At 43.3% G+C, this 71,445-nt stretch overlaps 6 protein-coding genes and 1 long non-coding RNA gene across 8 annotated transcripts; 2 read left to right on the plus strand and 5 right to left on the minus strand.

Moving 5' to 3' along the window:
- The first annotated feature begins 5,341 nt into the window (after nt 1-5,341).
- On the plus strand, nt 5,342-5,815 carry LOC144716059 (uncharacterized). Its single transcript, XM_078591071.1, has 2 exons — nt 5,342-5,456; nt 5,514-5,815. The coding sequence occupies exons 1-2, from the start codon at nt 5,342-5,344 to the stop codon at nt 5,813-5,815; spliced, it is 417 nt and encodes a 138-aa protein (XP_078447197.1).
- Nucleotides 5,816-21,864: 16,049 nt separating this feature from the next.
- Nucleotides 21,865-24,435, minus strand: LOC144716306 (uncharacterized). The gene is made up of 7 exons (XM_078591424.1): nt 24,302-24,435; nt 23,420-23,490; nt 23,036-23,321; nt 22,779-22,912; nt 22,562-22,648; nt 22,372-22,480; nt 21,865-22,273 (listed from the first exon to the last, which is right to left on the minus strand). Exons 1-7 carry the CDS (start codon nt 24,312-24,314, stop codon nt 22,044-22,046), a joined length of 930 nt encoding a protein of 309 aa, XP_078447550.1. The 5' UTR covers nt 24,315-24,435; the 3' UTR covers nt 21,865-22,043.
- Nucleotides 24,436-24,614: 179 nt separating this feature from the next.
- On the minus strand, nt 24,615-26,017 carry LOC144716305 (S-adenosyl-L-methionine-dependent methyltransferases superfamily protein). The gene has a single exon (XM_078591423.1). The coding sequence runs from the start codon at nt 25,962-25,964 to the stop codon at nt 24,615-24,617; it is 1,350 nt and encodes a 449-aa protein (XP_078447549.1). The 5' UTR covers nt 25,965-26,017.
- A 15,347-nt stretch (nt 26,018-41,364) lies between these two features.
- LOC144716127 (putative pentatricopeptide repeat-containing protein At3g13770, mitochondrial) lies at nt 41,365-44,671 on the minus strand. Its single transcript, XM_078591180.1, has one exon. The coding sequence runs from the start codon at nt 44,350-44,352 to the stop codon at nt 41,515-41,517; it is 2,838 nt and encodes a 945-aa protein (XP_078447306.1). The 5' UTR covers nt 44,353-44,671; the 3' UTR covers nt 41,365-41,514.
- A 2,046-nt stretch (nt 44,672-46,717) lies between these two features.
- On the plus strand, nt 46,718-49,066 carry LOC144716353 (uncharacterized). The gene is made up of 2 exons (XR_013584885.1): nt 46,718-47,171; nt 47,304-49,066. It is a non-coding gene; the product is annotated as an uncharacterized LOC144716353 (long non-coding RNA).
- LOC144716352 (E3 ubiquitin-protein ligase Os03g0188200-like) lies at nt 47,428-49,381 on the minus strand. The gene is made up of 3 exons (XM_078591471.1): nt 48,672-49,381; nt 48,226-48,323; nt 47,428-47,950 (listed from the first exon to the last, which is right to left on the minus strand). The coding sequence occupies exons 1-3, from the start codon at nt 48,831-48,833 to the stop codon at nt 47,632-47,634; spliced, it is 579 nt and encodes a 192-aa protein (XP_078447597.1). The 5' UTR covers nt 48,834-49,381; the 3' UTR covers nt 47,428-47,631.
- Nucleotides 49,382-49,589: 208 nt separating this feature from the next.
- Nucleotides 49,590-52,880, minus strand: LOC144716351 (target of rapamycin complex subunit LST8-like). Of its 2 annotated transcripts, XM_078591470.1 has the most exons (12): nt 52,473-52,880; nt 52,364-52,406; nt 51,701-51,826; nt 51,530-51,631; nt 51,331-51,443; nt 51,149-51,218; nt 50,998-51,075; nt 50,580-50,696; nt 50,401-50,498; nt 50,226-50,305; nt 49,920-49,979; nt 49,590-49,813 (listed from the first exon to the last, which is right to left on the minus strand). In XM_078591470.1, exons 3-12 carry the CDS (start codon nt 51,806-51,808, stop codon nt 49,686-49,688), a joined length of 954 nt encoding a protein of 317 aa, XP_078447596.1. In that variant the 5' UTR covers nt 51,809-51,826; nt 52,364-52,406; nt 52,473-52,880; the 3' UTR covers nt 49,590-49,685. The 2 variants fall into 2 exon arrangements, with proteins under 2 accessions (XP_078447596.1, XP_078447595.1); XM_078591469.1 differs by having other exon boundaries at nt 52,364-52,879.
- Between the last annotated feature and the right edge of the window lie 18,565 nt (nt 52,881-71,445).

Here is a 71,445-nt window from a genome sequence, read left to right on the forward strand (position 1 = left end):
AGGCCCCTAACTAGGCGGCATTCCTTGCCCAGAGGCCTGCGTGCTTATTGGGAGGATGTGTCCGTGTATTTTGGCTCACGACATTAAAGGACTGAGTCATTATGGGTAGCGCTGCCCAAATACCTGATCTTTCAAGCCATTGCCCCTGTACCTGGTGATACACTACAGACGGTGCACGTGCCCATCCACGCCCAAGGCAGGACGGATCAAGTACGGTCCGTGCGTGCTGGGCGCGCGGGCTGATCGATGTGTGCGCGCGCGCCAACGCCAAGCGCCACGCGCAGGTGCCAATGCTACGTGCCAGCGCCGAGCGCTGCACACGGGAGCGGGAAGCGACGCACGCGGATGCGGGACGCGCAAGCCGGGCGGAGTGCCGCGGTTGCAGCGCGCGGAGTTGTGAGGGGTGCCGCGCAGTGGCCGCACGGGCAGCGCGTGCATTACGTGTGCGGGGCGCGGGGCTAGGAGACATCCCGCCAGGAGACTAAGGCATGTGGCACACAGAGAGCGCCGAGACGGCACAGCAGGCAAGTAGCGCTCCTACGGGTAGTGCTGGGCACGCAGCGCCAAGCTCGGGGGCATCGAATGCGGCGACGTCGTGCAAACTACGCGCGAGGGTGTAGACACATGTGTTGGTGGCGTGTGCGATCGTCAAGGCAAGGGTGGCATGTGTGATCGCCACGCCCGCGGGCGCGCGGCGCCCAGCCCGGCGCACTTGTGTAGCGGCAGAGCAGGCGCGCGCGCGCAAAGCAACGGCCTTGAGGCGGTGTGGCGACATTACCTCGGCGCAAAGCGCCTCGTCTCGTTCCTTGTATCACCCCTCGTCTTCCCCCATGTAATGATCCCAACGATGATGTATTGTTTCATGATATAAATGCAATGACCCTATTGCATTTATATCATGATGTACTGTTTCATGATGTATTGACGGGGCTGCGTCCCCACCATCTCCTCTAACCCCTTCTATGCGATCTTAAGCAAGTGCAAAGCTTCTGCTGCAAGAGATCAAGGCTACTCAGTGTTTTGCCCTTAACATTGAGGCTGACACACGCCAAATTCGAGCAAGAGACCTAGCTCGGGATTTGGCCGTGTGATAATTGGTATCAGAGCCAGGTTGGATCGCCTCCCCCTGTGCTTCTAACTCTAGTTGAGGAGACGGAGTCGTTTCGCACACAGTTACGCGAAGAGAGACGGCAAAAGGAGGAGCAGAGGCTGATTACTCGCTTGCTGCACAAGAATATTTTAGGTTTGAAGACCCACGTTGACAGGAACTACGATGAGTTAAAGTCGGATGTAAAAGACTTGCGGGTGGAGACCCGCTAGAGGCACGAGGTCCTGAAAGAAACTGGGAGACAACATGAAGACACCATCGGGCAGCTGATCGAGATGGTCTTGACCCTAAAACTCAAGGTGGAAAAGCTGGAAGCAGGACCCAGTAGCCGTCGCGACAGCGACGACGGAGAGAAGCACTCACTCCCTCAACCACGGTTCGACGGATCTTGGAGGGAAGACACAGTGGCGGATTTCCTATATGACTGTGACTGGTATTTTGGTGGGAGAGACCTCTCAAAAGAGAGGAAAATACTGCGGGCTAGTTACTTCCTCACAGATGAAGCCAAGTTGTGGTGGCGTTAGCGAGAGGAGTGTGGAAATTGGCCACCTCCCACATACGAAGACTTCGTGCGGGAGATGAAGGAAAGCTTCATGCCGCACAACACGACGTGGATTGCGAGGGGAGAACTTGAAAACCTCAAGATGACGGGCAATCTGAGGGAATATGTGGGCCAATTTGTGTCCATAATCCGGAGGATCACCGACATGTCTGAGGCGAACAAGCTCTACCGCTTCGCCAAGGGCCTTCCACACTTGCTCCAGACAGAGCTAGAGAGGAGACATTGTAGAGACCTAAACTCTGCCTACAAGGTCGTGGAAGGAACAGAGCTCTGCCCCGCTAGACCCGCCAAAACAGAGGATAAACCTGTGAAAGGGAACAAGTCGCGCCAAGAATGCGCCGAGGCACCAGAAGCACCAAGCATTCAAGGCTTGAAGAGGAAGTTCAAACTAGGCCACGGCAAGAGCCGAGACAAGGGCAAGAGCCCGAGACTGTGGAAATAGAATCCAGGCGGTGGGGGCAACAAGTTAACTTGTTTTGCTTGCGGAGGCCCCCACTTCATGAGGGATTGCCCGCGAGGGACGGCAGTGACCACCAATGTTAATGTGATGGTCGTACCGTCGGCCCAACCGAATGTTCCTGGGGGTAGCAGTACGGTGACCCTGAACTCCCTCCAGTGCTTAGCCGCACTACAGGGGGATGCCCCAGTCCAGTATGAGGGTCTAAACCTCTTGCACGTCCCGGTACTGATCAACGGCAAGCCCTCCATGGCCATGGTCGACACGGGGGCGACGCACAACGTCCTCGTCGAGAAAGAAGCAAGAAGCTTAGCCTGAAGCTGGCCCCAAGTGCGGGGAAGATCAAGGCCATCAACTCGGAAGCACGAGACATCGTCGGCATGGCCAAGCGAGTGCTGGTGCAGGTGGGAATGTGGGAGGGCCATACCAACTTCATGGTGTCCCCCATGGATGACTTCACAATCGTCCTGGGTCTCGACCTCCTAATGGGTTCACGCGTTGTTGTGTTCCCCTAGTACCGCGGCGTGCTGTTCCCGGAGGGATCTCACCCATGTTTTGTGAGGGACCAAGGGGCCCAGAAGCCGCGGAACACCGCTCTCCTGTCTGCCATGCAAATTAAGGACGGATTGAGAAAGGGGGAAGAGACCTTCCTCGTCACCATATGAGGGCCGACACCCCAAAAAAAGGGTGAAAGGCAGGGGTGTGCACCAGCCCGTTTGGCGACACTTAGTTGGGGCGACAACGACAACGACAACAACCACCCCGATGCAGCCGCGGGTGGACTACCGGGGCCGATCGTGGACGTACTGCAGGAGTTTGCCTTGGTGATGCCCGCACAACTCCCCGCGAAGCTTCCACCCAAGCGGGATGCAGACCATGAGATCGAACTGCTCCCCGGTACACGTCCCCTTGCGCGGGCACCCTACAAAATGCCCTCCGCTTACCTAGAGGAGCTGAGGAAGCGGCTTCAAGAACTGCTGGAGAGCAAGCTCATCCGGCCGTCCAAGGTCCCCTTCGGTGCTCCAGTTCTCTTCCAAAAGAAGAAGGACAGTTTGCTCCGACTTTGGGTGGACTACCAAGCATTGAACAAGGTAACAGTGAAAAATAAATATCCTGTATCGAATGCTGAAGAGCTGTTTGACAGGCTCGGCGAGGCTCGCTACTTCTCACGGATGGACTTGAAGAGCGGGTACCACCAAGTGCGGATCAAGGAGGGGGATGAACCGAAGACGGCGTACGTGACTCGCTATAGATCCTTCAAATTTTGTGTGATGGCCTTTGGGCTCACTAACACTCTTGCTACTTTTTGCTGCCTCATGAACACTATTTTTGGGGATTATATCGATGATTTTGTTGTTGTGTACTTGGATGATATTCTCGTATACAGCTAGAGCTTGGATGGCCATGTGAGGCACCTGAGGAAGGTGATGGCCAAGTTGAAGGACCACGAGCTCTACCTCAACCCGAAAAAGTGTGAGTTGCCTTGTAGGAGATTGAGTTCCTCGGACACCTAGTCAGGAAGGGAAGTGTGCGCATGGATCCCTCGAAGGTGAAGGCCATCAGGAATTGGACAGAGCCAAAGGGAGTACCACAGCTAAGATCTTTCCTCGGGTTGGCAAATTACTACCGGAAATTCATCAAGGGCTTCTCCCGACTAGCTTCCCCTCTAACGGTCTTGTTGAAGAAAAATGTGAAGTGGCAGTGGACAGACCGGTGTCAAAGAGCATTTGACAAGTTGAAGAGTGCAAACTTCGGCGAGCCGGTGCTCCGATTGCCCAAGTTCAACAAGCCGTACGAGGTACATACTGATGCTTTTGATTTCGCACTTGGAGGTGTCTTGATGCAGGATGGACACCCCGTGGCTTACAAGAGCCGCAAGCTTAACGACTCGGAAAGAAGATACTCAGTACACGAGAAGGAGATTACAGCGGTGGTCCATTGCCTGAGAGTTTGGCGCCATTATCTCCTCGGAGGGAAATTCGTGGTCTACACTGGCAATATGGCCACCAGTTGCTTCGAGTCCCAAAAGAAGCTGACTCTGAAGCAAGCGAGATGGCAAGACTTCTTGGCAGAGTTCAACTTCGACTTGAAGTACAAGCCGGGGCATGCCAATCAAGTGGCCCATGCCCTCAGCCGCAAAGAACCAGAAGTTTTCATGGTCGCTCTTTCAATTGTCCAAGGAAGCATCCTCAACGAAATCAAGTTGGTGCTGAAAGATGACCTAGAAGCTGTTCGCCTGATGAAGCGCATTGCTGCAAGTGAGACTAGTAGATTATGGATGGAGGATGGCATTGTATACGCAAATGGAAACAGGTCGTATGTGCCGCGTGCGGGTGGGTTGCGTCGGAAGCTCCTTTATGAAGCACACGACGCTCCCCACGTTGGACACCCAGGGTAGGCTCGGACGCTTGCAATCCTGTCCAGCAACTATCACTGGCCGAGAATGGAACGAGATGTAAAAGCCTATGTTCGTTCGTGTCTGATGTGTCAACAAGACAAAACGGAGAAGGCAAAGGCAGTTGGAACGTTGGAACCTCTTCCGAGGGCAACCAGACCATGGGAGTCTATCTCAATGGACTTCATCATGTGCATTCCGCGCGTTGGTGGGCACGACGCCATCTTGGTTGTTGTGGATCGTTTCTCCAAATATGTGACGTTCATCCCCACCACGTCGAAGGTACACGCAGATGCCGTGGCTCGTTTGTTCATGTCCTGTGTGGCGAAGTACGGGGGTCTTCCACTAGACATAATTAGCGACCGAGACACAAGGTTCACTGGTCATTTCTGGGAGTCGTTGCTCAAGTACATGGGCTCCAAGCTCAAATTTTCTACAAGCTTCCACCCCTAGACAGATGGTCAATTCCATGCTCGAAGAATACTCTCGGCATTACATTTCGGTCAATCTGGAGAATTGGGTGGAGCTGTTGGATGCAGCGCAGTTCGCACACAACATCAACCGAAGCTCGGCTACAGGTCACTCGCCGTTCAAATTTGCAACAGGAAGACAGCCACTAACTCCTCCGAAAGTTGTAAAGAAAAAAGGGAACGGACATTTCCCTATGGCCTTCCAATTTACGCGTGACTATCATGCTCACATTGAGGAAGCCCGTGAAGCACTAGAGCGTGATGCTCAAAGAATGAATAAGTATGCCGACCAACACAAAAGGGACGTAGAATTCCAAGTTGGCGACTAGGTCTTGTTGGCGACTGGCAGATGTTGAAGACGAAGCAAGCAAAGCAGCGTCACAAGGATCTAGTACCCCGCTATGATGGACCTTTCGAAGTGGTAGCAAAAATTGGGCAGGTTGCCTATCGACTCAACATTCCCCGTCAGCTGGCGGTCCATCCGATCTTCCATGTGTCGATTCTGAAGAAATAAATACCAGATCCTGAAGATGCGGTGAGGAACCAGCCCCAGCGTGCGCCACCAAATGTGGGAACACATTTCGATCAGGACGCAGAAGCTGTCCTGGCGAAGCGGGAAATTGACCGGGGAGGATGTCACAGTTGCTATCACAAGATCGAGTACCTAATCAAGTGGAAGAACAGACCAGAGGAATCAGCCACCTTGGAGCACGACTCGGACCTATGGAAGTTCGAGGACCTACTACGAGCATATGAAGCGGAGCAGCGGTCGTCGACGAGGGCGTCGACAAGTTCAGGCAGTGGGGGCGTGTTAGGCCCCTAACTAGGTGGCATTCCCTGCCCAGAGGCCTGCGTGCTTATTGGGAGGGCGTCTCCATGTATTTTGGCTCACGATATTAAAGGATTCAGTCATTATGGGTATCGATGCCCAAATACCTGATCTTTCAAGCCATTGCCCCTGTACATGGTGATACACTATAGACGGTGCATGTGCCCGTCCACGCCCAAGGCGGGACGGATCTAGTGCGGTCCGCGCGTGCTGGGCGCGCGGGCTGATCGGTGTGTGTGCGCACGCCAACGCCAAGCGCCACGCGCAGGTGCCAACGCTACGCGCCAGCGTCGAGCACTGCGCACGGGAGCGGGAAGCGTTGCACGCGGATGCGGGACGCGCAAGCCGGGCGGCGTGCCGCGGTTGCAGCGCGCGGAGTTGAGCAGGGTGCCCGCAGCGGCCGCGCGGGCAGCGCGCGCATTGCGTGTGCGGGGCGCGGGGCCAGGAGACATCTCGCCAAGAGACTAAGGCATGTGGCACACAGAGAGCGTCGAGACGGCACAATAGGCAAGAAGCGCTCCTACGGGTAGTGCTGGGCGCGCAGCGCCAAGCTCGGGGGCGTCGAATGCGGCGGTGTCGTACAGACTGCGCGTGAGGGTGTAGACATAGGTGCTGGTGGCGTGTGCGATCGTCAAGGCAGGGGTGCCGTGTGTAATCGCCACACCCGCGGGCGTGCGACGCCCGGCCCGGCGCACTTGTGTACGGTAGAGCGGGCGTGCGCTCGCGAAGCAACGGCCTTGAGGCGGTGTGGCGACATTACCTCGGCGCAAAGCGCCTCGTCTCGTCTTCCCCCATGTAATGATCCCAACGATGATGTATTGTTTCATGATATAAATGCAATGACCCTATTGCATTTATATCATGATGTACTGTTTCATGATGTATTGACGGGGCCGCGTCCCCACCATCTCCTCTAACCCCTTCTATGCGATATTAAGCAATTGCAAAGCTTCCGCTGCAAGAGATTAAGGCTACTCAGTGTTTTGCCGTGAACATTGAGGCCGGCACATGCCAAATTTGAGCAAGAGACCTAGCTCGTGATTTGACTGTGTGACAACTATATATACTTCTAGAGACAGGACTTCTAGGCTGCAAGCTTGCATCGTCACCGATGGAGGCCCGTACCTCATTCTAGGACACGTCTTCACCACTCCTACCTCATGATGACCAGTATCGAAGACTAGTTGGAATGCTCATCTACGTGATATTGACGCGTTCTGACATTGCATATGCGGTTTGTGTTCTTACTCAGTTCATGCAGGAACTGTTGGGTTTTATAGGCCTAGATCTGGATGAACATAACAAAACGATGCGCAACGGAAGTCTTTTTGCGAATCGAACGACATCAATAAAGCATTAAAACGAAGTACCTTTGCACGAATCTCTTCACGATTTCTTCGATCCCGGAGCGAGATAAGTCGAGCTGCTCAAGTGTGCAGCCTCTAGGCGTATCCACTCAGTCCTCGGCGCGTCAGATCTCCTCCTTCTCGTTGACGAGCCCCATTCTTTCTTCGTCGGCATTGTTACGTCGTCCCGATCACATCAGGGATGGAGAGGGGGTGTGGGAGAGTGGAGAAGAAGGGGAAAGGTCCCTGAACAATTCTGGCCTGGGTGAATTTCGTTCAAGGCCTTCCCCTATTTATACTAAGTGGGTATTTTTCATAAAAACCCCCAAAACTTAAGTATATCTTCCAACGTCCAAAAGACCATTTGCGTGTGACCCTCTAGGCCCATGTATCAGTCTAGTTAATGACTCCAGAGGCCCAATAACCTTTATTGGCCTTCCAAATTAATTAACTATATCATCTTATAGATTAATTAACGTCGGATCGATTTAACCCAATCGATAGGTCGAGATTCTGACACGTGGGGTGCCAACCTACACCTCGTGTTCTAGAAGATACAAAGAAGTGTGTATCGACTCACTCATGAAACCTGTTCGTCATTAGTTACCGTGTACGTATAATCCCTCATCCACTTGACGCTCCTTTGACGACATAGGGTATGGTCAACTGTCAAACCCTAATCGATCATCCGAGTTAGTATTGATGCATTCGGAAATCATCGGAGAACTCTTCTCCAATATTTCACTGCCTTGACCAAGGACTTCATCGCATCATCTTCCTTGAACTGTCACCTCTTATACCGAGGGTGGACGATCCCATCTTGACCACTCAATCACCTTCGTGTACTTCGTGATGCACCCGAACTAAGATCGTTTAGAATCCCATGATTAGAGACTCGTTGGCCATAGCCAAAGTACAACCGTCCGTCCACAAGACGTCTTTGGTGTCTCAAGTCTAAGGACCACTTACACAACCACGACGTGAATCAACTTGATTGACAGTTCGGTATAATACCATTCAAGGATTCGTACGGATCAATTAAGTGAACTCTTTCCACTAAAGAGCACCCACTATCTATCCTTAGTGTCGCCACACTAATGACTACGGGACCGGCCATACTCATCATATGAGTGAGGCTAGATAGTGCTATTCTATTCGGATACTTTGATGTCCTTCTCGCGTATCCTTTGAATATGAATGTTTAGAACACATGCTTAAAGACTAGTGATCTCCGTATTACGATGTCATCATAATTCACTAAGTCAGATCATGTATTCATGGGCTTCATTATACGCATCACACGTGCACTATAATGAATATGTTCTATTAATGAATATGGAACGAGATGTGGAATGTGTGATTGGCTTGCCGGCCACATATATTTCCATCATAAACCACGTCAAGTTCATTGGGCAAGAGCTTTACAAGTACTTGTTTACATCAAGAGTGCACCAGGACAGGGGCTTCATAATCAAAGACATCATCACCTTCGCATTGAAGCTTATTCAGATGCATCATATGCACCTGACCCAAGGGATCACAAATCCACAACTGGCTATTGCACTTACGTCGGCAGTAATCTGGTTACATGGTGATCTAGGAAGCAGAAGGTGGTCCGGTGGCCACGACGTCAACGCATCGACAACGGACGCGTCACCACCGTCATCTGAAGTCAACACAACTGCTGAAGACATGCCGCCATCGTCATCGAATCAAATCAACACGCCAGCATCAGGCACGTCTCCACCCACGCACGCCCCTTCACACGTCCTGACACGTCACCAAAGGCAGATCCGAATCTGCCCCCTGACGTGACACAAAACTACGTCGCTCGTCTTTATTTTTATTTCTTTTAACTGTATTTTCTCTTCCTCCAAGGCCTATATGTATAGGCTAATGTTTCAAGAAACAGTTAGGCAAGTCATAATTCAAGAATTGAGTTTTCCTTTAACTATTCTTAGAGGACTTGCCCTAGCCTCCCTCTTCTAGTTCGCTGTCGCCGCCGCCGTCGAGACCACCACGTCTCGCCGACAGCTGCTTTTGTTCCTCTCTCCCTCTCCCTACCTTCGTTCCTTCTTCTTCCCTCTCTCTCCTTTCCTATCTTCCTTCTTTCTTTCCATCTCTCCCTCTCGCGTCTTTTCCCACCGGCACCCGTGCGTGCCAGCCCGCTAGTGCCCACGTGCGGCTGCCCCCGCTGACGCCCGCGGGCCAGCCCTACCGGTGCCCCGCGTGCACCAGCCAGCCCGTCGGTGCCCGCACGCACCAGCCCTCCTGCTGGCGCCCCACGCGCGCCAGCCATGCCGGCGACCGCGCGTGCCAGCCCTGCCGGCGCCCCGCGCGTGCCAGCCCTACCGGCGCCCCGCGAGCCAGGCCCCCCGGCGCCGCACACGCCAGCACCCTCAGGCGCCCGCGCTCGGTCGCCTCTGCTTATTCGCCCTCCGTCTGCATTCAACGCTCGTCCGTCACGCTCCTCGCCAGGGCCACTCAACGCCCGGAACGCCCAGATCTCTTGTCCAGTGGGTCATACAACGCCCGGAACGCCCAGTTACGTCACGACTTAAATTTCCCACAACCTCATCACGCACTCCGGTGCCGAGGTACGAATGAACTCTTTGGTGTGAGTGTTATTCGTCCAGTGTTCCACGAGGCTTCTTCACAGCCGTGAGATTTGGTTTGAATATCTCTTTCTTTTCCTCAAAATTCTTCCTCTCGTGAGATTTCCTACGAACGTGAATTCGAGTATTGGATTTGGTGCTTCGGCATCGTCGCGGTGGTTGAAGACAGTACTCCCACCCTCAACGAGGAACGGGACTGCACCACCATCATTTCATTGGTTTTAGGTTTTCAAATTTGATCGTATGAATTTCGCGGTCTTTTTTTATCCCTCTACCCAAATCCGTCCAGCATTCCCACCATCATTGTCACACCCGCCTCCCTTGTCGTCTCTCCCCTAGTCGTCCTGCATCATGGTCGCTTGCTCCAATAAAAAATATGAGTATCGCGTCATGTCCTCCACAGTTCGAGAGATGGTATGGCTTCATTCTCTGTTACACGAGCTCATCGTAGAGGCTCCGACACCTATGCCGATGTAATGTGACAAGCAAGCTGATATCTTTATCGCTAAAAATGAAGTGTTCCATGAGCGAACCAAGCATATTGATGGAGACTGCCATTATATTTGCGACAAAGTAATGGCAAGGATCATATCGACTCCATTTGTCGCGTCGTCCTAGCAACTTGCGGATGTCTTCACCAAGAGCTTGCTGGGTATCTCCTATGACGGGATCAGCACCAAGCTGGGCATGTTTGATTTATATGCTCCAGTTTGCGGGGGAGTGTTTAGGTCCTAGCCCGGCCTACCTGTAAATGGGTTTTAGCCCATATTCCTCTCTCTCTCTCTCTCTCTCTCTCTCTCTCTCTCTCTCTCTCTCTCTCTCTCTCTCTCTCTCTCTCTCTCTATCTATCTATCTATCTATCTATATATACATCTATCTATCTATCTAGTCCGTCTCTCTCTCTTTCTCTCTATGTAAGGGGACGTGGTCAAATCACACAAAAAAAATACACACGTGTTTTTCCCTTTCACAAACTAGAATGATGCAAAAATAACCTTAAAATATGTAGAATTCCATGCCTTATTTAGGGTTTATCAGTGGCCAAGGGTGACCACAGAAGGCATACAATAGGTGACATGGAAAATATGGAAGTGGGTAACTGGGTAACTGGGCAACTAAGGGCAAGTGGAAGAGTCGGTGATTGGGCTTTTGGGCCACGGGGGAGGGAGGACAATTGGAGACATGGCTAAGGACAGTTGGGTGCCTAGGTAGCTAGGTGATCAGGAAAGGCAGACAACAAGGGACGGTTGGTGGCAGCTAAGGGCAACTTGGCAAGTGGGAAACTGGGTGACTCAGGAGGGTCAACAACAGGTAACACGGCCATAGGCAATTGGGTAAGTGGATGATTGAGCAATTGGGCGACCGGTTACCCCAGACATGGGGCAGCATCGCTAAGGATGACAAGGTGATAAGAGGGCCAAAAAGATATTTCTATGACAATGGTAAAAGCTCCTTTCATTTTTCCTGAAAAGATGTATTCCAAAATTACAGTAGATTCAATCATTTAATTTTAAAAATATTTTTCATTTAAAATATTATTTCTTAAAATTAGGCTCATATGATAAGTTATTTTCAAGTAATTTGTAATTTCATATTTTTCTATATTTCATCTCATGGTGCACCTACTTATTCATCACACACTATGTATAGTGTTCATTATTAACTTTGACAGTTGTCATTTCAATTCTGGAGAGCATATTACCCCAAATGGTGGAGGAATCAGTAGAAGATAACATAGAGGAGACATGACATGTGACATGCTAGAGGTCCGTAGATGAGAAAAAAGGTCCTCGATACTAAAGTGTTTTACATTCATTGAAAATTTACATATATGAGTGCAGAATTTGTCACGACAAGACGACAATAATTTTTTTTCTAACTGAAGCGACCATCCAATGCTATACAAGTGTCTTTTGGAGACATTTCAAATTTCTTCTTCCCAAATAACATGTTTTGTTGAAGAGCACTGCTTCCACGCAATGCTGTTTAGAGAAGCTCTTGGATGATGGGGCACAAAGGCTCTTTAGAGGTAGGAAACTATTGAGGGGTCAAATAATTGATAAAAGAAATGACAGCATTAGTCACCTTCTTTGTTGCATTAAATTGTCCTGGTGTTAAGTAGACTTTGATACATGAAGGAAAAATGAAAATCTGTCACCAATACTAAGGTGGATCCTCTCAATGCACACATGATCAAGTCATGAATGATGAAGTTATAGATAAATAATTATCATCAGGAGAGGAGCAGCTCAAGACCTTCGCCTTTCTCTTGTGTTTGTTTCCCTACACAACAATTTCATGAAACGGCCAACAAAGTTAGTTGTTTGAGATGTCTTCCAAGTAGTGCAGGTCTTATTGTGGCACATGGACAAAGTCATGAGGTGAGTATCTGCCTCTAAAATTTTCACGAGCAGGCAGTTTCCTCACAACAAACAGGCATTATTGATAAGTGGGTGTACTTCCATGCAGATAAAACTTATAGTTTACGAGATGTCACTCTAGAAATATGATGTTGACCTTGATGCTGCCTTAAGTTACCCTTTTGGAAAGGTCATTGTTTGATGAGGCTACCCAGTCAAGGGTATCTTATACATGTGTTATTTTCCCTGTTGGACTATCACCATACAAGATAAAAATAATGCTAATAGTATCATATGTCAACAACCACTGTCACGTGCCTGGGTCAATCAGGCCCTGATCATTAAACCCACAACACATAAAACACCACAAGCTCCACCAGAGGAATTTGACATGTTCATATGTACGACGCAAAAAGGAGGCAGTGAGATTGTTCAAAAATGAGGTACTGAAGCCATTCTCACACCCAACTCTAGCAAAGATTGCTTCTGAATATATATCATTGCATAATAACATAGTGTTAATAGGTCAATATAATGTTATTTTCATATTTATTTGTATTCACATGCTTACATTTGTATGTTATCACACAAAAATGATTAATTCCATTTTTGGAATGATTTTTTGAATCTTTTAACTTTTTAGTATTTTGAGGGATTTTTTACAACATATGTTGAAAGAAAATTTCTCCTTATTTCCTGTTTTTTTTTACATTTAATCCATAAATATTTGAATTGTCTTATTCAGAAATATGTATTTGAATATTTAATTTTATATTTAATTTTATATGAATAAATAATGTAATTTTGGAACTTATTTCCTCTGTACCACGTGTCACCATCAAATTCAAGAAACTGAAACCAACCAGTGATTATGGCTAATGATTGACGATAGATAATCATTAAACCTCATTGATGATAAGTGTCATCCAATCATTAAAAGCAAACCATTATGGCATAGCATTTCGCGAGGCCAAAATGACATTTAATGCTAATGGTTCTTTTCTTATTTTTTAATCCCAGGGGTGATGTGGCCCAAACAGAAAAGAAACTCTTTTTCATGATGGAGAGACTGAGGTGGTTGAAATTAAAATAATCATTTTTTTCTTTGACCAGTCAACAAAAATGGTGCAACCTATGTATCATGGGACATGTGTCCTGATAACATGCGATTTACGATAATAAATTCATACATTTTGCAATTATATTTTCACTAAAATGACTATAGTTGCACATTTTCATAGTGAAAATTAAATTTTATTTATTTTTAGCATATTTTCCTGTGTTTTCTAGATTATTTGAATTTATTTATTGGAAAACAAGAAGAAAAGGGCCTTAAAATGGCACTCAGTAGTTTTGGTAGGCGTAAATCTCCAACTTTATTGAAATTTTTTGTATTTTAATTTTTTTGGAAGAGTAGAGGGCTAATTTTTGTGCAGAGTGAGAAGGCAAAAAGTATCAAATGCCTTAGATTGCTCCATATTCAAACCTTAATATCTGCAGATCCAATCATCAGATTGAGCTAGTTCTTCATTGTATCCTCTTTCCATCCGTATAAATGGATCTATGAGAATGTCCCAAAACTAAATAAAATTAAGGAAAATTTAAGGGAAAAAGTGGAATTGTCTCACCCCTCTACCCTAGGTATAATTTTTTAATTATCTCCCTCTTTTTCACTCTTGGATGCTCAATCACATTCTGTTTTCAGAGGGGAGCTCTCCTTGGATCAAATTTTATCCTGGTATTTTATTTGATTTTTAGTTTCTTTCTTCATTGATCTTGACTTGTGTTTTTTCAAATTGTGTTGGCTAGGGAAAAATGTATTGACCCTTGTTTTGATTGAAGAAGGAATTTAGAAAAAGGATGTGATTCTATTATCAGGCATTAAAATACCCTAAAAATTAGATTGATTAACTGTCCCTGACCTCCCTCTGAATCTCTACATTCTTAAACAACTATTATTATTTAAAAATACTATATTAAGTACTCTTCTTATCTCATTACCCTTCAGATTCTGAATCTTCTTTTGAGGACCTGGCTGAATGAAGTGAGGGCCTATATTCTCTTCATATCTCCTACCTCCCTCTTCTCAATTATTTCCCTTAAGATATCTAAAGATCTAATCTTTTATTTATAAAGGAATCCAAGAGAGATCATCCCTATTTAATATTGGAGACATGATATTCCCTGAATATCATATCTAATCCAGATTAAATCTATTAAAACTCCATTCTAATTATGTTGAATTAAATCCTTGAACTCTGCTTCCCTGTGGAAAATCCCTCTACTCATCATTTACATCTTAATATATAGGGTTCATTATAAGTATGAGTTGGTTACAAACAATGATACTAATTAACCTAGTTAATTACAGTAAACTCAGCTTTTCAATTGGCATCATTGTCGAGGAGGAAACAGTTTAAGGTTTTTAATACTTGTCTAGATAACTTTTAAGATTTTTATATTTTTGTATTTTCTTGAGCTTACCGTTTACAAAAGTGCAGCATTGGAACAATGAAAAGTTGAGGAAGCGCCTACTTGGTGTAATTTTCTTTTCATAGTTGCACTTAATTTATTTTTTTCTTAATTTAATTATTTAGAAATTGCTTATTTTTAATCTCATATAGTGTTGTACTACATTTTATTTCTTATAATAGACAATATCATTCCTAAGCATATGAAACAATCATGTCCTTAAATTATGGGTGAAGTCCTGGTTATCATGAGTTGCATAAAATTATCACCACGATGATTGCTTCTATGAAAGTGCACAAGCCGAATACTTTCATGGTCATAGAGACTCCTCAAATCATGGTGAAAATTTACGTTGTGACATGAGTCCTTATATTTATGATTGTGAACCTTCACACAAGGCCTTCCCTAATTATGATGTGCACTATCATTATCTGAAATCTACACATGATAAAACCTCACATTTTCTTTGTATAATACTCATGGCCATGCCTTCCACAATCATGACATGTCCTCTTTGGACCATCCACACTATGAGTGTGCAAGATCACCATTATTAGGACATTCCTCTGCAAGTTCATTGCAAAAGTTTTAGATACATTTTCCAAAGGGCACCATGTATTTGGTAATGACTTTGCAATGATTCAAGAGAAAATTTATCAGTTTGATGACTCTGAGGAGAGTGACCAGTTCTTGAAGAATTATTGTCTTGAACATGAGGATGAGTTCAAGCATGGATGTCTTTCCAACATGATGGTACTCCATAATATTTTATCAGAAAAATGCAAAAGGGGGGAAAACATCTCAAGGATTTTGCATGTTGAGAAAGATGTTTGTAAGTTTTCGACTGAATTGTTAGCAGAATGTGGTCCCCTTGAAGAAAATTATTTTATCAGAAAAATATAAATCATTAAGATGAATATTTTTAAGTTTTTAGTTTGCATTTTTGTGAGTATGAATTACATGGCAAGTGAAATCACAATCAAAATGTTCTCCTACTTCTCAGTTTATGTTTCAATTTGATATGGCAGAAAAGGTGAAAAGAAATGAGGAAGGTAAGGTTGAACACACCCTTCCACAACTAGAAGAATGCAATCCTCTTCTTCATATTCAAAAAGTATTAGGTAATGCAATTTTAAGTGAACCCACGGACTATATGAGTGGAGAAAAAAATGAATGAATTTTCATGACATGATTCTTTTGTCGAAGAATAGAGGGATAATTTTTGGGAAACAAGCATCTTGAGGGAAGAAATGGATGAAATAATTACTGATGTTTACATGTTTTTTCTTGATGAAATAAATCATGTAAAGGAAAATAGCAATGAGCAGGCTTCAATGAGGATGATGATGATAAAAATAGTAATGGAAAGAGAATTTTGCGATGAGCCTAATGAATTATTTAAATTTCAACCTAGGACAAGGATGGAAAAAAATTGTAATGAAGTTGAGGTTGAACTTTTTTTGCACAAAATTCTTTTTACAGATTGGTATGACAATATCTTTGAATGGAAATGGCAATCGTTTAGCAATGGTTTTATTTATGTCATATCCCATTAGTTGTTTACTCTTATTGGCCAAAATCAGAAGGAAACCCACTCTTAAATATTTTTACGTACACATGGGCATTGAGTTTCTCATATATGATGCTTTGAATTTAGTTCTATGCTTTGGGAACTCGGATCCTTTTTAAGTTCCCCTTCACGTCTTTTCTCTTATTTTCCTTAGCTCTCATAACAAGTAGGTGGGCCCACATGAAGAAGAAGGAATTGAGGGATGCAACCATGCAATAAGGATGAGTGGATTGGAAGAGCTGTCTACAACCTGATCTTTTAGGACCCCATTCCTCAACCTGATTTCCCTATAAGTTTTCTCTCTTTTAAAAATTTGAAATATTATGTTGATATGGAGCCTCTTTTTGGTTGGTTGATTTTGGTTTTGCTTCATTACTTTCATAGATATAAGGATCTTTCCTTATATCCATGAGTGTCTTTCTAAGCTTCTGTTTTTTTTTCTTTTTTGACCAGGATAGGATCCCCAGATGCAACCGCAGCAACACATCATTTCAAGACTCCTCTCTTGATTCTGCTTTCTGCAATGAGGCCAATCATAGAAAAGAAAGTCAACCCTTTTGGGCATGCTCGTCGAATGCATGAACCATGGACGTTGTGTCCATTGAGTGTGCGTCTCTCACACTCTCACTAGTTCATTAATGCCTTAGGGATAATGCATAAACTGAGTGTGGAGGGTGCATTAGTACTTGTGTCTTGATTACGTACATGTAATACATAATTTTTATTTTTGGCTCATGATATCTACATTTGATCACCCTACTTGGTATGCCTATGGATTGTCTCCTATACTTGATGTGTCTTTCTTTTGGATGTGAAGGGTTATGTGAGTTTGAGTCGTGGAAACCTTCCATCACCTACATGTGTCCCTTAAGAGATAGCTCAACGGTCCTTTTAGAGTATAACCCCATGCTTGGATTCATGCCAGTTGGGAGTTGAGGCTTCTCTCTTCACACCCTAAACCTCAATCTTCACCCCTGAATATCTTCCAGAATAACCTAGAGGTATATAACGATAAGCCCTTGTGAACTAAAAAAGGGAGCTGACTTTCTCATCAGGCCAGCCCATCAAAATTTGATCACCCTACTTGGTTATTCTGGAAGAAAAAATTCCTCAACCCATCAAAATTTCCCTTTGAAACCTCCTCCACATCCATACACACTACCTCTTCAAAAAAAATTTGTCATGTTAACCCTTTACCTATAGCTACCGTTAGACATGGTCGTTCTGTTCGCTTTGTGCGAATTAGACCGAATTGTGCATTCTGTTTGGATTTCCGAACAGAACAAAATCAAATTCGCACAGAACATCGCACAGACCCGTGTGCGGTTTGGTTTGTGCGAATTGTGAAAATTTTGTGCGAATTTTGAAGACTCTGCAAATTTTGTTTGGATTGTGCGAATTTTGTTTGAATTGTGCGATTTTTTTTCAAATTCTGCGAATTTTTACCCATTGTGCGAATTTTGTTTGAATTGTGCAAATGTGCGAATTTGTGCAAATTTTGTTCGAATTGTGTGAATGTGTCAATTTGTGTGAATTGTGCAAATTTTTTTCCGATTGTGCGAATTGTTCGAACATCAGTTCTAATTTTTGCACAAAAAGAACAGAACAACGAACAGACCCCTGTGCAGTTCTTTTGTGCAAATTTTTTGTTCATTTGAAAAGAACAGAACAGAACGACCATGTCTAGCTACCATTCATCCTTCATTGCTGAGGGCAGTCATCATCCCAAGTCTGTCTATCTCAATGATTTGGACAATAATACCATGCTGATATCATTTTCTGTTTTTACTCATATTTCCATTATTTGATCTGCATTTTCTTAACCTTATTCTCTGTTTAATCTGCCCATTCGTCTCTAATATTGCTCCATCAAATTCAATACATGGAGGTTGATTATTTGCTGGATTACTCCTCTCCATCAAAATTTTCAATCTGGCAATCATTAATCACTTCGGGTATCACTCTCAATAGCTCTTGATATCACACTTGTATTAATCTTATAAAATAGTTACTATTCCTATGTCTGATCACCATCTTCATTTTATCACTACCTCTTACGCTATATGTATCCCTTCTCGTCCTCTCAAATTCATCATATAGAGAAAGCTATTTCCCTAAGATTCATTCCCTGTGGAGATGACCCTTTCTCATCATTAACTGGAAAATTTATTTACAAGTAAAGGTTTCTGTTTTTTTATTAAACTCAAATCCATAATGATGTAATTTTACCCTACTTGTGAGTTTATAAGAACACACGGCAAGTGACCATTCTTGATAGGTTCAATTGTTGCCAACGAGTGATCCTGAATAGAGGCACCTTGTATCAAAGCACTAGTGTGGGTGAAGTATTGGTGTTAATGAGAAAATACAAAATGGTATGACATCTCTCTCAATAATGATGTTGATCAAGAACCATAATCCCCATTCTCTATATTTTCTTCTTAAAGTATTTTCCATATTCAGTATGCATTTGTGTCAGCCATATAGGTACTATAAAAGTTCACAAATTTTTTGTCATTTCACTTTTTCACCTTCTCCCATGACAGCTTAGTGGATGATAGGGCATCTAGGAGATGAAAATTTTGTCTTGATCGACCAAGAAGCTTCAATTGGTGCCTGGAAATATTATCTAACATTTATTGCATACCTTCCTGAACATTTGTTATGTTTGATTTGGATGCTTCCTTTTTAAAATATGAAATTTTAATCAACATATGTCAAATTTATTTGCACCTCTTTGTCTTTCAAAAATGGAAAATTAATTCTTAAAGGTAACATGGAGTATGTTCCAGCCAGTCATGGAAGATCACCCCATGGAATTTATGGCATCATAAGCCCACTCAATGAAGCAGCAGCCTAACCTTGATGCAAACCATGGTAAAGTGTGAGACTCCTCCAACAATGACGAGTGAAGAAACCCTAAGTCTCTAGTGTTATTGTGGATAGCTCAGATTCTGAAACTACTGGCAACTACAATGATACTTCAGAAACTATACAAATTGTCACCAAGTGCATCCTTCAAGGATTCGTACTTTATGCTCAGGAAAAATGACACTGACTTAGTAAGTACAAAGTGCATCCTTACATAACTCCTTTATATGGCTCTAGTGGACTCTATGACCAAGCCAAACCCTTTCTCACCTTATGCTTGTATGAAAAAATAAAAATATTGTTCCATAATCCAGAAGCCTAAAATGACATTTCTAAAACTAATTTTAGGTTCACCATAACTCAGTTAGTCATGGAAGGCCACGTAGCTGTGGAACAGAAATAGACTCCATGAGCAGGGGTGATAGCATATTTTGGAGTCACTACAACTTTTTGTATTAGACGGTTGCCTTGGTCTCACTTCATCTTGTCCGTGTCAGATTCCTAATAGTTTCCCATTAAGTGAGGTATACTGATATGGCAACAAATGGCTCATTGAATGAAGCATTATTTGGCATCACTCCCACTTTCACAACATACTAGTTTTATTTCAATCTCTAGATGTGCAGTTGACTTTGTGTTAGAAAACTATCCTTCTTCTAGTATCTCATTTAGTTTATCCTCATCATCTCCTCATATTTAATTTTATCTTTCGGCCCAAAGTATCCTTGATAAATATATAAATTAACTGAATGTTTTATACATATTAAGAATAAGCATATAGATAACTGCAACAATTATCACCCATGTTTTTAGTTTCTCATACCGTATAAAATGATGAGAAAAATCATCTAGTATTAGTTTTCAATTAAATATATTAATTAAACTAAATAATCATTCATTTATATTATTATTTTTAAATTTTAATTATTGTTAATTAGTGGTCTTTTATATGGTATCCAATAACAGTTGTAAAAACAAATTTGTATTCATTATTATTATATTTTTAATGACATTGGTGTATGTCATTGTTACCTCCTTAAAAATATCCAGTATCATAATTGATCTACAAAGCACCAATTTTTATCTGTTATTGGTATCAGTTTTCATTATCGGACATGTTTCTAGTTTCCATGGATAACACATTTTGGGATATCTGAAATGGATATCGATACAGATAATGATAGTACACCAATAATAGTGACAGAAGTCAAGCTGATTGATCGTTAGATATAATTCAGGGATTCATAGGGATCATCCACCATCTATCTATAGTATCTCTACAGTAATGGCAATGGGACTAATCATACTCATCCTATGAGCTGGAATAGATAGTGATATTCTATGTTGATATTTCGATGTCTTCCCCCAGCATCCTTTGAATGTGAATATGTAAAACACGCAAAGAGCATTGATCTCCATATTACAATATCATAATAATAAATTAATTGGTCATTATATGTATTCATATACTTCGTTATATGCATCACTCGTACATTATATTCATATATTGTGTCAATGATTACTGAACAAGATGTAGAATGTGTGATGGCTTGCTGGCTATTTATATTTCAACAATGATGTGACTAAAATGGTGAGAAGATGGTTGCGGATATCTTGTGATATCGAATGAGAAGATGATGGAGATTCAACGTGTAGAGGATTCAAATGATAGCAGATTCAACTCCACTTAAGGTGATTCAATCATCAATGTATTTGTGTTTTCTTTTAAAGGTCGGACTGTATTCATATTTTTTATGATGAATGAATCTTGTCTTCGTCTGTCGATCATGACCAAACCCAACACCATAGTGAAAGTGGAATATGCAATGCCAATGATGTCCATGGGATGAAATGTACAACCAATGTCATTTGCGTAGTCATGTTCTAAATGTTTTTTTATAACATTAACTGATGTATGTTTTTATTTACATATCATTATTCATATGCAATGTATGAACACAACATAAGTAAAACAAATTTCATATTAGTTTTTAGTATTTTTATTTCAATATCGTTTATAGTATAGACTCCTAAATTTTAATGTCCTGCATCTCCGTAATCAGGATTATTCCTTTATCAGATACTCTTTTAGTGTGTCGTGGGCAGGGCTCCAGCTAATCGTACCCGTGCACCATGATTAACCAATTAAAACTGTGGCAATACTGATAGCAGTGATGCGGGGCATTATCCCGAGTGATAATTCACCTGATACAGCTCTTAAAAAAGTCAAAATAGAAATTAGGGCCTTTATTGAGGCCATATATGTTTTTACTTTTTAAATATTTGAGAGCAGCCCAAGAATGAGTTGTGTTATTTGTCCCTTTTCCCATGTTGGCTTCTATTACTGGTTGGATAATAGTCTACAATTGTTGCTGAGCAAATTGTCGGACAGTACTGGATTTGAAGCTACTTTCCGGTCTACTCGGGAACCTCTCCCCAGTATTTCCGTTGAATCTGTACTCCCACTCTAAAATAAATTATAAATGCAAAGGAAGGTGTAAATTACAGAATTCAGACACTACAGATATCGAGAGGGGTTGCAAAATGATCATATGATACAGAGAACGGTATGATGCAGTGACTACGTTGGCCCAATACTGCTATCCTGTTCGACAGGAGATGTAGTCGATGCGAAGATGAATCCACTTAGATTTAACATGATGAGAATAAGATTTTCCTTATTTTAGTGAAAAGTTTACTAACATCGAAGAAAGAGCAAGTTGCGAGGAAAATTTCTCTACAGTATGATGTTGCTCAGATATATAATCGATTAGTAACTAATTAGTTCCAAGTAACAAACATCTGGAGAGAAGGCAAAAGGACCATCCCGAAGGTCCACGACTTTGGATACTTCATGCAAAATTTGTTTTGTAAAACATAGTTCTCAAATGACGGAAAATAAAAGTAGCAAAACTATGGATAGCCTCCTCCCTATGAAAGAGATGTCATCTTGGTCATAGTCAAAAGTCCGCGTAAAATCTCCGGGTTTTACCGTCTGCCCCTGCCCCTGTTGCCGCCGCTGTTCTTGAAGTTCCTGCCACCACCACCGGAATTGTTGAAACGCTGTCCAGATCCACCGCCACCGCCACCTGACTTGGGGGTATTGTGCTGCTTCGACCGGTCGAAGCTGTTGTTAGTCTGCGGCGTCTTTCCTCCTTGCTTCGCTGGATACGGCGTCGCAGTGTGTCCACCACCACCCTTCTTCTTCTCATCTCCTCCTGTATTAAAATAATTTCATAAATCAGTCCACCGCAAATTAAACTCAAAGTTCCTCGTGCGCTAAACCCTAAACCCTAAACCCTTAACCCTAACACACCAGTCTTCTGGCTGCCGGGAGGCGTCATCAGCTTGGCCTTCTTCTCAGGGGCGGGGGTGTTGTTCTTTGCTGCCGACCCCGGTGCAGGCCTCTTCTTTCCGCTCTCAGCCTGCGACGGACAGCGAACATGGATCGTAAGAATTTCCGGCAAGCCAGAACTGAATTTCCAGCTTCACTTGAAGAGACTCACTTTTGGAGTGGCCTCGTCCTCTTCTTCAGAGCTGTCATCTTCATCGACATCATCATCGCTGCTGTCATCCTCTCCCTCCAGCATGTCCTGCAAAAAATTTGGATTGATTTATAAGGTCAGATAATTATGAAATTTTACACCGTTGGCTGGGGGGCCTCGTTTCTGAATAATTGAAATGTATATACGAGAATTTGAGAAATCCAAAACTCATTCGCACCTCATCATCGTCATCAGAGTCATCTTCATCCTCGTCAGAGTCAGACTCCTCATCTTCCTCCTCTTTCTTCGCCTTCTTATTATCTACCGGTTTCGGCACATTGGCCTTAGCCAATGGAGCTCCAGCAGGTTTCCCTGAGGCGCCCAATTCACCATTAGAAGCGAATCGATTAAATATAAAGAAGGTCAATAATATGCAGGCTAGGAAAATAGAGACACCCGTCTCCGTTAAACTATACAAAATCAGACAAAACTCACCATTGAGATCGGTCTTGGCGACGAGCTCTTCCTCCTCCTCGGAATCAGACTCTTCCGAAAGTTCGTGTGGCCCTTCGTCGAGAATTGTCTTGTATCCCACGAAGAAGACGCTGCCCTTCTTCGAGTTATGGGAGAGCTCAAACTCTTTCTCAAAGACCAAATCGTACTGAATCTGAGGGCAGTTCTCAGGCGATAGGTTTCCGATCACCAGCTTCTGGTCATTGCACTTCACATAGATTGTTACATTCTCGCTTCCCTTATCCTTTTTGCTCTCCCCAAGTGTTGCCTGCAGAAACATGACGAATTAAAGTACCAGAGAATGATTACATTGATGACGCTAATATACTAACAGAGATTTTATCGCAAATGGGTAAGGATAATCACCTGAGAAAGGTGCAAGAATTTCTCTTGGCCCGGCTCGCACTTGATAGTCTCCCCAGGTTTAACTTCAATTCCTGAAGGACAGGATAGCAACCTCATTAAAATCCTCAATAAATGTATTTTGTCAGAGAACAACGGTAAAGAATACGCAGTCCATCGATGTAGCCATTACAATAGAGCAACGCGAGCCTAATAAGAAAGCCAACGCACCTTGTACCATTAAGATTAAAAATAATGGAGAGTAATAATTAAGAGTTAAAAAAAAGTAGCTAGTTTGTTGTTTATCAGATAATCATATAAAGAGATGAGGAAAACCATACACCTTCATGCATGTATAGAAAGGATGTATTGAGAAGAGAATATAGAGCTCGCCGCTACGAAGAAAACTTAAGCAGCATAATAACAGGTGACAGAGCTGGAATGACGACAAAATAAGGTGATCATAAGTCAATAATGAAGACATAACATGAATGCAATGAGTTACTGAGAGATTACAGCTGCACTGAACGGAGGATAGTCCAGAATCGGATCATGAAACTTCAAAATAGGGCTCGGCCAAACTCACAATACATCCATGAGATTTTCTAACGAGTAATCCTGTGAGTATGGCTTCATTCGTGAACGAAAAAAAAGCGTCGGACCGCACAAGAAGAAATACAGTCGTTATACAGAAAACGTAGCAATAATAAAGGCGAAAAACAAAGATGAAACCATACTTTCTCTGAGCAAGAGTTGTTCATGGCAGCTTGGGGATAGAAGACCCCGGGAGATACCCTCATAGCAGAAAAGGATTAAACCAAGGCGTACGATAGTTACGAAAGAAGTAAGCCCAATTTCTACAGAGAAGACGGGGTATCGAAAGCGAGAAATAGAGAGAGCACGCACCCCAGAACTCCATGGCAGGGGACGAGGGGAGATACGGAAGAGCCGACGAAGAGGAGGAAGCGGCAGGCAACGGGGTTTGCGGGGAAAACGGCGGTGTCTGCGTCAAGCCCTGCAGAGAGAGGTAGGGTTTATGCCCTTCCTTTCCGTCTTATAAGGCCCCGGTTGCTTGCTGGTTGTCATTGCCACGTGGCGCGCCGCCATTTGTCCGACGCCAATCCAAGCCTTCGCCTTCAAACATTTGAAGACGGGCGACCGATGACGGTAGAGGACGGAACGGACGATGGACCGTGTTCCGTCACCGAGTAGTGTTTCGTTAGATTTTTCTCAGGGCGCGGGCGGTGGAGTCATCCCCCAGGACTTGGCGGAGGGTCTCGGCGGCGGGTTGGCCGTCTGCGCTCCGGCGCCGGGCGGCGAGTGCGGCGACGAGGACGACGTTCTCGCCGTTGGCCACGTCGATCTGGTAGAGTTCGGGAAAGTGCTCCCGCAGGCACTCGACCAGCGCGGCGTAGCACGGGCCGGCCGGCGGAGCCACGTTTATCACCAGGACTCCGCCGCGAGCGCGGAGAGCGTCCCTGGCGCTCGCGATGACCCGCCTCCTCGCGAACTCCGCCGGCGGCGCGACGATCCCGCCGCCGCCGGGCTCCGCCGCGTCCAAATCCACCATGATCGCGTCGGCTCCGGGCTCTTCGGGGAACCTCCCGAGGACATCCATGGCGTCCCCGAGAGTGACCCTCAAGAACTCGCCTTCCGCCAGGCCGAAGTGGCGCTTCGCGAGGGCCAAGACCGCCTCGTCCGCCTCCACCCCCAGAACGTGGAACCCGAGGCGGCGCTCGAGGAAGGTCAGCAGGGCACCGCCGCCGACTCCGAGGCACAGCGCCCGCCGCCGCCGACTCCGAGGCGCAGTCCAGGGCCCGGGCAGCAGGAGGAGGAGGCCGGCCACCATGGGCGCGAGGTAGGGCTGGACCAGGACCCCCGGGTCGACCTGGGCTCGGCCGCCTGGGAGCAGGAGGAGGCGCATCTGGGTCTGGACCAGGTTGGGCATCCGCTTGAATCTCAGCCTCCGCCGCCGGTCCAGGGAGCCGGCCAGCTCGACCTCCACGTCCTCCGCCACCATCTCCCCCGCCACCTGCCCGGCGGCGATCTCCACGACGGCGCTGCGGACCAGGCCGTCCTCGTAGGAGAGGAAGGGGGGGTCCGGGAGCAGGGCCCCGCGGAAGGCCGATCTGGGGCAGAGGGCGAGCAGGAGGGGCCGCAGCGGCGCGCTCAGGCTCGGGTCGTGGAGGGTGGGGTGGCGGGCGTATCGGGGCGGCGGGGAATCGGTGAGAGGGGGGCGGCCGACAAGGACGAGGCGCGCGGCGGAGGAGGAGAGGAGGAGCTGCAGGTGGCCGGCGGCGGTGCAGAAGAGCCAGTCCGACTCGCGGCCGAGCGGCACGAGCATCCCCGCGGTGGCGGGAGAGGAAGGGAACGGCGTCGGGGAGTCGAGGACGGCGACCCGCAGAGAGGAATCGGAATTTCCGGAGAGAGGACGGGCGACGGGGTTGGGGAAGGAGAAGACGACGAAGCGGGCGGGGTCGAGCCGCTCGAAGCTCGGCAGTGGTTGGGCGGCGGGCGCCTCCCGGCCTCGGCCATCGTCCTCCCCGGCCCCGCCCATGTCGCCGGACATGGATCCAAGTTTCCTCCTGCTTCTAAATTCCGCCCTCTCCTCCGCGTCCCTCGTTTGCTATCCGTCCGATATCGGATATCGGACTACCGATATCTAATATCCGGATGAATTCCAGATGTCTTAAGATATCGAATATCAAGCCGGTACCGGATATTCTGACGGATATGCTCGTGGTCAGAAAGTTGCGGATGCTGCGCCCAGATAACGGATCCGTTATCCGATAACGAATTCGATATCCGGTCATCAAATATCGAAATGGAGGGCAGCTACTAGGTTCATGTCTCAAAATTCAACAAATGTAGGGTTTTCCTGGACTAGATGTCATTGCCTGCTGGGCCTCTCCTCTCAGCCAGCGGGGAAGATAATTCCCATTTAGGGATCTGGATTCCGAAAATTTGTTCAAACTCTACGAACAAAATTGAACAGTTGGGTGTAAAACAAACATATGTGAGATTGGTGATTATTTTTGGAAAGATGAATGTATAACAAAACTCGTGCTTTATGAAAATTGTGTATAATGAGATAAAGATAAAATTATGTTGAAAAATTTTGAGAGACTAAGGTGTGATTTTATTAGTAAGAATTACAAGTCTGCCATTATTATCAAACCTATATATAAGTATATTTAAACTTATTTTTAAAATATTATGAAGTACTATTGTACAACCACATGAGTTCAACAGAGAGAATTATAAATCATCATATTAAGAAATTATTACATAATTATTTATATGATATTATATTTAAATTTTTTGAAAGGACCAAGACAAAGTGATGTGACTGAGTGAGCAGAAGTCCCAACGTGACATATGGTTGATGTCACTGATATCTTTGATGGACTACATGTCTGCTTGAGACAAGGTCATTACCGTCACCTAATGATATGATGCAACATGACCAAGTGAGAAGACATTCTTAATGTCACGTGTTAACGATGTCATTGACGTCGCCGATGGACAACATCACCTCTTGAGATGAGGTCGTTACCTTCAACCAACGAGACCATGCGTCAATAACATCATCCAACGAGTGAGTGGACGTCCCAATCATCATATGCTGACAACATCACCAGTGTCAACTAGCGACAATGTCCTCATCCTAACGGGTGGATTACATCACGAGCTAAGATGACATGATATCATGGGACCGTAGGGCATCCCCGACATCACCTATCATTGGCAGCAAGAGCATAATGGATGGATGATGCCACGAACATAGACGATGTCATTGGTGTCATCGAGCTAATGTGACTGACCAAGTAATTGCATTGATTGAGGACGCAAATGGACAACATGCAATTAATTGAACCAACTAATTACTGATAGTGTGAATGATGAATAAAATTTTTTCCGTGCCTCATAAGAAACTGCATTTTTTGTTTCTTCCATCTCCAAGTCCATCAGTAAAACATTCCCTCACAATCAGTCAGCCATGTTCTCCTCCTTGGTCCCCCTTGCTCTGTCCTCCTTTTTCAATATTGTCGTCCTAGTGGATGAGTATGTGGCCTCTTCAAATGGCTTCAATTTTTTACAAACTGAATGAGCATGTCCCACTCGTCCTCAATAATGTAGAGGCTCGGTGTTGCAGATCGAGGAGGAGGCTATGGCAAACATATCCTATATCTTCTCTAACATTGTTTCCTACATGTCACGGGTGGAATTTCACATTGTATGCATGTCAAAGAGCAGTTTGTTGCAACTGGGAAGCCCAAGTGTAGTGCATATCTCCCGATACTTTTTGGACATGTTCATAGACCCCCCCAATCATATTTATCAACGATCTATCTTGTGACACGACATGCTTGATAGACAAGGAACTAACACTTGTACCACACGACTCCCTCATTGGATCACTCTCTGATTCATCTCAGTATCAGACTTGTTGAGTTGTAGGGCTATAGTTTTGATCCATGAAAAATTATTTTCAGCAGTAGAAGCATTAGATCCTTTCATAAATGATATCTAAAACATGTGATGCATTGAGTACCTTTAGGAACCTTTTTAATACTTGGATTCATTCGTGGGAGAGTGTCTTCAAGTCGATCAATTACTTGGCCTCTAGTGGTATCCATGAGACTAGAAGATTGATGGATCTCCACTCCTTTTTCACTGCTCATTATCTTATTATTTGTTGCACCATCAAAAATGACTTCTGGAATGAGTGGAGAAGGTTGAGAAAGAAGAAAGTCGAGGGGCCTAGATCTGGCTTGCTTGGGCACCTAAAATGGATGCCCCCTTTATTTATACTTGATGACGGCGAAAATGGGGTGTAAAATGTTGTGTCGTTGTTATTTTCGCTTCAATCAAATAAAAATTTGTACATGTAAACTTACTCAAAATCGTTTAGAGATGAGCAAGGTCATCTCCACAGGGATTGGCACTTTGAGATAGAATTCACTAATGAGTGGGATGGTCAACAAACACCACTAGGTGTTTGTTTTGATCTATAAAGAAAGGTTAAGACGAATTTAATGATGATTTATAAAGGAAGTCCTCTCTAACAATTTTATTTCGACCTCAGATTTTGTATATAGGCAAGGCAAGAAGATTAGTGATTTTAGGAAATTTTTCTAGAATTTTTAAAGGTCGAATAATGTGAGAAAATACAAAGGACAATATTGAATTTTAAGAGTCTGTTGAAATGCCTAAGAGAAAATATCCCTTCTTTATGGATTTTTTGAAGGATCGAGATAGAATTTTTCAGTCTTTTATCTTAAGGTATAGGTAAAGTAGGAAAAACATATTTCCATATTTTATTATATTTTTTAGAGATTTTTAATTGGTCGAAAAGTATTTAAAAGATTTTTAAAAAATCAAATTCAAAGACTGCATATCAGGTATTTGAAGAAATGGCTGAGAGAGATTTTTTGGGTCTTTTTCTCGAGATCGAACTACTTCGATTTCGAGAAATGGATTGAGGATGATTCCTCAATCCTTTTGTTAAACTAAATGAATTATGAATTAAAACTAAGGTAAAATCAAATTACTTACCGGATTTCTGCGCCAACTTGGAGTCGCCGACGGCTCCAGACCCCGCTCCGGCCGCTTCACCCTTCAGGTAAGCTTTTCTTAATTCTCTATTCTTCTATCACACTCTTCGCGTTCTCCCTTCAGGTCGCAGCACTGTCACTGTCGTCGACCGAGATAATCGGAAGAAAATGACAAATAAGGAGGATCTTCCTTTGTAATTTTATTTTTAAAAAATGTTTGAGTTCGGCGGCGAAAGATAGATTTTTCACGACTCACAGTAATTTTATAGGTCAGGAATGGTCGGATGACCTTCCTGACCGACATGGGACTATTCCGACGACGTCTCCGCCGACCAATCGGCAGAAATCCGCCTTTTTGTGGCCGGAGTGACGTCGCCGGCGACAAAGACGGCGGGTGGATGAAGAAGACGATTGGCGGTCGTTTTGACCATCCGGTTCCTATTTAGAGGGTCCAACGGCTACGATTAAATAGTAGTCGTGGACCCCGTAAGTTTCGGTAGACCCCTGCTGAGTCACCGGCGCATCGTCAGCTCCGGGTTGCGCTATGGCCTCTTTAGATTCACACAGGATGGAACTCTGCGCTGAGCTGTCAACCTGAAATAAGAGAGAAAAAAGAAATAAAAGAGAAAGATGATCTTGACCGCTCGATCTTCTGAAAGAAGATCAACGGTCAAGATTATAACATTGTATTCAAGTAGGCCCATTTCGATATGGGCTTCGGGCCGGGTCGGCTTGAAGCCCGTTCAAAGTTTTAGTTCATTTTATTTAGGTCACGGGCCGATGGGCCGCGATCTATCCCTTGGAATCTCTGGTCCGACTCGCTCACACCTGCGATACGGGATTTCACAATCCCATATTGCTTGTTTTAAACATTATAAGCGGTATATAATTTCCACAATTCTTCCTCTATTGAATTACAAAACACGTACTATTACTTTGGGCACCGATTGTGAGGCTACTTGGGCTACCTTGATGCGCGGCCTTGGGCTGGGCTTGCCCTGCTCGTGCCGCCTGAGGCTGCGGGTGGCGGGTGGTGCGTGAGGTGCGCCCGACTTGGCTGCGCCTTGCACTAAGAGACCCCTTTTTATTTATTATATTTATATTATTAATATTCTTTATATTCTCTAATTGTTTATTATTTTATTTTCTTTTCACTTTACCATCAAATTTCATACAATGCTTATAAACGCAAAAACCTATTAAAATTGTGACGTTTTACATAGTGACTGAAAAATTGCATAAAGGTGGGATTTAACATAAAAATGCATAATTCTTTCATTTTATGACTTCTTAAACTCTTAATGAATGTTGATTACATGTCTGATTTATGACTCGTCAATACTCGTTAAGGATTTTTTACAAGAATCCTCAACATAAAGTATATCTTCAATGTCTTTTTTAGTCTTATGTGTGTGACCCTCTAAGCAAAATAACATTTAACGTCCAATAACATTTAGTAGCCAATCTTATCAATTAACTATATTAAAGTAAAGATTAATTAACTAAGGATCATTGAACCCAATAAATAGGTTAAGTTTCCAGCCTGTGGGGTGCCTATCAACACCTCGTGCTCTACAAGATGTCAAGTAGTGTTTGAACTCTCTCACATAACCTTTACCATGATCGGTTACCGTATATATATAATCTTCCATCCGCGCAAGACTCCGAGATGACTTAGAATATGGTTGATCCTCAAACCCCAGTCCATCATTTGATTATTACTGATGCGTGATAAGACCAAATTTAGGGGTTTTATGTTGTTGTTTTGATTCAGACTTAGCCAACAATAATTATGAAAACTTTCCGCTTAAATACTCTATAATTAATATAGGGCAAGTAAGGGGTCGATCCACAAAGAGGCATAAATTTAATTTCAGAAGTTTTTCTCAAGTTTGGGATGAAGAAAATGATTTTAAACGTGAAAAATACATTTTTTGGGATGTTTCTTGATTTTTAGGTAATTTTCATAATTCCCTACAATTTAAGTTAAGCCAAAATACAAGGAGAAACACAAAATTATATTTTAAAACTAATGCTTCTATTTTCTGTTATCAAATTAATCAGAAATAAATATTTTTAGAATTTTCTGGAATTAATTTACATATAAAAACAACTATAACTATTAAAAACTAGAGAAAGAGATTTCTTTAGAATTTTTTTAGGTGTTAAAATGACTTTAAATAGATTATATGAATTTTCTAGATTTTTTCCAAATTTTTTTGGATTTTTTTCAATGCATAAAATAATTTTTCTGATTTTCTTCTGATTTTTTCTATTTTTTAAAATACTAAAATGTGAAATTTACCTACTCCGGCGATTGCTGGAGCGGCGGCCGCGGAGTGGCGCAGGGGCGGTGGTGGTGGCGGAGCGGCGGCGGTGGCGGTGCCGGAGCGGGGGCGAAGCGGTGGCGGAGCGGAGACGGCGGCGGCGGCGGCGGCAGAGCGGCAGCGGCAGTGGAGCGGCGGCGGCGGCGAGCCAAATGGGCCGGCGGGCCCGGGTTGGCCCTTAGAGGGCTGGCCTTAGTGGGTCAGCCCACTAAGCTTAGCCCAATTTGGCTAAGTTAAGACTTAGCCAAATTGGGCTTAAGCCTTATTGGGCTTAACCCACTGGCCAGGACTTAGCCGATTTGGCTAAGTCCTGCACAGGGCTACCCTGTGCCCTGCGGTCGTGGGCGCTGGCTGCGCGTGGACCGCGGGGCAGAGGGCTGTCTCTGCCGCACGGCCACCGCACGGCACCGCACGGTGGCGGCTAGAAGACAAAAAACTTGTGTCTTGAAAGGATGAAAAATGATATTTTAATGCGATTTTTTTGGGATTTTAAGTAGGGAATGCTTGAGGATCTAGAGAGATACAGGGATGTATTTTAGAGTGAGAAAAAAATGTTTCTAGAGAGATAAATGTCGAAATGAGAGTATAGAGAGAGAAAATGAAGAGATAGTGTAGAGAGAGTTTGAGAGGGAATTTGAAGGTGCAGATGCAGGAGATTTTTTATGAAATTTTGAGGTGATGAACTGTGGATATGGATGGAGGTATAGAGAGAGAAATAACAGATTCTAGAGAGAGAAATGGCCGAAATGAGGAGATAGAGAGAGAAAATGAAGAGAGAGTGTAGAAGGACTTTGAGATAGAATTTGGATATGCAAATGAAGAAGATTTTTCATGAAATTTTTAGGGGAGTAACTATGGATATAGATTAAGGTATAGTGAGATAAAAAAACCTATTTTAGAGAGAGAAAGTGGAGAAAATGAGTGTTTAGAGTGGGAAAGTGATGGATTTTAAGGGTAAATGGATGCGAAATGATGGAGAATGTAGAAATCTAGATCCTAAAGCCTCAATGCAAGTTTACTGAGCCCTCAATGCTTCCTCTCAAAGATGGATCCTTATATTTTTCCAGGATCAGGCGTTTTTCAATGCAAACAAGAGACGAGATTAAGAGAAAACTTCAATAAACTTACATTAAGCAGGTTGAACAACCTGGATTCTGAAGAATGCCTTGTCCTGCTGGCCAGACACTTGCTGGAGCATGTCTAGAATGAGGGAAAATGAGGGAGAAAAAGTCTATTTATACATTGTGAGAATTACTAAAATACCCCTTTGGGCATTATCTATTTTCTTTTCTTGACATTTTGCCTCTTTTTCTCCATGGGTTGAGAGCTTTGCATTGTAATTTCCTGTTTGTTTCTTTTGTAATGTGTTTTCAGGCCCAATAGGTAGTTCAGGTCGTGGCCCAAGCCCCTCTGATCTCTCCTTTAAAAGCCCACAATACCGTTTCATCATTTGCAGCCCATTTTGATAATCACTAAGCTCCCAAAATCCTCCAATTTTTCTTAGAATGACATCTTCTAATTCCTTTAAATTTCTGCACATTTGGAACTATAAAATACTCATCAGAAATCAGACTGATTGACTTCATAGAAGTCAATGAAGTTAGTGAAAAATAATCATAATGTGCAAAAGGTCGAATTATTAGCTAATGCATAAATATTTGGTTAATTCAAACAATAACATGATAAATTATAAATTAATAATACTAAAAACATCTAAAATGTATAAAAATATAGGTTCATTTATCATGTTATCAATGCGTAGTGTGAATCATTGGAGAACACCTTATGCAATATCCTCACTACCCTGGACAGGGATTTAGGTCTATCATCTTCCAATAGCCAATCTCCTCTTATACAGAGGGTTGATGATCTCATCTTGACTACTCAATCATTTTTGTGGGTTTCTACCTATAGCAGTGCCATGACTTGTTTGAATGTCATGGTTAGAGACTCGTAAGTTGTAGTCAAAATATAGTTGTCTGTCCACAACATGTCCTTAGTGTCTCAAGTCAATGGATCACTTGTACAGCTGTGATATGAATCAACCTGATTGATGTTGAGGTATAATATCATTTAGGGATTCTTCAGATAAATATAGTGAACTTTTTCTCCAAAGAGCACCGTTTATATGTCCTTAGTGTTGTCACACTAATAGCTACAAGATCAACCATACTTATCGTATAAGTAAGATCAAATATTGTTATTCTATCTGGATGATTTGACATCCATATCGATTATCCATCAAATATGAATATTTGAATGTATTCATAGAATTCATTATAAACATCACACTAGAATAATATTGAACAAGTACTTAACAAAACATGGTGGTGTGATTTGCGTTGAAGGCCACATAATAAGGTAATTAAAAATGGATACCCTCATTGTTTATCCATTTGTAATTCATCATCCTCCTATAATTTTTTTCAATATATTTCAGTTCCATATCATTGTCACCATCTCCTTAAATTTCCATTGATCGGTTCAAGTTCAACAATTTGGTATCCTATTTGTTTCAGAACTTTGCTAATCTTTTATGTTTCAATCTAAAATCATCCTCAACTTTCTCTTTTTCTTAAAATTCTTTATATGTATTCTAGTTTAGCATCATCCACCATCATGATATTCTCATAACTTTACTCATCTTTTTAAGCTCAATATCATTATTATCTCCTTCTTAAATTTTTTCTTATTTATTTTCATTCAATATCATCAATATTGTATTCATCATCATCATTATCATTATGACACTCTTAATAGTATGCTTACTTGTTTTAACTATCACCATCATTGTCAGTTGACATTAATGAACTCAAAATTATGGCAAAAATTATGTTGTTGATTTCAAAAGTTTGAAACCATTATTCAGTTAATAATTATAGCTAGCAGATGAGTATTGGTCATCTCCTAGGGAACAAATATTAGGGATGTAAGTATCTCTGGATAGTGATTCATGCAGGATGAGAAAGGATATAAATAGGGTAAGAGGTAGTGATGTGATGGAAAAGGCGAGACGAGATGGAAGGTATTAAGTATTTAAGTAGGGTGTGATGATACGTAAGAAGAGATGTAGGAGGGAAGACATGAATAAGATGAATGGAAAGGAGGGATTAAGACATGCAAATGCAAAATGGGAAGATGGTGAATGGAGGAGATGAGTGAGGAGGTAGATGGAGGACAATCGTGGTTCAGGGTTTATGCTTTAAATGGAGGAGAGAACATGGGATAAGATCGTGACAACTTAAATGGTTCATTATGTAGGTGATAGATGGTGATGAGATCGTGGTGGATGGTGATGAGAAAGATGGTATGGATCTAGATAATGTATGTGTTGGAGAAAAACCAATGTCAAACAAGAGACTAGGAAGTGAGTTCAACAATTTATTTGCAAATATATGGGCTCAACTTATAGATCCAAACATAAAAGATAGATAGAGGAGAGAAAAATGAAGTCTCCCTTAAAATTTAAAATTGATGCCTTCTGAATAATAAGATGTCAAACCCTGAAGTTGGGCAAGTCCTAGCCCTTGATTGAATTCATGTATTTCTCTCCCATCATCCTCTTCAGCAACACCATGTTGTTATCAAGGTTTCTTTCTTTGGCAGAAAATGTGATGATTGGTCATGATAAGTCTGTGTCATCCTTGGTCAACGGCTAACGTCGCGCCACGTGTAACATGGTATAATATTATATATAATAAGCAGAGTATGTATGACATGGTGGTGCATTAATATGTGCCTTGTCAACACATTTTGTTACGAATACAATTAAAGATGCACACACCATCACCATGGTTTATTTTTCATGTATTGCAGTCACACTTTTTTACCACTCAACGGGGAAAATAATGATAAGCAATATTATAAAATAATGATAAGCAACATTTACTATGTATAAAATATCTCATTTTTTATTATACCACATCTTAGCAACAAAGAAAATAATAAGAAAAAGCATAATTTTAATGGTTCTAATTGGAATGTCATGAGGGTATCATTTTAATGATTGACTGACACCAATATTTAATTTGAATAAACTATTGGTTATCATTCGACAAGTCCACTAATAAAACGTGGCACAATGGAAATTAATCCAAAAATACATTTATAATTCAAATAAAATATTGCCAATAAATACTGGAAAAATCGTATTTCAACGAAAAAAATTATTGGCTTTCAAATTAGGAAGGTAGAAAATTCCCTAAAAATATTAAAATACACAAATTCAAAACCTAGTTCTAAAAATGGATTGAATTATTTGAGGTTCAATGACACACATGTATAACCAGGGAAATAGGTTTTAGTCCATAAATATATCTTTTCAACTTGCACCTTTAGCTGCAAATGAACATGTAATTATCGTCATATTAATATATTAATAATATGTATTATCAGCCATCCCCTTATTCCTAAAATTATTAGGATCTGATATTCTCTTCTTTGAATTTTTTCAGTGACATGATCATTATAATTTTCATCTCATGATGCTCTTAACTTATCCATTAAACATTTTCTACAATTTTGTCATCTGTGGAATTCATTACTCACATAGCTATGTCAATGGTGTTGGGTTCTAGAGGCTTAGATCTGGATGAAGAATTCAAAATGATCTACAACAGAAAACTTAAATAGAATCAAACGACATTATTAAAATATGAAACAAAGCACTTGTTCATGGATTGCATCCGTGATTTCTTTGATCCCAGAGCAAGGCAAGTCGAGCTGCTCAAGTGTGCAGCCTCTAGACGTATCCACACAATCCTTGGCATGTCAAATCTATTCCTTCACCCTTGCAAACTCCGTTTATCCTCCATCATTGTTGTTACGCTGTCCCGATCGCATCAAGAGTGGAGAGGAGGTGTGAGGAGAAGGGAGAAAAAGGGGAAGGCCCTTGAAGAATTTTGGCCTGGGTGAATTTTGTTTAGGGCCTTCAACAATTTATACTAAGTTTGTATTTTTCATATAATGCCCAAACTTAAGTATATTTTTAGATGTCTAAAAATCATTTACATTTGACCCTCTAAGCCCATATGTTAGTCTAGTTAACGACTCTAGTGACACAAGAACTATTATTGACCTTCTAGTTAATTTACTATATCATTTTATAGATTAATTAGTGTCGGATTGATTTATCCCAATCGATGGATTGAGTCTTCAACACATGGGTCCCAAGCTACACATCATGCTCTAAAAGACATAAAAGAGTGTATGAACTAACTCATAGAACTTGTTTGTCATCGATTACTGTATATGTATAGTCCCTCTTCCACTTGACGCTCTTATGAGGACTTAGGGTATGTTCAACTGTCAAAACCTATAGTCGTTTGAGTTAGTACTCGTGCCTTTGAAAATCTTTGGAGAAATCTTCTATAAAGGACTTTATCTCATCGCCTTCCTTGAATTTTCACCTCTTATACCGAGGGTGGATGATCCAATCTTGACCTCTCAATCACCTTTGTGAACTTATTGATGCACCCGAACTTAGACCAATTAGAATCCCATGACCAGGGACTCATAGGACATAGTTAAAAAACTAGTTTCCATCCACAATACATCTTTGGTGTCTGAGGTCTAAGGACCAAATACACAACCTTGACGTGAAACAACCTGATTGACATTTTGGTATGATACTACGCAGGAATTCATACGGATCAATTTAATGAACTCTTTCCACTAAAGAGCACCAATTATCCATACTTAGTGTCTCCACCCTAATGACCACAAGAAATGTCATACTCATCATAGGAAGTGAGGTTAGATAGTGTTATTCTGTCAGGATACTTCACTGTCCTTTAGTGCCTTACGAATATGAATATTAAGAACACATGCTTAAAGACTAGTAATCTTTGTATTATGATTTCATTATAATTCACTAAGTATGATTATATATTCATGGACTTCATTATACGCATCACATGTACACTATCATAAGTATGTTTCATTAATGAACATGGAACGAGATATGGAATGTGTGATTGGTTTGTCGGCTACATATATTTCCATCGAAAGTAGGGAGAGAAAATAAAACACTAGCAAGATTTGTAACCAAGGAATTGTTGGATAAGCAATTTAGTCCCCGATACTAAAATATATTACATTCATGTAGTATCTCATATATGAGTGCCAATTTGTCTCAATTGAAACATGAGAAAGATCTTCCAAGTGACGTGATCATCTAATAGTAGTACAATTGCCTTTGGCGGCACTTCAAATTTTTCCATCGTAAAGAATATGATGTTCTAAAAGGCATTACTAGCACACATTATTGTCTAGAGGATTTGTTGGATGATGTGACATATAACTCTTTTTGAATTAGTGACCGTTGAGGGGTCAAACAATTGAAGCAATAAAGGATGACATTAATTGTATGGTATGTTGCACTAACTTGCCATGGTGTTGGGTAGATTATGATGCGTGGATGGAAAATTGGCAATATGCCACATAAACCACGTGTCCGACCTCTAAAAGTATCTATGCGATCAATCAACGCTTGGATCTCCACGTCTTCTTCTTCAACTCTTCTTGAAAATCTTGAATATCTCCTCACCATGAAGACACTCTTCCTTGGATGAGTGGAGAAGAGAGTAAAGAAAGGGAGGGGCTTTCAAATCAGGCTTGCATGGGTGCTTAAAATGAGACCCCTTTCCCTCTTTATATTTCACTTAAGGTTTTTCTCAAAAACTCTCCAAAGTAAAATATATCTACCAACACCCTTATGACCTTGTGCGTGTGACCTCTAGGCCCACGTATCGTTCTAGTTAATAACTTTAATGGAACAATTAAATTTATTGACCAACCTTATTAATTAACTGTATTAACATATAGATTAATTAAATAAGGATCGATTCAACTCAATCGATAGGTTAAGTTTCTAGCCTGTGGCGTGCCAAGCTACACCTCGTGCTCTAGAAGATACCGAGTAGTCTCAAACTCTCTCATGGAATCTTTACCATCATCGATTATCATATATGTATAATCCATCATCCGTGCGAGACTCTCGAACGACTTAGGGTATGGTTTATTGTCAAACCCTAATCCGTCATTGGATTAGTACTGATGCGTACCGGGGATCATTGGAGAACGCCTTCTCCAATATCCTCACTACCCTGGCCAATAATTTTTTACATCGTCTTTCTTGAGTCAATATCCTCTTATACCGAGGGCGGATGATTCCATCTTGACCACTCAATCATCTCCGTAAGCTTCTTACTAAATCTGATCTATGATTTATTTGAATTCCTTGATTAGAGGCTCGTAAGTTATAGTCAAAGCGTAGTCGTCCACTCACGAGATGTCCTTGGTGTCTCAGGTTAGTGGATCACTTATACAATTGTGACTTGAATCAACCTGATTGAGGTTTAGGTATAATACCATTCAAGGATTCATACGGATCAATTCAGTGAACTCTTTCTCCAAAGAGCACCCATTATCTGTCCTTAGTGTGGCCACACTAATAGCTGTAGGATCAGCTATACTTATCGTTTAAGTAGGATCAGGTAGTGCGATTTTATCCGGATAATTCAATGTCTGTATTGACTATCCATCAAATAAGAATATTTAGCATACATGTTTAAAGACTAGTGATCACTGTATTATGATCTCATCATAATTTACTAAGTCATTACACCTATTCATGGACTTCATTATAAACATCACACGAAATAATAATGAACGCAAATATTTTATTCAATGAACTTAAATAAACATGGTAGTGTGATCGGCCTGACGGCCACATAATATCCATCATGTATAACAATGAATCTAAGGGAGTGGATGGGTTGGACAAGGATGAGTCATCGTAACGATGCACCAGATCATTAGACGAGGTGGTGACCAAGGTCAGGACATTTGTTCATGTTGTTTGTCAAACTACAAAATGACTAATTTATTATGCAAACCTTTGTAGGATGCCTAAATCAAAGCTTAAGTTACCTATACTCGACTACCCAACGTGGTGGATTAGCACTCAAAATATGTTTGAAGAAATTATTGCAAAGCAAAATATGTTTGATTTAGGCGCTGCTTTCTGCACAACATGAAGGAAGAAAAAAAATATCTCTCGTGAGGGATGAGACCTTCTCAAGGAGTTTGTCTTCGTCATGGGTTTGTTTGCATACAAAACATATTATGTGAGTTAATCAACAAAATCAGTTGTTGGAGATGTCCATCTCCCTATGTGTGCACTATCTCAGCACATGAGTGAACTCATGATGCTGCCCTCTAAATCCTTACTGTTCACTAGCATGAGGGTGCCTCACGATGAGCACGCATCAATGATGAGTGTGTGCATCGCCATGTGGAAAAACTTATAATCAATGGGGAACTGGCTTGGAACAATGATGTTGTCCTATTGCTTTACTTGACCCCTTTTACAAGCGCACAATGTTTGATGAGGCGACCTATTCGAAGATTGTGTCCTATATCATATCTATTCTCCCTATTACACCATCAACCACACATGACAGAAATGAGACAAATATCATCAGTTGTCAACAACCATCATCACTGGCTTGGGCCAATTAGAGCATTACAACTGAACTGGCTATGTCATCACCATCACCATCTCTATTGGAGGGATTCAACTTCTCCCTACATACAATTCACCATGGAGGGGTTAAATATGCGCGCACATGGATTAGTAAAGGTCTTATCATCTACCCTACACTATCAAAGATTTCTCATGAATATCTATCACTGTCCGCAACAAGTGCTCCGTTATAATTGTTGAAGCAACCTGTCTCCTCCGGACCACCACCAAAGCTCCTGGAGCCACTCCAGCCGTCGCTGCCACAATCATCCCTCTGAAGACGCATGTTTCCCATGTTGAAGGCCGGTCGTCAGAGGAGGCCAACTGTGCATATCTGCCTCGAGTTAATGAACCGCCGCAGATACTGTACAGGCGTCCGCTTACAGCTGCCATTCGAACATTCCACAATGGCTATTACTCTCATCATGGCAGCCGCCACGGACACCATCCACGTCGTTAGGTGGGTGTCGCATTGTCATCGTCAGAAGATCATGATGATACAGCGTTTAACACGTCATGAAGATGTGTTATCATGAGCACGGTGGCTATACCATCATTAAGACGGAAACAACCTTCTCTCTCTCTCACTCGCTCTCTCTCTCTCTCTCTCTCTCTCTCTTTCGACTCTATTTAAAGACATTTGGGTTCTATTTTTGGATATGGGATTTTCTTCTTTGTCCCGTTCTATGCTATATCTTCCTCTTCTCTTCTTCTTGTGACAATATCTCTTCTTCAAGTTCTCTCCTTCAAACCTCCTCTTACAACAATAATGGTTATTTCTCTACTAGTCGATCAAATGTCACTTACGAGTGATTCCAACTAGAGGCATCTAGTATTATGTAAATCATACTAGATAATGTTTGTCCACTGTCCTCAAGGAAAATCACAATGATTCTAGGGAGTACCAAGTGCATCCTTGCAAGCCTTCACCTGGCTTTGGCAGACCCCATGATCGAGCCCCACATCCTGATTAGTGATGACATAGAAACATACTCCATCAGGTGGTGCGATCACATATACTAGAGCTGTTTCAACTCCCTAGTGGTGGTTGTCCCTGTCCAGCAACAAGTCAACCATGTCCTCTTCCGAATAGTTTTCACTCATTATACGAGGGATACAAAAGTCGTAACAGATGGTTCGTCGAACGAACCACAATGTGGACTCGGTCACTCTCAATGGTACATGCCATCTTTACATTACTGTTTCACGGACCTTCTCAGGATTCTTTTTTGCTTAAGGTCCCCTAGCAACACACTTGACTTTGTGGGCTAAAAAGCTATCCTTATTCCAGTACCTCATCTGCTTTATCTTCCTCGCTTTGCATTTCAATTATTCCTAAACTATATACTTTTGGGGCCTAAAGTATCCTTTATATATAGACTCTAGACATCAATTATCCATTGTCCGCATTTCCGAGTGCTGGATATCGTATGCAGATACCATCATTAGCACACCAGTCTCTAAGGTACGTTTGTGTGTGGCCTCTGGACACCAATTTGTTCGTTTATACTCGCAGGAAGCAATCATCTAATTTGGATCCTGGTAGGCTTCCAAAGGAATCTCTACTAATCCTAGCTTTGAGATGAAATATGGACAAGGGACAGTAATGCGAATGTCGGGGGGTTACTGGCACTGCCTCTTGTTGTTATGATTGTCCGCGTGGACGAGAGCTGTTGATAATTAAGATGAGAGGTGGGCATGTGTCTGTCACCAGTAGTCTCCACAGGAGCAAGCGCCGTCGACGAAGTGGTGGAATCGGTTGCCGTCCCGGACACGGATCTCTCTTCGCGTCTCCCCGGACACCCACTTGACGAAGGCGTGGCAGTCGGCGCAGATCCGCAAGTTCTTCATGATCAGGATCGGCGCACCGCAGGGCGTGTTCAGGAGGGCGCACGCCAGGGCGAGCTTCTCGCTGTGACCCAGCAGCGCGTTCTCCTTGTGCTCCTCCTCGACGTCGTGCAGCACGCACCCCGTCTCCGGCACGTAGCCGGCGGCCTTGAGCTTGCCGTAAAACCGCCTCAGCAGCGCGTCCATCTCCTCCGCCTGCGGGTGCCGCCGGTCGCCGGTGGCAAAATACTGCACCCGGTTGCCGAGCTGCGTCCAGCTGCAGGCGGGCTCCTTGGGCACGCCGCGGTCCCGCATCAGCTTCCGCACCTCAGCCACCTCGTCCCACCTCCCCAGGGACGCGTAGATGTTGGACAGCAGCACGTAGTTGCCCGAATTCCCCGGCTCTATCTGAAAGAGCCTCTCCGCCACTCTCTGGCCCAGCTCGGCCGCGCGGTGGATCCGGCAGGCGCCGAGGAGGGCGCCGTAGACCACGGCGTCGGGCTCCACGGGCATGGCCTCGATGAGCTCCTCCGCCTCGGCCAGCCGCCCGGCCCGGCCCAGCAAGTCCACCATGCAGGCGTAGTGCCCGTTGTTGGGCATGAGCCCGTACTCTCTCTGCATGGAGTCCAAGTGCCGCCGCCCCTCCTCCACCAGCCCGCCGTGGCTGCAGGCGCAGAGCACCGCCACGAAGCTCGTCTCGTTCGGCAGCGCGCCCTCCGCCTTCATCCGCGCCAGCGCCCCGACGGCCTCCTTGGCCAAGCCGTGCTGCGCGCAGCCCGCGAGGATGGAGTTCCACGAGACGACGTCACGCCGGGGCATCTCCTCGAACACCCGGAAGCCCTCCACGCTGCCGCACTTGAAATACATGGCGATCAGCGCGTTGGAGACGAACGTGTCCGACTCCACGCCCAGCCGGAAGGCCAGGCAGTGGATTTGCCGGCCGAGCCTGGCCGCGCCCAGGCCGGCGCAGGCGCTGAGAAGCCCCGACAACGCGGAAGCGTTGGGCTCGAACCCCTGCGCCACCATGTCGGAGAAAATCCGCAGGGCCGCAACGGCCTCCCCGGCTTGCACGTAGGCGGAGATCATGGCCGTCCAGGAGACGGCGTCGCGGCGGGGCATTCTGTCGAACGCGTGCCGGGCGTCTTCCAGCATGGCGTTCTGCGACAGCCCCGCTATCAGGGAGTTCCAGGAGACCACGTCCTTCACCTTCATCCCGCTGAAGACTCGCGCCACGTCCCGCACGTCCTTGCACTTGGCGTACATGGTGATCAGCGCGTTGCCCACGTACGCGTTGAAGTGCGAGCCGACCTTCATGGCCAGGGAGTGGACCTGACGGCCCATCTCGAGGGCGCCCAGGTTGCCGCAGGCGAAGAGAGAGGAGGTCAGGCACGAACAGCTGGGCAGCATCCCCCGCCTGTGCAGCTCGGCCAGCAGCTGGAGCCCCTCCTCGTTCTTCCCGTTCTGCGCGCAGCCGGAGATCATGGCCGCCCAGGTGATGGCGTTCCTCTCGGGCACTCTATCGAACAGCTCCGCCGCCTCCTCGATCATCCCGTTCTGCGCGTAGCCGGCGATCATGGCGTTCCAGGCCACCGTGCTCGGCGCCCGAATCTCGTCGAAGATCTGCCGCGCCTCTTCCACCCTCCTGTTCTGCGCATAGCCCGTCAGCATGGCGCAGCGGGCGGCGACCAACTTGTCCGGGTCTCGGGCGTACACGGAGGCGGCGTCCTCCAGCCGTCCGATCTGCGACAAGGCGGAGATGATCGTCGACCACGAGTACTCGTTTCTCTGGGGCATGCCCTCGAAGAATCGCAAGGCCGTGTTCAGGCGGGCGTCGTACCTCGTGTACATGTTCAGGATGGCGGAGCCCACGACGACGTCGCCCTCCAGGTTGGCCTTCGTGGCGAGGCTGCGCAGGCTCTCCAGCAGGCCGAGGTCGCCGGACCCCGTCACCGCCGTGATCGCCGCCACAACGTTGGACTGGTCGGGTCTCAACCCCGAGCGGATCATGCGCCGGAAAACTCGCCACGCGGCCGCGAACTCCTGAGTCTGAACGTAGCCGGAGATCATGACCGTCCAGGAGACGAGGTTCTTCTCGGGCATGGCCTCAAAGAGCTGCCGCGCCTCGGCCATGAGGTGGGCGTGGCAGTAGCCCGTGATCATCGAGTTCCACGACACCACGTTCCTCTCCGGCATATGCTCGAACAGGTGCCGCGCCGACGCGATGTCGCCGCTCTGCACGTGGCCGCTGATCATGGCGTTCCAGGACACCACGTTGCGCTCCGGCATGGAGTCGAACAGCCGCCGCGCCTCCCTGACGCGCCCCTCCCTGGCGTAGGCGGAGAGGAGGATCGTCCACGTTCGAGCGTTCCTCTCCGCGAACGCGTCGAAGAGCGCCTTCGCCTCGCGGGCCAGGCCGTGGTGAGAGTAGGCGGCGATCATGGAGTTCCACGTCACCGCGTCCCGCTGGGGCAATCCGTCGAACAGGCGGCGAGCCTCGACGATGCGGCCGAGTCGGCCGAGCTCCTTTATCCTGGTATTGGACGCCGCGAGGTCGTGCCCGCGCCCGAATCCGCCGCGATCCAGCAGAGGCGCCGCCGGGTCGTCGGGAGCTAGCCCACGGAGACTCCGACAGAGAAGTTGCCGGGTCAGGAGCAGAGGGGGCGTAGCCAGACATGGCGGAGAGGAGGCAACCCTCCGCAGGACGAGCGCCGCCGCCATGAGGGGCGTCGGAAAGCTCCGACGCCGAGAGAGAGTGGCTTGGCCAGTCGCCTCGTCTTTAGCGACAACCCTACTGAAAAACTACGCGATAAATTTCGCTGATAGTACTCAATTACTCATGTTTGAAACTCGCCACTCTCTTCCAAACCCAACCACAATTTGACGTTTCAAACTTTCAGCATATTAGGAATCCACGACCCCAACCAGTATCTAGAGATTTTATTTGCTCCGTATTGCAATCAATTACTTCAAACCTACTTAACGAACATCTCTGGGACGGTAACATCAGTCATCATAGATGATGGATTTATTGTGCCTTAACTCTCACATGTCATGGGACATTCGATACTAGACTTTGATATGTCTAATTAATAGACCTATTGATGATCGATGCGATATCGCAGGGTATTTACCATCTCGAAGAAACTGTTTCCAACTTACATGGTCATACCAGTCATGTTGACGTACTTTATGAAATATTGAAGCAACAAATTTTCCTTTTTTTTTCTCACATTCAAACATGTTGACGTGAGTGGTGCCATTTAGGCAAACATTTTTAGTTCTTCTTAAATAGAAACAGATCAATTATTTGAGTTACATTATCTTTTGATTTTTTAAATTTCGATATTCTAGTGTTGTAGCTCCGGTTGTGCTCCTACATGCCTTGTGTATATTCTTACATGGCGTTACTCGTGGAGATATATGTTAAAGATTTTTTTCCGATAGTTCTATTAATGTTTGATTATTCAAAAATCATCACGTGTATATATATTATCGAAAGATAGGGATACCAAATGGAAACAAAGAAATATGATTTTCATTTGAATGCACAATGCTTTTTATGATTATAATCCATAAATATTTGGGGACTGTTGGAATATCGTGATATTATCACATCTTTAATCCATCATCTCTTGCATTAACATAATTTACATAAATATTTCCTTGATGCAACCTAACCTTAAACTTTACATATTGAAGTTTCCTCACCAATCCCCCGGTCCCTTCAAGACCTTGACCTCCGCATTGCGATAAAAGTAAAACATCATTCTCTCGTTGCATTGGTCTCATTATCCAATAAGAAAGAGAATCACTTGTTTCCCATAAAATTAGTTGCGTTTTTTCTATCTCACGTAATACTATTCCTAATCATGTCTCAGGCCCCCAAGACTAGGGATCACTTCTTTAACATGACATATCACATCTGATTATATCAATTCACCTTCTATTGATCGCTCCAATATTAAGATCATATCACAACCAGAAATGATTGTTGAATAATTTTGGGCCAATCCTCACATTGATGAGATTTGGATCCTGATCGATCTTGATATTGGGAGTGGCAATTCATCCGGTTGTTTAATCGTTCAGAAGCTGTTTATACATTTTGGCTTTTAAGTTTTTTTAGATTTATAGTCATTATTTCCCACACAAAATTAAATAAAGTAGCATATATAATCAGAAATTCACAATTACAATAGAGAGGTAAAATACAATAGAAATTCACATTCAGAATATTTATGAAGCCCATCATGCTAAGACACAGATCTAAAATTTAGAATAACTTTTTTTATGTCACTAATTATGAACAACATGATATAAAAGTAGGATGAACCCCTCCAAGAGACTAGACAATTAAACCATGCAAAAACTGATTCGAATTTAAATACAAATCGTTCAAAACAAATCCAAAACTACATATGCATTGCGCAGGGATAATATAACATTTGAGAAATCATAAATTTCCTGAAAATTCTCAATAATATGAGAAATTTTTTTAAGCGTAGTTATCCATAAAAATACGACTCTCAGCAGTTTTTATAATCATATTGGCTATCGGTAAACATAAATGTGCCTTATCATAATCATATTCTCATACTACTAGATAATATGTTTGTGTTGACTCACTCAAGTCGACTGCTAAGGAAATAAGGAATATAATGGGAAACTCGTGCCCAGAGTGTAAGGTCACGTTCTTTAACTCGAGGCAGTGCGCGCTCAGAGATTGCCCTAAATACAATTCACTCACTCAACTAATTTCTAATGGATAACTCTATTTGTCAAGCTTTAAGACACACACTTTGGATCATGCAGTTTCTTTAATTGTTCACTTTGGCTGTTGAAAAATGTATATGAGTCGCTAACTCTAGCACTCGGAAGGAACTATATTTAGAAAATGCTTCGGAAATAGGGTTATGCACTAGAAGTCCCATAACGTTAGCCATGTGTGGTTTGTAAGTTCAGTCGTCCCATTCTTTCTTGTTCCAACCTGTATTTGAAGAGTATTGATTATTTGATAAGTATTCATCGAATAGGTACGAGCCACTAGCTCGTGATGATAAATATCCATCCCTGTATGGCCGGATAACCTATATCATAATTCCTGTACCTATGATCCAGATATTGTGCCAAACAAAGTGGGCCAAAGACCCACCAAAAGGGATCAGGCCTCCCTCCTGCTCGCACCGACACACCCAGGGAAACTGACTGAGGAGCGGGGAGATTGCTGGCCGTCCTCTCCAAGTGAACACTCTGACGAGGGGGTTTCATTAAATATTGCACCAAATGGTCCGTAGGCCTGTTCATAATCATTTTAAATACGTTTCGTAGAAAGAGACGGAGTCATATCCCCCTTCTTGTCTGCTGTCAAGGTTTGATCTTACTCGCCAACCTGGCCTTCCCAGGCCGTAGAGAGCCGCCCTCGGAGATCAGACTAGTTTATTATTTGCAGTAGGGTCAGCCGCGTTACAATCACGAATCTCGTCTCTTCCCATGCGGCGACGATAGAGAAGGACGCCCGGGGAGGGGAAAAAGAAAAGGTAGACCTTTCTGCATGCGGTAGACAAGCCAAGGGCACGACGGCACCTTCCTGGCCTTTTTAAAACTCCTCCTATCCCCCCCACCATTTTTCAGTTCTTCTTATTCTTCTTTTTCATTATCTTCTGCCTCAGGTGCGATTCTGGATATTTTTCGACGGTTTATCCGCGATTCCGCGCCACCTCGACGACGATTCGAGATTTTTCTCAGAGAGTGAACACCGAAGTTATAGCTCTTGTCCTCCGTAGCCTTCCAGGGTTTAGCGCTGCGCGTCCTTCAGCTGGGAGCTGAGGAACACGTCGCGTGAATCCATACTAACATGCAGCGAAACTTACAAAAGCGAGGCAGAAGCAAATACATTGCAATGTTCATGGGAGAGAGAGATGTCGCCGTCAGCCGGAGAGACAAGGGGGAGGCGGTAATGAGGAAGACGGAGACAGGAGGGGCAGTCTCTCGCCGTCCTCACGAGGGCGTGGGTTCGAGCCGCCGCTCCTGGGCTAGCTCCGGCGGGGAGCGCCGTGGCTCGCCGGAGGCTCCACCACAGCAGTGGTGGACGGGCGGTGGGCGGGCGGCGGCGCGTAGGGGTGCGGCGGCGCTGTAGAGGGGCAGGAACGGGGGCCGGCGGCGTTCCGGCGAGCGGCGGAGCGAGAAGCGGCAAACGGGACAGGTGGAGCGGTGCTGAAGCCACATGTCGATGCACGACACGTGGAACGCGTGCCCGCAGTGAGGCAAGACTCGCAGGACGTCCTTCTCCTTGTACTCCGCCAGGCACACCGTGCACCTGTGTATCACACCGCCAGCGCCTTAGCTTCTTCCTCTTATTCTCCACCCTTAAAGCACGCAAAACCAGACTCCCACAAAAAAATCTAGATTTTTCGTCTACCACTTTCCCTCTCCGTCCTAATGGTTTTCGCCGAATCAGAGGTAATTCATAGAAAAATCGACCGGGCGGATCTTAGAAGCGCGAGAGGATGAATTAAGGTTAACCGAGCAGCCCCTTTGAGAAAATAGAAACAAGAAATGAGATGGAGATGCAGTTGCTGGGAATTTACTCACAGTGTGTCCTCGTCCAGCAGCAGGACATGATCACCGTAGTTCTTCGTCGGGAAATTCTGCACCACAACGGGCTCCAGGCCGCGGAGCCCCCGCTCGATCTGGTTTGCATGAGAAGATCAATCAACGATCAGTCGGGAAATTTTTGTCGCCTCCGATGAACCCAAGATAAGCGAAAAATTGGGAAAATCCCCAAATCTCCAAGGCCATCCGATCGCTTGAAAGTAAATTCCAAGGGCGAATCCACCTCTCAGCCGAGACTAGGCGGCCCGGGGCGGCGGGGAAATAAGGGGCGGTGAGAAGCAGACACATAACGAGGGTTCAATCGACGGGTCCAATATACGGATCTATGGATAGATGGACGATCGTTGGACTTTTATGGGAACAAGGGAGTTTAATTCGAATTTCCAGAAAGATGATAGCTGGAGGGGGTGGGGAAAAGAGCGTACAGTGCTGAGATCGGATCTGGACGCGACGAGGACGGCGGACCTCCTGGCGGCGGAGAGCTGGATGCGCGCACAGATGAGCCGCGTGCAGACGAAGACGATGAACATGGAGCTCACCGCGAAGCCCACCACCGTGGTCACCAGATTCACCCCCGACTGAATCATCACCTCACCTCGTCTCACGTCACTCTCTACCTGCTGCCGATTGAGCCCGAGATGGCAAAGTTCCCGCTGGACAAAATTCGTGTAGGAACCAGGAGCCGAGATTAAAGAGAGAAAGAGATCATCTACCGCCGGTGTCCCCCCCACCTCCACGCCAGGCGACTGCCTCGAATACCCCTTTCATCAATCTTTCTTCTTTCTTCTTCTTCTTCAAATCATCCTCTCTCGCTACTCCACTCTAGCCTACTCTACTCTACTAAGCTCTACTCCGCGAGAATTTTAGGTGGACGGGGAGCGGTCAGCTCGAGCGGGATGAAGGCTTCCTCCTCTTCTCGCTCGCTCGGGATCCCTCTTCTTCTCGACGAAGAGACGCATCGACAACGAGACGAGGGCTCCGATGATTGTTCTCCCCGACTGTTTTCCCAAGGGAAGAGAAAGGGTCGATCTGCGGCCTGGTGGAGACGTATTTTTGCGGCGCTCTAGACAGACCTACGCATCCGGCATCCGACGGCCCTCCGTAGGCCTCTCGCGCATCATCTTCATCATCCCCTCGTCATCATCGTCCCCCCCCCCTTTACCACCCATGGTTGACTTTGAAGCGTAAGACTGGAACCGGATAACGATGGATCGGGGAAAGCGCCGCCTACCGCGATTGGCCCCGCCCTGAAAGGGGCCGACCAGGCGTCAGCTCGACGCCGACCCGGCCTGCGACGGTAAGCGCGCGCGCGAGAGAGAGAGAGAGAGAGAGAGAGAGAGATATCAGACTAGACTCATAGACTGCAACGGAAGAGAGACAGACAGATACATGCATCGATAGCTATAACGGGGGAAACAAGCGCGGGAGAGGAGAGAAGGTCAGGCGGCGGTGGAGGGGTCGGCGCCGTCGTGGAGGGCGCAGCACACGGTGGGCTTCTGGCCTTGGTACACGCGAATGGGCTCCCCCGTCGACACGCTCCACAGCCTCGCCGTCGCGTCGGACGATGCTGTTCAACCAACGATTTTTAATACGGGGTTTCCGTCAATCGTTCATGCGTGCACGGATGCATTTACGATTTACGAAGGACCAAAGAAAACATCAACACATCACACCTGTGATCAGGTACGCGCCATCCACCGAGAAGATGCAGTCCCACACCCAGCGCTGGTGCCCTGCGATCAGTGTGATGTATGAGGAGGGAACCATCTCTCTCTCCACTCATGCGCATGTCTATTATGTATGGCACATAGAGTATGTTCCTACACATATATATATATATATATATAGGAGAGAGAGAGAGAGAGAGAGAGAGAGAGAGAGAGAGAGAGAGAGAGAGAGAGAGAGAGAGAGAGAGAGAGAGAGAGAGAGAGAGAGAGAGAGAGAGAGAGAGAGAGAGAGAGAGAGATGCTCGAGCTCACCAACGAGGGTTCTCTCCAGGGTGAAGCCGTCGACGTTCCATATCTTGACGGTGTGGTCGGAGGACGCCGTGGCCAGATACCTGAGAGGAGTTGCGCCACGCTCGCGCGTGACTGCATTCAGGCATGTGTGCATGCATGACCGCTGGACCATGATAAGGGGTGAAAGAATACGCACCGGTGGGGATCGCAGAACTCGGGCGAGAGAAGGCACTTGAGGATGTACCCGTCGTGCGCCTGCAGCTTGTGCAGCGGCTCGAAGTAGGTCGTCAGCGCCTGCCAAGGAGAGGGGATCCACTGCGGTCAACCCTCGACTTTACTGAACACATGAATAGTCAATCGTTGACTGTAGGAGACCTGGGCTCCTCGCCGTAGCCGCCAGACGTAGCAGGTCCCCCGGTTGTTTGCCGCCACCACGAGGCTCCCGTCCCACATCACCGACAGCGACCGCACCGCCGTGTCCACCTCTGGCACCTGCCACGTACCCTATTCTCAAACACAGTAGGGGAGAGAGACCACTCTATATCTGAAGATATAAAGAGAGAGAGTAGTATATGCATACAGATAGAGAGATAGAGAGAGAGGGAGAGAGAGAAAGCAGTATATATACATACAGAGAGAGAGAGAAAGCAGTATATATACATACAGAGAGAGAGAGAGAGCAGTATATACATATGGAGAGAGAGCAGTATAGAGAGAGAGAGGGAGAGAGAGAAATGTATATATAGAAAGAGAGAGAGAGCATTCTAGAGAGAGAGAGAGCAGGGGCGGCCACCAGCTCGCAGCTGCAGGAGTTGGCGGTGAGGTCCCAGACGCGAATGTTGCCGTTCTGGTCGCCGGAGATGAGCTCCTTCTGCGAGAGAAAGCATGGAAACTTAAAACCTGGAGGGGGACGCAGAGGGAGGAAGGGAACGTCGATTGATGACCTGGTTCGGATGCAAGACGACGGTGTTGACCGCCGCGCGGCTCTCGTACTCTTTCTGGCAGCCCGGGGCCCTGGAAACCAAGCGCAGATTCCATTTTCTCTTCCACCCAGTGAATAATGACTCGTACTTCCTGTTCTTAATTTCTAATTCCGCGAAGATGATAGAAGATGAGAGAGGCGAACCTGAGGTCCCAGATTTTGATGGTGCCGTCTTCGGAGCCCGAGTACATCCAGTTGCCGTCCGAGTGGAAGCCCACCGCCATCACGTTGTTGGTGTGGGACTCGTACGTCACCACCTTCTCGTCAAGAAGCAAACATCAACAGTGTTGAGTTTTTTTGAGTTAAGACTCTGAGAAGCGGAAGAAGGAGGGTGAGTGATTACCGGGTCAGCCCTCCCGGAATTGACCTCGAAGAGCTTGATGTGGGGGTTGCCGGCCGCCGCCAGGTATTGCTTGTCCGGCGTTATTTCGAGCCTGTTCACTTGCTGCGCCCGGCGTTCATCCATAATCAGTAGACGCAAGGAGATGAAGGACAAGGCCAAGGGCTCACTCACAGAATCCGGGTACTGAATGGAGCGATAGCACCGCCCGCTTTTCGCCTCCCAGAACCTGATCATGTGATCGTATGCTGCAGTTGCGAGGATCACCGACGGCTGGCTCATCTTCCCGAATCTTCTTTACTGTCGTCGACGAAGAAACAAGACCTTCATCAAATTTTTGGAGAGTTGGAGACCAACATCGCACAGACGCCTAAATTGATGTATCTTTAGTTCATGCGATCAAGAGGCATCGAAAATGAAGATGAAGAAACGCCCAAATCAGATAAATAAGCTGAGATCAAAGCTGTCTCTCATTCCTTAACACGACAGTAGAATTCAGACAAGTTTTGATGGGAAAGCATTACCAGAGGTGCTTATCACGTGAACACATTAAGGAAGACAACGAGCGACTGATTCCTAAAAGGTAGAAATACCGTACATCGGAGAGAGTGATATCACAAAATCTCAAGGACAAATCACCGAACCCCTCTTTAAGGCAGGAAATTGGATAGACCGAGAAGCGGAAGCACATGTCGACGGACTGATCGATGGGCCGATGGTTGAGTGGATGGATAGATTTTGTTGATTGACAGAGGCATTGCTCGAAATAAACGACGGCCAATAAGTAAAAGAAAGCTAATAGCAAGAGGGCGAGGGGGGCGGGGAAAAAGTTCGTACATTCTAAAGGTCGGATCTGGACGCGGGCCGGACGGCTGACCTCCTGACGCCGGAGAGCGTGATGAGCGCTAAGATGAGGCGGGCGCAAAAGAAGAAAACGAATCATCACCTCACCGCAAAGGCCCCGAAGTCGGTTACCAGATTGACCTCCGGCCGAGTCATCACCTCGCCGGGTCTCCACTTGTGTTCACTTCGTGGAAGATGAAAAAATCAAGGACCCTGAGAACAAAAAGAGGGGACGATCATCTACCGCCGGCTCCGTCGCAGATACCCCCGTCGCCGAGAGGGACCTAAGTCCTTCCCCACCCTTATCTCCCACTACAGCGACCTCCTGTCGTGCTCGGCAACATTTTTAAGCGGCCGCATGACGCGGAGACCGACGGCAAAGCACAAGAAATCCTTCGCCTCGCTCACGGCGCCTCTTCGACTGCCTGCTCCGTCGCACGGATCTCCTCGCTCTGTTTCCCTTCTCTTCCTCGCTCGGGCACTCAAGGGTGTGTTTTCACCTGGAGGATCAAAACTTCAAATAGAGTTTATCTCTACCGAACCCTATTATCGTTTATGCTTTTCTTTACATTTCTTTATCTCGGGATTCTGTGAAGATTTTGTGAATTTAGAGCTCGGATAACATATTTGGAAATCTGTGGATGCTTCAAACCACGGGGTATCCGGACTGATGTCATCTTTTCATTCATTTTATTCATTCCGATAATGGGAAAGTTCCTTAATCTTCCCTTTTTTCAGAAAATTCATTTCGTATGCGAGATTTTTTTCCCTTACAATGGGAAAGATATTAAGATGACAAAGATATTAATAAAAAAGCTCGATGGAGGTTATTTTTAATACTCAACGATTTGTTATTTTCCTAGTAAGTATTGTCATGGGGATAAACCTGCCGGGGCGAATTCACAGTTTAGCAGCGCCGGCCTTAACCTTGGGCATTAAGTTAAGCAGCCTTCACCATCGCATCAGAAATCTTTGAGCATATCTGAATTAGATGTGTTAGGGTCAACCATTGAGAGAGAACTCTATGCAGCATATTGCCAAGATAAAAATTTATTGAGTCACCCCAGGTCAGCCGGGTCTTTATGCGACGAGTGTTGTGGCCCAAACGTTGTGCGTAGGGCAGCTTACTTCAACAAATGGTCATTGTTAGTTGTGGCAGCACAAAATGAGGCGCACATGCAGACTCGCCGGATGTGAAACACAAGCATTTCTTCTATTTATAAATGATAATAAAACACCTCCCAATGGGGAGCGTGCTTGGTCACTCCCCCACAGGTGCCTTTAGCTCCCTATGGGCACCATGTCGTTGATGTAGATGTTGGGCGCGTGATGAACCCTAAATAAGGCATGAAATTATACATATTTTTAGGCAATTTTGGGATCATTTTATGTGTGTTACCTTCATCTTTACAATAATATTCATCTCATGCATTAAATGGAGTATTTGGTAAAACAATACATTTTAAGAAATAAAAGAGGAATGAAATCAAAGTTGAGGAAAGAAAAAGAGGTTTTTAAGTGGGCAGGGAGGGCTGAGCCTGGGTGCAGCAGCTCCCAAGCCAACTACAGGCAGGAAAGCACATGGTGCTCAAGCCTACATAGCTGGCAAGCGCTGCCGCTCGACACAAGCCCCATCAACCCCACAAGGAACCAACAAGTCACACCCCACAAGGCCCATAGTAGGCCCACCATCAGAGGACCAAGTCAAGAATTAGCCCCCCCTGCACGCATGTAATAAGGTATTTTAATTCAATAAGAAGTGTTGAACAACATTTATATAACAATTTTATTTTGGATTTTTCCGACATGGGATTTCTGAACTTACACATCTTTCATATTTGCACTGGGTCAGGCCGATAAGAGAGGAGATGGATTGCGACCAGTGAGCTATGATCTTAAGAATAGAAGAAAGAAGCAATGAGCAAGCTGCGAGCCAACACGGCCCCGAGCCCACATCATAATGGGCCACATCATAAGTAAGGTTTTAATCGTGACTGTTCAATTTGCGCAAGGAAGATCGAATGGTCTGCGCTATATTCAATCCTTTCTTTTTTTCTTATTTCTTTTGTAGGGCTTTGTGTGGCCACGATGGCTGACGAGGACGTCTGGTCCACACAAATGAGTAATTAGGAGCAAGAAAATGGCCGATGAGGGTGATGATGGGGCGTTGACGGGCCTCGTGGGCACAACAAACTTGAAAGGGTCCACCGCTGAGATTTAATTGCAGCTCCCATACGTAGGAGATTGGATGACCAGGGGTAGTTCCATCTATCTCTACCCTTGGCCATCAATACTGTCTCCGGACAATGATTTTTGATTGCCGAAGGGGGACCGTTAGGGCAATATGACAGCCTCAGAGGACCCCTAAGGCCATCCCACTACATTGACAGCCATGGGAGGTTCTTCCCAAGCCTTTGAAAGGGCTTGATGGCCCCTAATTAATTCATATCCCCATCAAGAACAAAGTGCAGGCGGGAGATACTAGGAGAGTGCTATGACACCTCCCAGACAGCTCCAACTGCTCAAAATGGTTTCATAGGAGGTCTGGAACATCTCGGATTTGCACCATCACTGAGGAAGGCGAGAGGAGATTCACACCGAATCTAGGAGGTAGTGATCTGTGCCCCTAGTCTCTGAATGCCTGAATCAGGCCAATCCAGGTTGGTTTATGAGTTGAATTTGGTAGACATCTAGTTCATATTCATGTTTGTTTTCTTACATTTGGTTAAAATTGTCTATTTAGATTGACATCATCGTGATTTGATTATGCGACCTCTGTTAGGCGTTTCGATCGAACATGTTCCATGCGTTGGGCATTCTACACAATTTTCACTATATTTCTCCCAAATTTACATCATATAAAATATATCAAGATATATAAAATATATTTATAACTATGATATTAAATATCACACCGATATAAGTGGTATTCAGCTATTATAATTGACTTATTAATCATATGTTATTATATATCCTCACTTTTAATTACTCGTATTTGTCACATTATTTTCTCTTAACCTCTGTCTCTCTTCTATCTATCTAGAAAATTAAAATATTTTAAATATCATTTGTCTAGCTACTTAATTATATTATAAATTAGATAATCCCTATTCTCTTACCAAATTCTCTTAAGCTTAAACTCATATGATATATATTTTATTCGATTAATCTACGTCTTAATAAATATATAATTCCTGATTTCTCCTATCATAAGTAATAATTCCTTTCTTCTTCATACTTCTTCTTACCTCTTACAAACTGAATTGATGGAGGACCATCCAGTCGATCACGCCCCGATTCGTCGCCAGCCACGTCGTGAAGCCCGAGTGGACGTAAAGAATCTACAGTTCCACTACCAAGCTTGAGAAGCGACATCGTCTTATCGCTTCGTCGTCTTTGGATTATTGGGAGGCCCCTCCTGCATGAGTACCGGCCTCCCCTCATGCGTGTTTTATTTTAATTATGTTTAAATGCCATCTTTAGGGGGAGGAAATCCATGTTGGGCTTCTTCTGCCCCTAAAGATCCCTCTTAAGGGGAAAGCCCAATAGGCCTTCTCCTTTAAAGGGGGCCCAATTGAGCCTCCACCACTGCCACTTCCCCTCTATAAAGAAGAGGGAAGAGTGGACGTGGAGGCCAAGGCTTGATAATTGTGAACAATTTCAGATCGTGTTGTTTTGGCAGTTGTTTTTTTTCCTTTCATCATTCCGTCTTGTTGCTGCTGAAGAAGAAGAAAATTCTTCATAGAAGAGGAAATCGACATCAAAGAAGACAACTCATCATAGAAAAAGAAGATCTAGAAGGTCTTTCTCGCTTCAAAACCTATTACTAATCTTCTATTCTTCAGCACCTGCATTATTATCACTCTTAGTTATAGTATCATTAACTCATTTCAAACATCCAACTTCTCTAATATCCCTAATATATACAAAAGATACAAATAATATCTTATACGATCTCTCTTTTTCTCGAGTTCTCTCACACCATTTACTATTCCTTACTATTAGTTATTATTTTAATTCTCTCATCCACTTGATACTATCTCTGAACTACTAATTACTTATCTTCTACTATTCCACTATCTTCTCTGCTACTGTTACTTATATTACTCAACTATAACTTAACTACAAATATTATCATACTAACTTCTCCATCACCCTATATTATTAAACTCACCTCTAAAGGCCAGCCCCTGTGGAGACGAACTCACTCTTACAATACATTTGAATGAGTTTTCTATTTTGTTATCCTATTTATTTAATTTAGGAAATTTTAGATTACAAAAACACTAAAATTAAATACCTAATTTCCATTCATCAAGACATCACCACCACAATAGAAACTCAATAAGATTGGGAGCCTCACAAGACTACTTAGTGTAATAGAAAACTTATTTAGGGGTCATGTTACGATTTATAAGACTCATTCCAAAAATGATGACCCATGAGTTACACCCATGAGTGTTTATGTAGAAGTACTAGAAGCTACTTACTATAGAGATTGTGAATTAATAATGTGTTTGACTTGGGTAAAATATATCTGAACTTAGAATCTTCCAATTAACAAAATAAGGTTATTGATAAACCAGAATTTGGCTTTAGTAAATTGTTTATTGCTCTGATTTATGCAACAATTATTTATAAAAAATTCCTTACATAAATTAGGGTCGGGGACAAATCCATAAGGAGAAGATAATGAGAGAGAATTGAGATAAAATATTTAAAAATAATTTTTTAGGTGATTTTATATTTTTTGGATTTTAAATATTTGGGGCTTCTTGTGTATTGGGCCTCTTAATATTATCCAAGGAGATGGCTAGGATTTCTCCTTTACTCTCATTTTTATTGCAAATTCACCATTTTAGTTCCATAAGTCTTGTATTTCAAATCAAACTCCAAAGAAGATGTGAGAAATCCACTTGACTCTAAGGAGTCAACTGGGTTTAAACTAAAAAATATAAAAATAGAGTTTAGGAAAATAAATCTTAAATTTCTCATTTTATCCATAAAATGGTGAGTAATACAAGTGAAAAGCTAAAAATAAATGGTAAAAACGAAGTATAAAAATGTATTTTTATTGATTAAATTTGATGTTATCAGTCATTATGTCAAATAATTGGTAACTTTAATCCTTTATATGATATCAAGATGAAAAAAATAGTGGGACATGGACTGCATGAAAGAGTGACGGTGCACGCCATCCAGAACCACCGAAGACGTCATCTGAGCCGTCGTCTCCATCGTCGATTGCCCTCCGTCTTGTCCAGCTGACCGACATTCCACGGCGTCAACAAAGACACCTAGTGCTGACAACTCGGGTGAAATATGCTCAACTATCATATTTTGATTTCCCGCCTTATTCGTTAGTTCATTTCGTGCTTATCGGAATTGTCGAGTTGCTTACGTCACATCGCGATGTGTCTATCGTTTTGTCCGTGCTCGTGTGTCTTGTCATTGTGTAGGGAGGGGTCCTTAGCGATTTGGAACCCCTACCTCTTTCCCTTCCTTTCCTTTATGTTGTTTTTCCTTTATTTTGTAATTGGGGGGGGGGGGGCTATTAAATAAGGGCCCTCTAATGGACCCCTTATTCCCCCTTCTTTGTTGACCATTAGAGGTCCAATTGACTCCCCTTTATAAGGGAAGCGCGAGCGCCCTAAGACGGCAGACCAGGCAGAAAGGAAAATTGTGATTGTCGTGTGTTTCTATCTTGGTCTCACCCCTTGAGAGAAGAAGAAATCGAGGGGCAGGAGAGGGAGGAAGATGACAATTGTTGGAACGGAGCAGCTGGACGAGGGAGCCTCCGATCCGCTCCCCTATTCCAACAAGACGTTGTTCCCACGCTGGAAAACAGATCATCAAAGGTAGAAGGGCAGTTCAATGAATCCTTCCTTCTTTCGACATCTCTAGAGTTCCGCCGTGGAAGAATCTCACAGCGTTAATTTGTGGACCACTAAGTCTGGTTGTGGATCCGAAGGCAAGAAGATAGGAGGGAAATTCGCTGAATCCTCCCTTCTTCCGACAGTTGTAGAGTTCCGCCGTAGAGGAATCTCACACTGTCAATTTGCAGCCGCTGAGTCTGGCCGTGGGTTGACTACCTCGCGACGACCCTCATGGTGGGGATTGAGGGCGCCCTACAATCGATCAGGCTCACCCCTCTGTCAGGACAACGGACCCCTTCCCCTTCCTTCTTGGGGCCATCTACGTTTGGGACGAAGGCACCTGTTGCAGGCCGTCGCTCTTGATGGCCTATCACTATTGCTGGTGAGTTTGATTGTGGAACGTAGCTTGCAAGTCTTCAATTCTTGCTCCTCCCAGGCAAGGAGCCTGATCCGCATATCACAGCCTGCCCGGTCAAACAAACTGACCAGGGCTGCTGGTAGGTGATGCATGCTGCCGATGCTTGATGACCAAAAGACTACTCACCTCCACCTATAACTCGATGGGCTGTAGACCGTGGCCTTCCCGGCAACCCCGTCAAATTACGTGGTCTGAACTGGGTGTTGCATGCACTGTCGATCAGGCATTATCGTTGGGGCACAAATGTGCACTTCCGAACAGAGTACCTCCGGTGTCTTATTCCTCTTGCAGCCTGCTTTGGGAATTATGGTGGATCTCAATTTACCGCACCGTCTTTCATGCCGTTGAGGATCATTCGGCAGTTGTTGATCACCCCTTGCGTCTGCGCTTACTCTGGGTAACAGACTAGTCCACACCACCGCTCACTACCTGTTCAGACACTGTACCCATTGGAGTCCGATCGACGTCCGAGATGAGGTGATGCGGTGCGCCCACCCTCTCCTCCGACCTTCGATACCTCGCCTGCACCCCTTCGCTAGTTGAGCCCGCTGCCCCTCTTCGGCATCTCTCCACCCGCCACTCGTGCCAGTTGCTGCCGCTGACGAAGAACCTGCACAACAAGCCACACACCGACGAGGGACGTCGTTTCTCTGCTGCTCCTTACATTACTTCTTGCAGTGTATTTTTGATTGACTCCACCGCACTCGAGTTAGGTAGGTGAGAGAGGAAAGTTGAGCAAAAACTACGACATTGTTGTGCGTCTTACATGTACGGATGAGTCTGTGCGTTACGTGCGAGCCCTACGGATTGATTATGTTTGACTGTAGACATCTTCATCCCTCCGACGAGGATCGAGAGGCCACTGTTGCCATCACCTGGCGACCCCTTCGGAGCATGGAGCTCAGCATCTCCTTCAAGTCAGAGCCTGCACATACGACACGTCGGACGCATCCATCATGCCATTTAGGGTTTTATATATCCATCTAATGACGACGCCGTTGATGTCTGACACCCCTATCTTGGTTATGAGCCATCTTCCTCGGTACTGATCGGATGACGTCATCGACGACGTCAAGCATCAAATCGGTTTCAGAGCATCGTCTCGATACCCGTCTGGGTGACGACACCACCGTCGTCCTGCATCAAATAGGAACTCAATTCCTGTGCATATGGCTCATAAAAATAAACCTAAGTATCATTGTCACAAAATATCCCAAAGACATAAATCTGTAATCAAGTATATAACTTCTTTTGAAGAGCTATAACTACTATGTACGGTTAATGAATATCTCTTATTCACCTAATCTTACACTGTCGAGAGTATTTCTACCTAAGAAAAGCCTATAAAAATGGAGTAAGACTTTGAACAATATCACGGTAATAAGCAAACATCAATCTTAAAATTCTATGCGCCCATTTCTTAGTGATGGTCTACACATTTCGATACCCCTAAGGTGACTCAAACGAAACACTGCTAGACTTTTCTAATTGGAATTCTCACCTTTAATTTATAACACTCAACAATTCTCACGTATCTGAATCAAAGGATTTTTCTGTTAAGAGATCGAATGTATATTACCATATTTTGTAGATTGTTCATGACTTCATATCAAAGGTAAAACAAGGTTATAAACTCAAATTTCAATATTGTAATTTAATATTGGAATATTTTAATAAAAAATGTTTAATTTTATGTTGATACCACCTTCATATAATTTAGTATTTATGGTTTAGAAATAATAATGTGTCTGCATAAAAAATTGCCACCACAACATCAAAAATGAGAAAAAAATTACTACATTAAAAAATATAAAATTTTCAGAATCATAGAGGGATTTTTATTTCTGTCTTCCATTGATTTCTCTATTTAAGTTTAAGATCCTCCATTTGTTCTGTTGTTGGAACATCTCTAAGGATACTTGATTAACTCCATTCTCCTTTAATAATACATATATCTTCAGTGCTTCGAGGCCCAGTCTTACATTTTTTATTTTTTTTATTTTGTAAATAGAAAAATACACGATGCCTGTTACATACGTCCAACCCTGCATTGTGCGTGTAGATTGATCCAGCCGTGCCCTGGATGCCATCGCCGATTGAGAACACCTCGAGCTCGTTTACTCATGATTAAGCAAAACCCTTATTTTTACAAGGGCAAGTTTTGTCAATATGCTCATTAATGTATCATAAATGTTATAGGAATTTGTTATAGAAACTTGCCCTTGTAAAACGAAGGGTTTTGCTTAACTACGGGTAAACAAGCTTGGGATTGTATATATGAAGTGGATTATTTATCACTGTTTATAGGCGTGCAATGAGCAGAAATATCCCAATTACACTCGGACCCTACTCGTCCATGCCATGTTCAAGAAAATAAAAAGGTACATGAGCGATACCTGGCAGGTGCTCAGAGAAGGGTGCTCGTGTTGACGTCTCACCAGGTCCCCCCATAGTAGTAATGGTGCATGGAGTGTGTGGAGCTCTCCCCGCTATCAACATGTGGCATCATTGAGGTGCATGGACATCAGTGAGGCAAGAGGGCAAGCGCTCTTGCCTCTAGTGCTCCATGCAATATGCCAGTCGCGAGGTCTATCCTTTGATAGGGTGCGACGCTTGCAAAGAATTGGGAAACCTGGGAGCTCAATGCGGTGGCAACCATGAGCTGCCCGAGGGAGTTCTTGCCAAGAGGAGTAAAGAGTAGAAAGGGGCTTGGGTGTATACCCCATGATTGGTAAGGGCATCCATAGTCTGGTTGCCCTCGCGCAACTGGTGTTAGATGCTAATCAAGCAAGGGCGGCCCCGTATGATGTCCTGCCATACTTGCTGCAGCCACCACTCGGAGCGGGTACCTCCACGGAGCATGTTTACTAACATTTGTGAGACCTGATTCTACGAAAACATTGTAAAGGTTTCGTGCTTCACAAAGGAGCAAACCATCATGAATCGCCATTGCCTCACCAGCTGTGTTAGAGTGAGTACAATAAAAAGATGAAAAGGCACAAAGAATACTACTTGTGTGGTCGCGAAGGATACCCCCCTCCTGCTAGCGCCTGGTTGATGTTGGACGCACCATCCACATTCAACTTGAGGATGCCAATTGACAGTGAGTGCCAATGGACAAGTTGTAGCCGTACGGTGATGGGGGCGAGGGTCACTAATATGCCCCAAGTGCGAAGAAGATCGTATGTGAGGGCTAAGCTTTGGGCGAGGGGAGGTATAATATGGTGAGTGCGTCATATCCACTATTGGACTCGTCGCATGATATCCTGTGCTCGCATGGGGGTCCATTCAAAATGAGAAGAATTTTGCCCTTTCCAAATCTCCCATATTAAGTAAGCTATGGTGATGTGAAGGAATGGGCTCCACTTAGAGCGTGGTGGCGAGAGAAAAATATTGCCAAAACACTCTAACAGTGTTAGAATAGAAGGGGTATGCAGTAGTGGGCGCAAATGATGTGTAATTTGGCGCTAACATTCTAGGGCTGTCTCACTATGGAAGAAAAGGTGCTCCATAGTCTCAGCTTAGGGAGATACGGATGACACTGGCAACACGAACTTAGGGGGCAACTGATACGAGTCACCCGATCATCAATCGGGAGGCCACGATGCATCATAGCAAAATTCAGTTTTCCCAATAAATTTGTAAAAGTATCCACTAGTTGATCCTCTAAATTTTTGTATTACTGAATGCACATTATCATGAAATGATAAATGTTTTTTAGATGTTTGAGGGTGCTAGGGAGGACATGATTTTTCTCTAAGTTTTAGCTGATATTTTTTCACCCATCAACAACACTTATAAGTAGATTAATATCATGAATTATCCATATTTATTTGCTCTAAAAAATAATTTATGCATGTTAGCAAGATTTAAAAGATCAAATCTATTATGATATTATGTTTTCTAATTTTTTTTGGATCTTCTATGGAAATCCTCTCATTATATTGGGATATATATTACTATTTTAAGTCAAATAATGTATTTTAAATATTTTATGGATTAAAAAATATTTTTGGAAAACATGCTGGCACAACATGTGGATCAATGATGAGAAAGAGAATTCAATAGCTAAGAACGGTTCAACTTGAACTTGCAATATCAGATGATTCAAATAGATTTTGAGGCTGAAATTTTGATACTAAAGTCATCTCTCTTCAATACAAATATTTTATCTGATTAGAAATATACTTCTATTAATGTGAAAATCATCTACTAATTGCTCCTACTTTAGTAGGCCAAGTGAAGGAAAGTTATTATTGATATTTATCAAGTTTTCTTGGTGTTGATCATTGACCAAAGTTTAAAGGATAAAGAGAACCAGAAGAACTCTCTCGCCAGTGTAAATTATCTCGATCCTGGTAGAATATACGATTAACATTGACTTGACTAACGCTTATGCCATTATCTTCTTCTGAACATTGATCCATATGACTTTTTAGGATAAAGAGAACTGGGAGGACTCTCCCACCATTAAAAATTACCTTGATCCAGATAAAATGTAACGATAAACATTGTGTTGACCAACCTTTATGCCATTATATTCTTCTGAACATTAATCCATCTATGTAGTATAAAAATGCATCAAAATGAACTACAATAGTCTTAGGAAAAGGTACATAAAGAGATATGACTTATAAGATTTAAAGTACACTAAAAAATAATATGCAGTTATTATTTAAATTCCACATAAAACAAGAGTAGATATATATATATGTTACGAATTGATTGTTTGAGTTGGTGGAAAAACTAAGGGGAAAGAGCAAAGAGATCCATTTAAGTAGACCCATCCTGTTAACAGATTTACATTCTAGAGGTATTATGTTCCAAAAAGGAAGGCATAAATGTACATAAACTGAATTACTTTGAAATTTTTAATGAAACTCATTTCATTATTTGATTTGTAAGAAACTGGTAATGTCAAGGAAACGATGCACATAAGGCTCATAATATGAACAAGTTAATATAAATGAAGTTGTAAAATTCTAGAAATTTACAGAAACAGGTATATATCAAATTTATAACTCGATTGACAATCCCACTACATGTGGAATATTGTCCTCATGAAAAGTAATAAATATTGTAGGAGAGAAAGGGAGCCATTCCAATTATGGTTCATCTAACCAATGCATCCATATCTAGTATCTGTCATCCATTATTGGATAACTCAACAGTACACTGACCATATGGATTTTTATATGTTGTCGGATACCTGATAATAAGTTCCTATCATATAGTACAATAAACTCATGAATATGAGACCAAAATCGTCATTTTATACTGATGAATTTATAGTATACATAAAAAGAAATTTCTCTAAATTATGCTTGACTTCTTTATATTTTAGGAAAAGCCTTAAAAAACAAGGAAAACTTCTAAGGAGAAATGAAGAGCAGCTTTTCAAAGGATCTAATGGTGCATCAGAACCATCAAATGAAGTCCATAATCCGGGGAAATGAAGAAGGGAAGCCCTAAAGAGAAGGATGAAAAGAGATCTCTACCTTTCTAATTCTACCTCCCATAATTTCTCTCTCTGCCTATCTAATTCTAGATTTCCCTCTCTCTCTCTCTGGCTTTATCTCTTGCTCTCTCACTTGTGCCATTCCCTATTTTTCAATTACCATCAACTCTTAGTTTGAAAGGAGTCGCTCTCACTCAAGAAAAAGAAAAGAAGAGATGAGAGGAAAGGGAGACTGAGAGAAAGAGAGAGAATACAGAAGAACTAATCACTAATCACTCATCACTAAGAAAATTATCTTAAAAAAACCTAATGACTAAGAAAATTTTGAAAGCGTTTCATTTATGTTTTAGTGTCTTCTCAATAAATATCTACTCAAGGGTAGATTTAACTGTTGAAGCAGATAGGAATAAAACTCGAAAGAAAAACTTGAACTCAAAACTGAAAGAACTTATGCAAGTCCCCCTTTACTCGATATATGATTCAATTCTCCTGCAAAGTTATCTTAAACACGCAAAGGTTTCCAACAGTAGAAGGAGATGCTCAGTACAGGATTAATATCAAGCTAAATTTTTTTGTGGCAATCTCAATCGACGGTCAATAGCTTTCACTCACAAATTTGCAGATAACAGTATCTAATTAGCAGTATCTTCTAAGGCCCCATCAGTACCCTTATGAAAAGGGGGTTGAACCCTCTCAATTGTTCCAGAGAAAAAAAGGAAAATAGGAAGAACTATTTGTTTTTAATTTGTTTAAAAATTATTATATATGATTTCGCCCTTCCACATTTTTCCCCCTTATGAACCCTAACACCTCCGTAGCTGTCGTTGCCACCTTCGTTGCATCACCCACTACCAAATGCTATACCCATTGCCTATGCTTGTGCGGCATACGTGTCGTCAGATATCAGTCATCGCAGATGTAGTGAACTTTAGAAACACCATCTAACGTTCCTGCCTGCACTTCCAAATGCCCCTACTTGCAGTGCCAGACAACCACATCATCCTTGTTGCTACCGCGTGTCACCCTGCTTGCTGTTGCACCACCCATAGTGCTATTGCCCGTTGTTGTTCTTGCTCGTTGCTGATAACTCAGATTTTTGGGTGTATTAGTGATAAACTAATAAATAATTATACATGTTTAGGTAATGTGAATTAACACAATAATATTTATAAACCTTACTGGCCTAGGGAGAGTAATGGTCGATCTTTAGAGAGCAAGGTAATAGTTAGTGAATTTTCAGTTAAAAATATTATTTTGGTAGATTTGTACTTATAATTTATTACCTATAAAGCAAAGTAAATAGATTTTTTAAAAATATAATTAATAAAATTTATCTATATTAAAATTATCTCTAAAAGGAAACATTAGATATAATATGATTTTTGGGAATTTTAAAGGTTTTTTTGGAATTATTTTAAATTTAAATTATTATACAATCAAATAAATTTAATTGTCTGGATGTCGGAGGTGTTGAGACCGTCTAGAAGCTGGCTAGCTGATCCAAGACTAACCTGGAGATAAAGGTGAACATATAGGGATGAGGGGAAGAAATAGTGATTGAACCTCTTTGTCACACCAACCAAGGCCCAAGGTGATAAAGACTCTTCCGCTTCTCCAGCAGTTCTTACTCTGAAACGCCCGTGCTCTACCCAACTCTCACTAAAGGTAAGGGGACTCAAGAACAATTGCACGCTGACCTCTAAATCTTGGATTTAGATTGAAAGAAGGGTGAGTATTACATTGGATTGTGAAGGATTTATATAGGGAAGAGGGAGAGATAATGACCCTTCGATCTCCCAAGGTCATGAATGGTCCAGATCTTTTCTGCAGCCTCAATCCTGATAAAGAGGTGTCCTCCAATCAGGTTTGAGTCCTTTGATTACCCCTCATTATGGTCGCTCACTTCGCTTGCTTTTTTTTTGAAAATTTGGCCTTAATGAGATTAAAGGCTCATTAATGGCTCATTAAAGTCATGCAAGCCGCAACTCTAGGCCACTCCTGGAGCTCTAAACATGGTTGGGCCTTCTTGGACCTCTTTTACTTAGCCCTATAAACCTTAAAAAAGAGTCAAACCTGAAAACGTAAAAAACTCTAACGATAAGTTAGATTCATTCCACTTGACTCTATGAGTGAAGTGGGGTTAGTCTAAAAAGATACTTATAAATATTTAATTACTAATTCAGGCCAATTTCATGAGTTAAGTACTAAATGATATTTAAATGATAAATTTAAATATTAATAGTCATTGAAAATTTCACTCAAATATGTCATTTAGCACCTTCTATTTGATTCATCAGTCGCTACCGATCGCCACTAAACTCGCCACCTTCGTTCATCACTTTGCAATCGCCCACATTATTAGTTCTCAGCCCCGACGTCATTGTGTCACCACCTGCTAGGCCCTTTGTGCCATTACTGCTGCCACCATTCTTGCCATCGTCGCACCATTGTTGCGCCGCAGTCACTACTATTGTGTTGCTGCCCGTGCCTTCGCACTGCTATTTGCACAACATTCATGCCACTAATTGCGCCAGTGCTCGCATTGCTCCACTGACGACCGGCGCAGACCGCTTCCACATTGCCATTGTCAAATGCTAATTAGATTACCACCATCGACCACTGCCCAATCATGCTGTTAACATTGACAGAGCACACACCATACTTTTGTTATTATTGTAACAATCGACCAGGCTTCGGCCTCGCATGTGCGCTTGCGTTACCTGTTTGTACATTCTTTTATTTCCGTATGTACCTCCCGAGTGCATCTCCACTGCGGGGGCTACAGTAGAGATAGATAGGATTATTGCTCTAAGGGATAAGATTTTTTAATGGTACGGTCCTGGTTAGACTCATCGAGGGTGCGCACAATCAGCCTCAACCATGCTTGCCCCGTCAATGTTCAACCGATGTCTAGTTCATTGGGAGCCTAGTGGCATTCCTAGGTCCTCTTGTTGTAGTTTAGTGGTGGTCGATATCCGTCGACATCTATTTTGAACTTCTCATGATTTTCCACGTGCACTCACATTTGTATTCTAGTTATATTATCACCTGCCTAATTGATGTCAGCACAATTATTCAATCCCAACTTGTCGCCCATATCAGATAGTATGATGTAACAAAAATTTTCCCACCGCTAAGTTTTTGTAGGTTGATATATTCATTTATATTGACTAACATAAGTTTCTGAATGGCCTAGCACTTTCCAATATGGAGAGACAACAAGATGAAGATTTCTGATTTTTTGAACAAGGAGACAAATGAAGATTAGCCCCTTCATGTGTGAATACTCATTTTTGATGAAATCCTGATCTTTTTCATAAATGTAGGCCCTGATCAATATGGAAAATCTAGAATGATGGAAGGCTTTATCATCTGATACATGCTTTATTTATGGCCCTAGACTCCAGAAAATAGAAGATTGTGAAGACTTAAATGACTGTGGGTGCATTCTTGAAAGACCATAAGGGAAATGGACACAAACACAACGTAAAATGATGGTAACTCAAAGGGGGGAAGTTATTGAGAAAAGGGGGGGGGGAAGGAGACTTGGAATAGTTTAAAGTGTATCTCTATAATCTCAATGGGCTTTTTGTGAAAAAAGATAACATGAAGCTAATTTACAACAATTACTTGTGATCAAAATGAGTATATTGATGTCTACATGAGCCTTATAGAAAGCAGAAAGTGCCACAACTTGTACATCAAGCCATTCTAAAGGAAATTAAACTTATTTCAAGAAGCAAATCATCAACATGACACATCAGATAACCATATAAGGGTCTGACTATTGAAATCAGATATTTGATTTAATGTTTGTCTTGAAACTTACCTCTTTTGGGTTGGCATTGGATAGATTCACATCAATGGTGAGTAGCTGGAAAAAATGGAAAAGCTGTGGTTAAAGATTTGGAAATACATTAATAGAGTGGAGAAGAATACTGATAAGCTGAATTTAACTGTATTGAACTAGGTTGTCACTATCGTTGTATGTAATCAACTTATACAATAATATTTAGAATGATCCCTCTATATTAAAATGTTAATGATGAGTAGAGGGGTCGTCCATCGGGAAGTGGTGTTTAAGGATTAAATTCAAGCTATTTAGAAAGTCGTTTTAGTATATTTAATTTTGATTACATATGATCTTTAGTGAAGATCATTTTTTCAAGGCTAAATGGGGACAACTTTTTTTTATTTCAATCTTAAATAAAGGATAAATCCTTAGAGATCATTATGGAAGACTATCTAGAAGAGGGAGGTCGGAGAGATGAGGGAATATAACGAGAATATAGGTCCTCAATTCACTCACCCTGATCCTTAAAAGAAGACCCATAATCACAAGTGTAATGAGATATGGAATATTTAATATAGGGTTTTTAAACAATAATGGTTGGTGAAGAAGCGAGATATTTAGACGGAGGTAAGGGACAGACAATCTATCTATTTTTAAGGTTTTTTTATGTCTGATATTAGAATATGATCATTAGTTTAATTCCTTCTTCAATCAAGACAAGGGAAAGTACATTCTGTCCTAGCCAAAGCGATTTAGAAGAACACACATCAAGATCGATGATGAAAGAAACTAAAACTCAAATAAAATAACAGGATAAAAGTTTATCCAAGGAGAGCTCCCCTTTGAGTGCAGACTATGGTCGACCATCCAAGAATGAAAAGAGAGAGAGAGGAAATTAGGGATTTATACCTAGGGTAGAGGAGTGAGACAATTTCACTTTTGCCCCTTAGTATTCCTTAATTTTGTTTAGTTTTGGGGCTCTTCTCATCAATCCATCCATACAGATGGAAAGAGGCTATAATGAAGAACTATTGAGCTCAATTCGACGTTTGGATCTTCAGATAATAATGTTTGAATCTAGAGGAATCTAGCGCATTTGATTCTTATGGCCTTCTCTCTCTCTCCACAACATTTGCAGAAAAATCCCTCCCCTTTTGCAAACTTTCATTTGGATGCGGAGTTAGAAATATTTGGATATATGCTCCTCTGCTCCTATTTCACCTGGAAAATTGCAAAAAGCCCCTCTGTTCTTCCAAAATAAGTTTAAATACCAAAAACTTCAAGACAATAGGAGATTTAGGCCTGCAAAAACTACCAAGTGCAGTTTTAGAACCGTTTTCTTCATGTTTTCCATTCAATAATTTCCACAAAAATCCAGAAAAATCAGAAACATCAGGAAAATTCAGGAGAATGCACTAAAATTAAATAACTTTTATTTTTACTATGAAAACATGGAATTATAGTCATTTTAGTGCAAATCTAAATGTACTATGTATGAAATTAATACTGCAAATTGCATGTTATTGAAGACTATAATAGTGATGATGACATAGTGGTATAATAGGAACTAATAAGTTGGTGCTGAATATATTCAATTTTTTATGAATGACAATGAATATACATAAGGCCGTAATAAATGATATGGCAGAAACCCCTTCCAACAGGTGCAAAGTTTTTCTAGATGAGTTTAAGTCAACACAAAGGAGCAGTAATGTGAAATATAAGCAGCGTAGAAGTGGTGGCGTCATTCTTACCTATGCTCTAGCCTCTTTGTCAAGGTAAATGTTTATAAAATTGGTTACAATACTAGGGAACATGTCTCAAGTATGAAAAAAAAATGGTGCAAATGTGGTCATAAAAAATGAAGTTGAATATATTTTGATATGAATCCAAGATAATGTGAGGCCCTTTGACGCTGGTGTTGGATTTTGGAGAGAGCTAGGCCACTAAAGATTACACATGAAGTAGCCAGTCTAAATAGATCTCAAGACACAATGGAGTCAGAAAATTAAGAGTTCAATTGATTCCCCCCAAAACCCATCCATATGAGACATGTACTTGTTCGTCTGGCATGTATGACCTAATATAAATATTAATGGGTTAGTTAGAAAAGAAAGAGCCCATTATGCCTTCACCTTTCCCGTAGTTAATGGGATTGAGAGATTAAGTGCTCGCAAATGGAACCTCAATTTCACAGGCATTGGATAACATGCATTTTCAGTACATTAACGGAATCATATTTACATGTTTATTTGCATTAAATTTATTATATCTGCATGTTATCAAGCTTAAAATGATGAAACCTATTTTAAGAATGATGTTATAATTTTTTTGCATTTTTATGTATTTATGGGATTTTTTCTGGACATGCATAATAAAATAATATAACCTCATAACTCAGAATATGATTTTTATGGATTTTTTTGACATTTAATTTGGGAAGATATGATTTTTCTAAGTCAGAATATATATGTATATGTATTTTTTAGACTTTAATTAAATATGAAGATTTGAATTTATTTTGAACCTTTTTGTTTGACACCACCACGTGTCGCCATTTGATTTGTCGAACACTGGTGAATCAGAACTAAATATAATGATTGGTGACAACAAATCATTCAGCTAAGCAGTCATGGCATCGCGATTAGCGAAGCCATGATTGCATTTAATGATTACAACATCATTTATTTGAATTTTTTAGCGCAGGGGCGACGTGAACCAATCAAAAAAATCCCCACCTTTTTTGCAATAAATGTTGCGTGGACCAAGGCACAAAAAAACAAAATTATTTCATCTTCTTTTGTTTCTCTCTCTTTCATGGACTGAGGCGTAAACAGAAAAGTAGTCATGATTGCTTTTTTTGCAATAAACGTAGGGTGGATCAACATGCAAAAAGTCAAAATTATTTAATCTTCTTTTGTTTCTCTCTCTTTTATGGATCAAGGCATAAAAGACAAAATAGTCATGATGGCATCGCGATTAGCAAAGCCATGATTGCATTTAATGACTAAAACATCAATTTTTTGAATTTTCTAGCTCAGGGGAGACATGGACCAATCAGAAAAACCCTTACCTTTTTCGCAATAAATGTTGGGGGACCAAGGTGCAAAATGAGAAAATTATTTCATCTTCTTTTGTTTATCTCTCTTTTATAGACCGGGGCATAAAAATACAATATAGTGTTTTGTCTTCTTCTGTTTCACTCTCTTTCATGGACAGAAAAAAAAGGCAAAATACTATTTTGTCTTCTTCCTTTCTCTCTCTCTCTCTCATCCATGGAATGGTCAACATAAGTGGCTATGCTTATGTGTCGCACAATAGTTGAGAGCCACATGTACACGTGGTACTCAGCTGTCACTCTACTAAAAAGGGGGACCATGTTGACGTGGCTCGCGATGACTCAATGCCATATCATCTGGGAGAATGATTAAGTAAAACTATTTAAATAATATAATATATTATGATTTTTTTTGTCCTTTTCCCCCTATAGGTACACGTTGCAGCTCTGAAAGTGTGAGTGCGGAAAATGAG

The sequence above is a fragment of the Wolffia australiana genome, chromosome 20 (assembly GCF_029677425.1).
Source record: "Wolffia australiana isolate 7733 chromosome 20, ASM2967742v1".
NCBI lineage: Eukaryota > Viridiplantae > Streptophyta > Magnoliopsida > Alismatales > Araceae > Wolffia > Wolffia australiana.

Bases quoted from the DNA above. Each gene is read 5' to 3' on its own strand.
- LOC144716127 (XM_078591180.1), bottom strand. From the start codon at position 44,352: ATGGCGGCGGCGCTCGTCCTGCGGAGGGTTGCCTCCTCTCCGCCATGT.
- LOC144716352 (XM_078591471.1), bottom strand. From the start codon at position 48,833: ATGATTCAGTCGGGGGTGAATCTGGTGACCACGGTGGTGGGCTTCGCG. The intron at 48,324-48,671 runs GTACGCTCTTTT...CATGCAAACCAG, and splicing joins CCAGATCCGATCTCAGCACT to ATCGAGCGGGGGCTCCGCGG. The intron at 47,951-48,225 runs GTGAGTAAATTC...TGTGATACACAG, and splicing joins CTGCTGGACGAGGACACACT to GTGCACGGTGTGCCTGGCGG.
- LOC144716306 (XM_078591424.1), bottom strand. The intron at 22,649-22,778 runs GTGCGAATGAGT...AATTTTTTGCAG, and splicing joins ACTCTGATGACGATGATGAG to GACATGCTGGAGGGAGAGGA. The intron at 22,274-22,371 runs GTGTGTTAGGGT...ATTTTAATACAG, and splicing joins TCCCGGCAGCCAGAAGACTG to GAGGAGATGAGAAGAAGAAG.
- LOC144716059 (XM_078591071.1), top strand. From the start codon at position 5,342: ATGTTGAAGACGAAGCAAGCAAAGCAGCGTCACAAGGATCTAGTACCC. The intron at 5,457-5,513 runs GTCAGCTGGCGG...AATAAATACCAG, and splicing joins CTATCGACTCAACATTCCCC to ATCCTGAAGATGCGGTGAGG.
- LOC144716305 (XM_078591423.1), bottom strand. From the start codon at position 25,964: ATGTCCGGCGACATGGGCGGGGCCGGGGAGGACGATGGCCGAGGCCGG.
- LOC144716351 (XM_078591470.1), bottom strand. From the start codon at position 51,808: ATGAGCCAGCCGTCGGTGATCCTCGCAACTGCAGCATACGATCACATG. The intron at 50,306-50,400 runs GTGCGTATTCTT...AACTCCTCTCAG, and splicing joins GAGTTCTGCGATCCCCACCG to GTATCTGGCCACGGCGTCCT. The intron at 49,814-49,919 runs GTGTGATGTGTT...TTGGTTGAACAG, and splicing joins TGGCGCGTACCTGATCACAG to CATCGTCCGACGCGACGGCG.